This window comes from Cyrtonyx montezumae, unplaced genomic scaffold, assembly GCF_038088225.1.
Source record: "Cyrtonyx montezumae isolate F1298 unplaced genomic scaffold, pur_monq_1.0 scaffold_1, whole genome shotgun sequence".
Taxonomy (NCBI): domain Eukaryota; kingdom Metazoa; phylum Chordata; class Aves; order Galliformes; family Odontophoridae; genus Cyrtonyx; species Cyrtonyx montezumae.
In genome coordinates, this window is record NW_027071825.1 from 20,259,309 (window position 1) to 20,331,397 (window position 72,089).

The window sequence follows — 72,089 nt, forward strand, 5'->3', positions numbered from 1 at the left end:
ACAAAATATAAACTTTAGCAGATACCACCTACTACTGAATTATAAAAAGCAAAGGTGTACAGAACAGCAAGCATTCTCTGGCAAAGTTGCAAGCAAATGCATAGACTATACAATAAAGCATAGAAAAGCAAGAAAAATAAAAAGGCTTAAAAACATTGGCAACTTGAAGTCTACCTCACACATGTGATAGCATTGCATTTAATTTTCAGAAGATACAGTTGTTTTCTGAAGTATCTACTTAGATAATACAGGACATCACCAAGCACACTGCCTGAGTGCCTTTACTCAAAGTATTTCCGAAAGAAATCTGATGTTCTGATTTCTTCCTAAATGTGGCACACACCATGATAAAGAAGCTGAGGGGCAAACTGCTTCCTCCCACCAACAGTCACTGTGCTCGGATTTACACAATAGAAATCACAAGCTGTTTTGTGAAGTTTGGGAATGCGCCCCACACGACAGGATCAAGGCCATTCTAGTTTTCCCCTCACACCATATGCTCTCTAATAATTCCAGCGAATCAAAACGAGATCTTTTACTGACAACCATTTCTAACTTACTTCAGTTTTTTCTTTCCGAAAGTTCCCATGCAGAGAACTGTGAAAATTCTTAGAAACTAGACCTCCATTAGGCAGGAGTTAAGCCTATGCTTACATCTTACTGATTCAATGGAATTTTAACACAAGTTTAATTAAGTATCAAGTCCATTCTGTCAATGGATGGAATCACAGAGGACCACATAGCAGTGACAGTGCGGTCTCCTGACTGACAGCCCTGGTTTATACAGCATCATGTCTCACATAAGCATCAATGCAATAATAAGGCTATTTGCAAAGTAATGTTATTGCCCATATTGCGATAATTTTATCGTGCCCTCATCCTTTGGCTCCTATGGTTACAAAATCCTTTCCAGTATCCAATAATGGAGGAAGCAGCAGTTTGTTAATCAAGGAGAATTAAACTGATGCAACTTTAGTCTTAGTTTCTTTTCAACGGAGATGATATGGGGAAGAAAATCTCCATTGAATATACAGAGGCATGTCTCTCTGAAGATCGTATTACTGCTAACTATTAATTCACAAACACATCTGTCTGCATCACATAAGGCTTTGACTCGTGACTTTAGAAGTGCAGGTAAACAATCACTGTTTCAGAGTCACTATATTTCCCCAAAATTCACCCATGATTTGCTTGAGAGAACAGCTAAACAATATTAAATTTATTCATATGTTTATTTGCCTTCTTCAAATAGCTTTCCAACATTCAAACTCAGGAATCAGTATTAATGAGAAAGATGTATTTACCACAAGACCATGTACTAGTCTTAAAACTAAAGATTTAACTACTCTCTGGAGTAAGGCTTATTTTGTTACTATTTCTTCCCACTTTAATTGAATAAAATGACAACAACAACAACAAAAAAAGTAACCAAAATTACAAAGACCACCAGCGCTGTGAAAAAAAATGTTTCCCGGGGTTTCCAGTTCTCTCCCGTCACTGTTCTGGAGTCCAGATGTGAAAGCTCAGCAGAGTCAAAAAACATTTTTAAAGGGAAGAGAGAAAGTTTTGATGCTACTGCTATGGCCTTACTTTATCCAAACCAGACATTTGCCTTTCTTCAAGAAGATTAACAAAGCTGAAATCCAACAATTAAAGAAAATTTTAACCCCAGCTTTTTTACACACTATTACTGAGCATTTTTTAAAGTAAGCCTGCTAAAGAAGAGTAAATGCTCTACATCTTTTTTGGCACTTACAAGCATAGAAGGCTTTGCAATAGGCCTTCTTGCCTGGCAGTAGAACATGCAATGTTCTACATGTAGTATCTTTTCTGAAGTCCTTCTTGTCAGGTGTGTTAGTAGATTTTTTAAATATGTATTTTTTTGTGCTTAGGTAAAGTGCAAGCTCATATCGATTTTCTGCAGCAATACCAGGTGGCAGGCTACAGAGGAACATTCCCATATCCTCTGCAGCTACACCTGGAAGATGGTGTTCAACTAAGTGATGACAAGGCTGGTCAACAAGGTGATGATAAAAGTCTAAAAATAGCTTAAGAGAGCGAACTCCTAAGAGAAAGATGCATTGTGTTAAGGTGGTCTGCACAGGTCAGCCTGGCAGAAACAAAAAGATCTCCTGACACCCATAGCTAGGCATGAGCTGCTGAATAAGAGCATGTACACAACACAAGCACCTGCGATGTAGCTTGTCAGTGCTTGGCCCTCTGTACTCCCGAGGTGTAGAATGAATTAACTAGCGAAGAACAGTTATTCTGGAAAATTTCCAATCCTAGTTAAATCCTTCAGCTGCTACATTAGCACCCTAAGTTCAGCAGTCCCCCAACAGTATCCACATATTTAGAGTATTTAAACAACATTGGTCAAAGCCCTGGAAACAAACCTGCTAAGAGAGAATGGACACTGCGCCTGACAAATCTGTCATACCTCTGCTTTCTGCAGCTCTGGGAAATATGCATGTGGGATTTGAGAAAGGTCTTTTTAATAAGGGTTAATTGGAGAAGTATGTCACACATGACTGAGTACCGTTTCAAATTACCGCTCACGCTGGCATAACTAAATTAGGCACATGACAGAACACCAAAATAAGAAATACTCAATTTTCTTCCCTCTTATTTAATAGTAATAGTTTTGTTATTCTCAAAATGTCATAATATCAACAATTGCTGATGTTTATCAAATTTTGTTGCTTCCTACAAAATGATTATATGATGGAAATAAAATATCATGATATTATGACATTTCCAAGAGATTAAATAACTTTAAAAACTAATTTCTATTGCCACACAAATTACTAGTCCAGGTCTTGGAACTGCTGGATTTATTTGTCTAGCTTGTGGGATGCAAACACTCAACTTAGATGATTCTAAAACAGGCTTTTCCATGCTTAAGAAACTAGAAAAGAGAAAATAACTACCCTTTTGCCAGCCAGAATAAACAGAGTAATTCCCATAAAATCATAGCACAGTCTGTCTTGCTCTGAAATCTCTATCCCTGAACTGAAGAAAGTCACTTCAGTTTCCCTGCACTGCCCAAGTTAACTACCAGCATTTCCTGATATACCGTAGACGGGCAGAAAAAGGAAAAACGTCGACTTGAGAAAAGCACAGCTTCCAATCCCCACCCACCAGCTTCAGTCAAAGGGATGACTTCAGTCCCTTTCTTAACTAATCCTGTCACTGTAAAATCCTACAGTCATTCTTCCACACATAAAGGGAAAACGGACTCACTAGGAGGATCTAGACTCTTTCAGCTTGAACTGTTAACCAATGGTGGAAATGCAAGAATGCTGAAGTTGTGCCTTCAGAGCCAATAGAGTGGATTTGTGTGTCCCACATGACTGTGTTTCCCCTGTCTTTCACATGGGCAGTATTTAGTTCAATTCAGAACTGCAGATAGTATAGCGTGCAGAGAAGCAATGGGATGTCTGAGCACAAGTGGCTGACTTCCAGGCGACTTCAAGAAGCACATTTGCAAATTTCTCCTGAATTAAACTGGAATTCTGCACCCTTGACATCCTCCCACTCTCCTGGTGTCTGCGGAAGGAAACAGCGACCTGAACAGCACAACAAAACTGTGAGTACGGGGCTATTTATTTTTATTTTCAACCTGAAAAGCAAATCCCTTAAAACTGTCAAAATGATATGTGCACCAATTGAAGGGTTACTTTTTTGAATGAGATGAACAAGTATGAAAACTGTTATTCAAATTCAGAGATATTTCTTGCATGCTTCAATAAAAGAAAAAAAAATAAATAAAAGGAGTTCTCCTCCAGGGCAGTGCCTGCATGCACACTGCATGCCACACTGCTTCCTGACATAGTCAGCATGCTGCTTTGTTCATAAAGAAAAACAAAGACAAAAAGCCCTACACACGTACGTTGTTCACTTTTATTTGTACTCTGTGTCTAATCAGGCCTGATCTGTCCCCAAGGGGAAAAAATAAAGGCAAACTTTAACTCCGCCAGCAAGGGCAACCCAGACTTTGCATTCATCTGACAGTTATTATAATTAGCTATGAAAGACAGCGAAGACACTTTGGGGCAAATAGCTCTTACATTTGGAACAATGAAGTCGAGCAAGGTTCCCATCCCACCCCTTCCACGGGGGGAGGGGGAGAGCGGGCAGTCGGGGGGGAGAGCAGGGCGGATTATGGCTGTACTGAGAAAACACCGCTGTGCAATATCTGGACTCGCTCAGCCTGAGGAGAGGCTTTTTGATAAGCAACTTTAACTGCCTCTCCATTGCAACTGGCAGTCGTGTGGGTTCCTGGCAGGCGAGGAAAGGAGTGGGGCTCCTCACAGTACAGCATTGGGAGGGTGGGTGTAGGGGGCACTGGGGCTGAAGAGGGCAGAAAGAAGAGAATATTCTTAGTGAGAGGCTTTGCAATCTCTTCCCAGATCTCCTTAAGCCCAAGTTGCTTTCTGGGCAAGATTTATGAGAGTTCTCAAACAGAAGCAACAGACAAAGCAAAGCTTTTTCCTTCTCTGGGAAAGAAATCAAACCCAAACGATAACTGCAGAACAAGAAGCACCGATTCGTATTTCTTTCCAAACATTCATGGTATCTTTAATAAGATCTTTCCCCTGCCTGCTCTCCCCCAGCCCCCATCAAAAGTTAGATCCTGAGAACTACATTCAGAGGGGAAAAACCAAAGACAATAGAAATCTGACTCGGTCCTGGCTGGGCTGGATCTCCAATAAAGCATGAAGTGAAAACAGTTTCTAAGTGAAAGAGGAGCAGACTCCTTTTTTAAAAAAATTAAGTGCAATAAGGAGAAATTGTTGAAAGACTCCAGACGCTACTAATTATGGCTTAAATAAATCTTCCTGGACAGATGTTTGCTTGCTCCCACTGTGGGGAAAGGAACGTTAAAAGAAGCGTTTTTCAAAAAAAAAAAAAAAAAAGGGGGGGGGGATCTTGAGGTGAATTTCGAATATAGGAATTTTTTTTTTTTTTTAAATACACCATATTATTCTTTGTCTGCCCTCCTATCTCCCCTCCCCCACTGCCGCCCACCGCGCAGACACCTGAAGGCTAGACATAATGATCAACAGAGCTGCGCTGCCTCGCTGGAGCCCAGCCAGGTTTTTTTCCCCTCCACAATCGAGGAGCCTGCACGCAATGCACGGCGAGCCTGCTGCTCTGCTATGTGCACGTCAGGAGTCTGAGACGGGCTGCAGGGAGACTCAAGGCGAACACAGCCCTTTTCTCCTTATGTTAACCTCGTTCAGTTTTGACTTCACCGTAATTCTCAAATAAAAGAAAAGAAGTAACTCCAAATATATCTACATGTGCTATTGTACAGAACACGTGCTTATGTGCACACACATTCTACTCAGCATAGCTACAACCCCCATTATTTCTGATTTTATGGTCGTTTCTACTCCAGCTTTACAGTCACTGCAGTGTTTTATGCTAAGCTTATGCATCACTTACACTGTTACCGTGCAGCTCTTGTATATCACATTAAGATAATCTGTACATATACAACACCCTGGATAAAGGTAAATAGTGCAGAGCCATATATCTGAAAGGTGGTCATACTGAAACACTTAAGCATTTGCTTTTAGAGAGATTAGCAGGATCTCCTATACCATTTTGTGGCAGTTTTCTACCCAACAGCAGTCAGAGGCTTTGCGGGCAGGCTTGTCTGCAGATGGAGGGAGAGAAGCATGGCCGGGGCTGCTCTGCTCACTGGCCCCGCAGCCAGCCCAGCCCCTCCACTGCCTGCTGGCCCCGGGCCACCACGTAAGAGCTGGGCTTGGGCACGCAGCACACCCAAAATAGTCACCCTCCGTCTGGTGTGGGTATGGGTGGGGTTAGCAGACACCCAGGGGCAAGGCAGACTCAAAGCAGTTTTTGCCATTTCATTTTTAAATATATGCTGTGTGGACCTGTTTTCTACAAGTTCTTTGCAATTGTGTCGCCTTCTGGTACAAATTATGGTACGGTACAAATGGAACTGAAAATATGTCACGTGTGTGCTTCTAATTTACTCACTGGAAAGACTTAAACTGTATTTTAGCCATGCTAACAGGTATCTTACTAGAAAGATAAGACTCAGGGTTTTTTCAGGTAATTTCTTTAGTATTGCTGATAGACACAAATAAAAAAGGAACCCAGTATCGACAGCCCAGATATTGAGTCTTTACCAAAACTTACTTAGCAGTGGAGATGAACAAACAAAAGGTTGCATCTAGAGACAACAGTATTCCACGGGCAAGGTAAAGATTCCAGAGAAGAGATTTCAAAGAAATAAAGAAAATGAATTGAGATCTACATTCACACTTGTATTACTGTACTTTTTAAAACAAGGAATCAAACACTTATTTGAAGGAGCATTTTACCTACCTTGTATATAATATCAGTAGCTGATTCAACACAATGGTTATGTAAGTACATGCTTACATGAAACATGTCTATATACAAGAGTTTGGTAGTATTAATATGCTCATTTCCTTTTTTTTTTTTTTTTCTATTTTTTCTGGCATGTTATTCTTGAAAATTTATCATGTTTTACAAATATACTTCAGAATAATGACTGCAGTGTTTTGAAGTGCTTTTATTTTCTTAAGTGGTAATGACAATAAGCAATCATATTTTTATCCATTTCCCAAGGGCTAAAATCCAACACAGATCAATTCCTAGAAACTTCAGAAGATTTCAATACTACTTTGTATTTGAATTAATATTTCAACTGGCAATGTATGTATTGTATGTCAATGCAAAACTAATGCCTAATCACATAAACTTGAGCATTAAACCTGAGAATATGAATAGAGGACCCTTGAATCCATTTTTAGTGCATTATTCTTTCCTTCTCCTAGTAAGGCCTCCTTTTTTGTTGTTTTGTTTTGTTTTCATCTATGCTTCACGTTCAAGAACTCTGGCTAAGTATGTAGGACTTGTTACACCCACCTACTTTTGTCATATATGGCATTAACCTCCAGCTGCTGCTGCCCAAGTACCAGAGATTGAAGCTATGTGATTTAATTTTACAGAAGGAGTGTTTTTTGTTTTTTTTAATGTGAAAATTCTGACCTGTATTTTTTGCTGATTTCTTTAAACTTTTAAATAGCCGCTAATGCTGAAACAAAGCAATTGCAGAAGCTCGTGGATAATTATGAGTCAGTTCCTTTAAAGTTTGATGTCTATTACAGCTCATACCTTAGTCTATGGCCTCCAAGTGGTTGTGCAGACTACATGGTGCTACTCACAGAAATGCCAGGTTCTAATTCAGGTCCTCCCTAACCCTCGCTTCTCCTATTGTATCTGCTTGTCTGAGTCTTTTCTTGTTCTAGCAGAAATGCAAGTTTTAGTCATAAGAATAAAGTGCTCAAGATTACTTCCAAAACTTTCAAAAGATTGTCTGTTTCACTTACACCTTTACATATCAGAAGTAATTTGAGAGTCTACCAGAAACAGTCGGTCTCAGCAAGGCAATGGGGTCAAATGAGCTCATGTATTACAGATAGGAGGAGGATTGCACATTGCATTTTTATAGATAAAAAACACAGAGTGGTTTAATGTAAACAGATTTCTGTTTGATATTTTGGCAAACTGTTGTAAAGATCAAACTATGGCTGAGCCAAAATGACTTTCGGCACGGTACAGTTAGACCAGATGGCCACGTGTTCTTTTCTTATTTAGATGAGACTTTTCCTTTCAATAACATCTTTCTTCCTGACCTGCTTAAAAATTCCAGCGAATGAAATCAGCACAGGATTTTCAATTCTAATTGACCATGTGCAGAGGAAGGGCCAGTAGAGAAATCAGTAGGGCCATTGTAAGGCATACTGCATCAATCTCCCCTTTGTCTTGAACCTTTTCTAGCATGAACTAAAATAATTAAGAATATTTAGTTTATATTATTTGTACAGCAGCAAATCCAGTCACATACAGGCAAAAATCATTACAAATTCTTCTTTTACACATGTTTGCAACAAGAAATGCCTATCACACACCAGACAAACAGGTACTCAGCATCATTTCACTGTGAAATATTCAAGAGAAATAAAAGCCCTCAAGCAAAGAATGAGTAAAAAAGGAGAGGTGTGGGTGAATTAAGGCGTGTTGAGCTGCTTTCCCTTTTCTAACGAGGTCAGAAAAGGTAAAGAAGATGGTAGTTAAAAAAGAAAACATTAAAAAGTAGAGAAAATATATTTTTCACTTTCCAAAGTGCTCACTCTTAAAACATCTAAAATCTTCAAATACTATTAATTTACCTACGTAGATTTTGTACAGACACCTCACCCATAATAAGTGGGTTGTAGATCACGGTCTCACTTGTCTGAGAGCTATGTGCAAAGTAGACTGTAAATACTGTACATTCACACATGAACAGGATCAATAGAAATGCACACAGATTGCATCGTAACAGTCTCACCTACTGTATTATTGGGAGTTAATGAGATATCATCTGTAGAGTAATATAGCCATGATTACTCAAATTTAGCAAGTAGAGTACACTAAAGGTACACAAGGTTCTACATATATGTTTACGTAATCCACAGATAACGTAAGTGGATAGAAAGAAGAAAGAAAAAGAGAATATCAGTTAAAAGCAGTAAAGAACAAAGTTCTCTTTATCCTTGCAAGCATAAAATCTGGCACAGTTTTATACTACTATACAATTTTAGATAAATTAACTCTATTCCCAGTTTCATTTAACATTTATGCTTAAGCGGTTGATGGTTTTCTATTTTCACTGTAAACTTGAACCAAAAAAATAACTAACAGTTCTGGGAAATAATTTAAGTAAGATATCCTCCTGTTCTTAAATTAAATTGTGTTTTATTAAAGCTCCAACCATTTCCAAATGTAAAGTGGCAAAGTAAAAAAATAAAAATGAAAATTAGAAAACGCATTGGGCAATATGGCCTTCAAGTGTACATCAAGCATGTAGTTGAAGTAGCATGTGCAAGAAGAAACATGCCTGAGAACATAAAATAAATCACAGACTTTGGGACTGGACAGGCAGATGTGGTAAAAGGTCTGGTTTCAGCTCTCCAGCAATATGCTTTGTAGCCTTGGGCAAATCCTTTAACTACTGTCTTGTTTCTCATCTATGTCATATTACTAAAACTCAAATTTTGAATATGTGATTACTGTTGTGAGGTTGGTATTGAGATACCACAGCAAAGGGTCCTGAAAACAACTTTAAATGCCTGGAAAGAATATAAAACTCCAGACAGAAAAATAGTCTTTTTTTCTCTTTCTTTTTGTACACATGTGCATTAAATGAAGTCATTTTTGTTGTCTTATTTCTAAAGCTATAGATAAAGGTGTGTCTCAAGAGGTTCACATGGTTTGACCTTAGTTTTCACATGCTTAAATATAGAATTTTTGTTTTTCAATAGCCAACTAACTATCAGAATATAGGATAAACAGAATTTAGTATTTCATCTGCAGTTATGCTCTATATTCACCATAAAGCACTGCCATACAAGGCCTAAATCTAAAATGCTGACTCTTGTAGAGTAAGGGCTTGTTTAACAAATAATCCCATGATACAATGATTCTATCAATTCAGATCAAATTGCTGCACTGCATGTGGGGCACTACCAAACCTGAGGCCCAGATGTTTTCAGCCACTATTTGAGCACCAAAGCCCTGATCACATAATGGCATTGAGCAGATTCTTACTATTAAAGTCTGAAAGACACCTAGTGAACCCCTTTAATGCTCAAAGTTCAACCTATGCTTTATGCACAGCGTTAAAATACGCCTTTAATTTCTACAGAACCATTTGCCTTACAGCGAAAAGTAAATACCCTATGGCTGGCGGTAGTTAAATCATATTCCCAGTTTCACCTTTCTGTTTCTATTGACAATCTAATGCCAGCACTAAACAGACAGCTTTATAAACCCTTGTCACTGCACAGGGGCAGAAATCAGTGGGCCTGAAGTTGATCATGAGCTTTCACAGATTTTCTCCAGCCACCATTTTGTGACTGCGATTACAGTGCATCACACATGCAACTGAAAAATCTTTCCTCCGTAAGCAAATATGGGTCTCCATGCAAAATAGAAAACATCATTTTCTGCTGAATGTTTGCATTCATTTTCATACATAGTATGAAAGAAAGAAGACTTTCAACTGCCTTTTGTCTGTGCTGTTCAAGAGCTGCAAGAACTCAACAAAATGGCAGCGTGGCACGTCTGCGGGGTGGTTTGCAGAGAGGGCGGGGTGGGGAGGACTGGGGGAGAGGGAAATATCCTGTGTGGAAGCGCAGCCTGGCACAGTGCAGAGTGAGAGGAAGTCAGTAAAATGTGCATGGCTATGTGCAATTGATAGGCTATTTCACCATCCTGTTTGTACTATCCAGGATCTCAACTATATTAGCAGTCTATCCAGTCCCTTAAGCCTTGGGATGTGGATAATGGGATTGGACAAAATGATTAAAATCAATTTGGTCTCGTGATTCCAGCTAGTAAGCGTAATAGATGCAAAACTGAAAGACTTTATTGTATGATAAAAGTACAAGCACTTCTTTGTGTTTTACCATTACGTTTCTTCCAGTTTTGAGAAATATTTTGTAAGGATTTTTTTGTTGGATTAAAGAAGCAACAATAGCAAGCAACATGATTATTTTCTTGCAACATCTCAATTGACACTACTTTCATCTTTCCAAACAACTAAGGTCAGAGGTTGAAAAGAAAGTATTAAACTACATATTTTATGTACAGACTGCTTCAGATGATACAGAAAAAGGATGCATTTAAGTGGTTCACAGCTTGGTAACTGCCTTAAAAATTTTTTGAATGTCTTATGTCTACTTTGAATTTGTGCATCTGTTTTCAAGGATAATTTTTAGTTCATTTGCAACCACTTTTTAAAGAAGATAATTTACAAAACACGATTTTAAAAGATGAGAAATCTAGTGAATCATAACACTGAAGGAGAGGGGCAGTTCCCAAGGTTATTAAGAGACACAGAAAATGTTAAAATTTCAGATCTTTATGTAAGAATTAAAAATGAGAGTTAAAAAGGGGGAGGGGGCCAGGGGGAAGAACTAAGCTGCTGGTGACTTGAGCGTATTTATGGATTACTATGTCCTGAAAAGAAGAAAACCAGAGTTGTAAGATGACACTGCAGGGGTTGTCTGGACTTTTCACCGAGTGTAAAGTCTGTTTAGTCAGTGTCTTAATGCCTAATGCTGACCTTTGCCCTCTTCACTTCTCCCTGCTCCAGGTGCAACATTTTTGCAAGTGCTTTTGCATTTTTGGAAGTTAGTGCAGGTTTCACATGCTGCAAAGTGCAGTGTTTTACACAACACCATTCATTACACATATGCAATATCAAGGCTTAGCTTTTTTTTTTTTTTTAATCCCAAGCACACACAATGATTTTATGCATTTTCTGCTATTAGTTACCACTGTACTAAATTAATAAAAACAAAAGCTTGTTTGAAAGGGTATAGCATTTGCATAATTCTATTTAACAAGATACAAGATTAAGATAAAGCATTGTTGCATGTCTCCCAGCACTGTGAATTATAGAGCAGGAGTAAGCAATGTATTGCTTGCAACTCTATTGATCTCTCAAATTAATTCTCTTTGCTATGGAAATAGGAGAGACAACCAGAACTCACTGCCTGAACAGACAAGGCACTTCAGCTGATTTTCCTCTGAAATATACTGATTTCTTGTACAGAAATAGTAATGTAAATGACTTCCTGTAAATACACATTGTCTGAACAGACATTTTAGAGGAAAACTCAAGTTTTAGAGTCAAATAATAAAAAGCTAAATTACATGAAGTCTGTATAACATTTTGTACTTCGATTTACAAAAGCAAGGTACATAGAAATCTGTATATTAAATAGAAGACACTGTATATTCTTCAGTTGCCTGTGATGCATATAATGTAAAAAAAAAAGCACATGCATATGTCTTATTCACCTACATTTTATATTTAGTAGAATGTTTTCTTGCAATTCACTTTGCTGCAGAAAGCATAAGCCAGATACCATCACCTTCAAGACTGTTATTTTTTTCCACATTTGTAGAACTGGTGGCATCTTGATATGTGGACTTTGACTAAGATCTCTAACTTCTTCACCTTCACACTTAAAATGTACTCTCTGTAAGTACAATATAAAACTGATCGGAATCACAAGATGCCAGTATAGGATTCCTGCATTTTGCAATCTATACCAGTTAACTACACCTAGGAAAAAATGTGATACTATGATTAGACATTTAAATCTTTAAATAACCAAATTACCCTGCATTCTTTCTTCTCTGAGCTATGCTGCAAAATGTTCATAAGACAGAGGAAAAAACTAACTTGAAAGACTTGAATAGCAACAGGTAGTCTTACTTCATCAGAACCGTGTAGCCCAGATAAGCCATAATGACATCTGTTCTATGTACAGCATTACTTTGAAGTGATAATTGCACAAAAAGAGGATTGATGAGGGTCTATATTTATGGAACTTCCATAAGAGTTATGTGTGGGGTATGTACCACAACATTACAGTTTGATTCCAGACATGATGAGCAGCCTCATTTTCCTATGACTTCTACATGTGATACTTATAGGCAATCTTCATTTGCTATATAGTATTAAAGGGATTGGCTTTGGAGTTCATTAGGTTGGGTTTTTTTCTGTTTTTGGGGTTTTTTTTTGTTTTGTTTTTTTTTTAGAAACAGTGCAAAAATAGCCTCCACTTCATGATTTTACTCTACTAATTTATTATGGGATTGGGTACAAGTCAAGTGATCAAAAATTCTGGGAAATGACCCAGAACAGTTTTGTCACGTTCCCCAATTTCATTTCTAACATTGTACTGCAAGAGACCCACGAAAAAGTTGTTCATTCCATGACAGGCTCTCCCTAGAGCTGCACAGCATTATCTCAGCACAAAAAGTGCTCCTGTTCACAGTGCAGCTGCTAACAACTCATCAACACTCCTTGTTTAAGAGTAGGTTACAATTAGAAGTAAAAACTTTAAAGCAATCTGAAATGTTGTTATTCTAGTAAACTATGCAACTGGACTTGATTTCTAGCCAGACTGTATCCATTTGCTGCTAACATTGTTTACAAGACACATATTTAGTGCAGGTGGTACTCTCCTTAATTTCACTGAAGGTCAAGTGTACTTGTCATAATTGTATTTTTTGCACAGCTGAGAATTCAACTACTTCTGTAGACTGAAAACAGACATTGTCTCTGTGAAGGAAACAGCACTGAAGAGCTGGTCTTGAAATAAACAGAATGAAGTGATTTTTCACACAATTTTCTCCTATCTCATAAAGTTCACTTACATCTGAGGTTGCTCTCTATCAGTGGAAACAGACATTCAGGTACTGAAGTGAACTTCACAATTCTATATCTGGAAAAAGTGGTTTCAACTGTCTAGCTTTAGGTGGCTGCTATGAATCTTTTTCAAGACTGCAACCTGAGATGAAGTTTGTACATTTGTAAATGATTAATTTTACAATGACTAGCAAGTATAAAATCTTATAAAACTTCAAAGTTAGTCAAATTTCTATTTTAAGTACAGATATATATATATATATATATATATATATATTTGGTAACCTTGCCTATGGTAGGGAGTTTGGAACTAGATGATCTTTAACATCTCCTTCAACTTAGACCAGTGTACAATTCTATGAAATTAATTTCTTCTGCTACTTAGAATGTTGAAAGTTCTCCCAGAGAAAACTCACATAAAGCTTATTCTCTGTAAATTCTAAACTGACTTTGTACTATGCTACACAACATAACAAATCTGCAGAAAAAAATACCATGATAGGAATAGGATACTAATCTCATAGATTCATTCGCCGTTTTGAACTATCATTGCTATCACACACAGTTTAAAAACTCCATTCTAAATATAAGAAATTAGCTGAACCTGCTTTTCTGTGAATACACATTTCAATCATCCTCCAACTTATGATCACTTTTTAATGCCTTCAGTATTAACTTTAGATGAAGAAATGAAATGACAACAACCATCCCAAATTGTGCTTTGTTTTAAAGTTATTTTCCATGTTGAAATGAGGTGTAATGAAAAATCAGGTGTCTCCTTTAAGTTTTACACAATACTTCAGTCTTACACAACACTTAGAGTGAGGGAGGTAGGGATTTTCTTCCAATAAACTACTTCCTAATGTACAACAGACACGGAAGTGAAGAAAAGTGAATATAAGTGAGCTTGGGTCAAAGCTTGAGTGAGTCCCAGAGCAAAAACATACAAACAAACAAACAAAAAACAGAAAACTGATCAACCAGAAAAATAACTGATATTCTCCTTGTGAAACTCACTGGCTGGAAAGCTGCTCTTCATCAATCCGATCTTCCATTTCATTAAAATGTTAGTATTCACCTGCAAAGGGTGGACTCATGATATGTAAGTTGGATCTAGTTGCAACAGATAAGAAATGTTACTGAAGATGGATTTGTGAAGATTTTGCAAAGACTCTTTTTACTTGTTTGGATTTGTTGTTGTTGTCTTTTACTTAAAAGTGTACATGTAACTAGAATGGTGTCCATAAGGAATATTTTCAGATAGATGAATATTTTTATTAAATTCAGACAGGATAGAATAAGATTTCAAATCTGCATTTTCATTATAAGTGAAAAGAGCAAGTAAATCACCAGCTCGCAATCTGAGTAGTCTCTCATAGTTTTCTTACTTGCAAGATTACAGACAAGTTTGCTCAAAACACAAAATACCATGCTAAAGAGAACATTTACTCCTGAAATTTCAGTGACTTAAATATGGAACAGTGCTACCTTCAATCTGTGAGATTCATCTGGCACTTTGTTTCTAGATCCAAACTAGAGGGATTAAGAAGTTTCTGACGAAGAACAAGTTAACTTTGTACAAGAAAATAATTCTGAATTTTAAGAAAGAAACAGGTCAAGGGAACTTGTGCAAGGTTTTCAAGTTCATGAAAATATTTCTTTGTTATGTAACTGTTTGAGTCGGTTCTCTGAGTAAGATGGCAGCACACCTCTTCCCACAAAGCCTGTTTTGTGGCAACTAGTTTAGTGGTGGTTAAACCAAAGTAGGGTAATCCCCTAAGGCTTCTGTAGGTTAGGACTCCATCACGTGTTTCCAGCACACATGAAGATGGAAAGAGAACGCCACCTTGCATAAGAAGATTATGAAAAATTAAAGGCCTTCAAATTCACCAAAGGAACTTCATCAAGTTCACAAACGTTTGATGGTGTTAAGATCTATTCCTCCATTTTGTTCTCTGCTGTGTAAAGCACAGTGTGATGCCTACATCCTTTTCCTTTCTTCCTTTCTTTGGGATTTACACAGAACAGACAACATATGCGCTTTGGATGTTGTGATGGGTGTGCAAACAGTTAAGAAAATTTGAGATTTTGTTTAAGGGATAGGAGGTTGTGGCCTTAGGCTGCAACATCTTATCCAGCCTTCTTGCTCCTTTTCTTAGCTTTCTACAGAAAGAGCTTGTGAGTATAAAGATGACAAGAACTGCATATCCCTTCTTGCCAAAGATTTATCATACAGTATTATATATTTAGAAACTTCATTCGGCTGGCATTTCTCTTACTGCATGTAAAATAAGAGAGGGTAACACAGTATGAAAGAGAAATGTGGGGGAGAAGACCTACTTTTAAATTTTTCTGTTTGAAAACTCATACTTTATTTTATGACAAGCAATTTTATTCACTTTAAAAAAAGAAAAAAGCATTCTACATTGGAAGATATTGGGCATTCCTTATTATATGAGAATATTTCTGAATTAAGATCTTCTGTACTGTTTCCCATTTCCTTAAGAAGCCCTCAGATTGTACCAGCTGTCTAAACATATTTACAGTCACTGCACTGCTGCAAGCCCACTGTAGTGAAATTTGTGCAAGGCTTAAAGGTAATATAACTGAAGTTTTTTGTTTGGGGTTTGTTTTTTGAAAGAAAAAGAGCTATGTATTTTTTGCAAACATGGCTACACACAAAGCTTAGCTCTTGTTTAAGGATACTGCCTTTCTGATTGCCTGCTAATCATTTGGCAACGTTTATATTTTTTAAAGGTAGTGCTACATTTTGCAGCTTGCTCTTGGCTTTCCTGTTCCCTACTTCCTCTCTTTCCATTTTATTTATTTATTTATTTGTTTGTTTTCCTGTATGAATGCTAGCTGAAGCACAACAACAGTTTGGTTGTCACGTTAATTTTAACTTTACTTATTCATTTAAGTTAGGAGAAGAACCCATAAATATTTGGCGTCAGATGATAACATCCACATCTGAAGCCAGGAGCTGAAATGAGATTGGATCACGTTTGCATAAATGCAGACAGACAGTTTCTAACTATTCACTTGAATCAGTTGCTCACAATTTGTAGGTTAATATCATGTATGAAACTGCTATTTGGAGAATCCCTCCCCCATTCTCAAGGGAAGACATCTGGCTAGTACTGAATGGAGTTTAGTGTTTGAACATCCCATCTGGTTTCATCATGTTAACGCATGATTCCAAGTCATTCAAGAAGTATGAACAATGGATATTGTATTCCATGTACTGCCATGTGGATTTAATCTTTAAAAGATGGTGGCACTGTAGAACTCAACCTTTTAGTTGAAAGTTGAAACATGTAATGTACGGAAAACATATTTCTCATAGCCTCACAAAAGTCATGAATACTATCCTACTCTAAAATCAATAAGCAAAGGTGTCTGACTTGCATAGCATCATTCCCACTCTCACCCACTGTATCTTAATAAATCTTTACCTGTGGCCCTGCAACTATGATCTTAACAAAATTTTCTGTATTTATTGAAGGATCTTTAGTAAGACCAAATATTCAGTAAGTAGCTTGCTATGAAAAGTTAATAGAACTAATTTCAGACAGAAAGAGATTCATGGAGACTTCAGATGTAAGCAGATATTTAAATATTTATTAACTGTCCTCTAGGCAGCCTAGTAAAATTAGATTGCTTCATTTGAGCACTTGGGAAAGGGAATGGATTTTACATGTTAGAGCAAGAAGATGAGAAAGCAACTAACAGACATTTCAGAGAAAAAGACGTCTTTTCAGTGAAATGAAGAAAGGCAAACATGCTTGAAAATTTACAGTGTGTTTGGTCACATCATTTTTAAATCACCTTGCTGAATCACAACTCATGTTTTATTTTTTGAGGTAAGATTATAAAACAAGTGATTTCTCATTGGAAATCCCTGGAAATGGACCAGAAAGAGTGACTGACTATCTCATTGTTAAAAGTGTGAAACTAGAATCAGAGCAGTGTAAGTAGTAGACTGATTTGGCTGATGAGTAAAGACAAAGATAATTCAGTGGAGGATGGTAAAGGAGATTAAGTTACATCATCCAAGATTTTGTTAATTGTTGAAAAGTATCCTTTCTTTAGTGTCACTGCAATTACCAGCCATCACACAGATTGAAGTGAGCAAGATAAAATTGGATGAGAAATACAACATGGATCACATGACTGCAAAATTTTTACACCAACATCTAAATAAGAAGTATTTAAGAGGACAGTGAGAATGCTTGGGAGATCTTGGGAAATTTTTTTACCCCATGCTTTTTTTTTTTTTTTTATTAGCTAAACCTATATAGACTACTGTATTTGGAAACTGATGGGGTAAAGGAAGAAAATGCTAATTATCCAATTTGCTTTATGGACATTAACATGACTTTTAGGAGGACACTGGATAAGTTGGGTTGAAGTTCAGTTGAATCAGTTCAAAGTTTGAAGAAAACTCGAAGAGATGATCTCAACTGTTAAATCAGGAGATTATAAGTATTCAAGTGTTTTCCCCCTCCCACAGCTGATTACAGCAGGGATGTTACTATCCTCCCTAATTCAAGAGAAGACCTAGAAAACACAAGATTAGAACAAACGGGATACTATTTTGCTGTTCTTAATGTAGTTTCTTCCTATCATCTCTAATGATTGAATCATAAATTTATTAGTGACTGTGTTAATTGATGACCATTGTGGTTTTATAGTACTAAAACAGAACTGCTTGATTCATTTTGTAGTACTTCTTACAACTCTTTTCAAGTAGTTCTTGAGTACTCAGTAGATTTAGGCAAGCTATCACAGGCAGTATGTGTGAGAAAATCCTGAGAGTCTTACTCAACTGCTGTCCAGAATGGCACAGCTTTTGATTTATCAAGACTTATTCCTTCAGTTCCTTACACCAGAAAGTACAAAGTCTTCAAGACACAGTACTTTGCTGTCTGTAATTATTAACATGGTAAACGTTAGGAAACTCCCTAAAGATGGTAACACGCTGGAACAGATGGCCCACAGAGGTGGGCATCCCTGGAGACTGTCAAGATCAGCTGGACAGGGCTTGGAGCAACGTGATCTAGCTGTAGGTGTCCCTGTTCATTGCAGGGGTGTTGGACTAGATGATCTTGAAGAGTCCCTTCCAATTCAAACGATTCTATGATTCTGTGAATCATCTGTAGCACCTGAATTACCTCAGTCATTCCTCGTGCGCCAAACAGAAAAAGAGACAGCAGAATTTAAGCACCAAGTCTATCTGAAATCACTTTTAAAAAGGCTTATATTTCTGAGATATTTTAAGACAGGAAAAGCATGCAGGACGCTTGTTTAAAAAGAACTACAAAAAAAAAAAAAAGCAAAACAACAACTACTACTACAATTTAGAGAGCTAGTTAAACCTTATTGTTTCTGTATATGCATTTTGCACAATTTTACTTGTCTTTTAGCCATCATAATGTTTGACTTCTCACTCAAGATCTACAGTTAACAATTGTTTCTACTTGTGATTGGTTTTGCTTAAGTTCATAGAATCATTAAGATTAGAAAAGATCTCTAAGATCAAGTCCAACCATCAACCCATTACCACCACGCCCAATAACCCAGATCCCTAAGCATCACATCTACATGGTTCTTGAAAATCTCCAGAGACAAGTCCTTAGGTAGCCTGTTCCAATACTTGCAATACTTCCAATACTCATTCTAAGAATAAATATTCCTAATATCCAACCTAAACCTCTCCTGGTGCAACTTGTAGCCATTATTTCTCATCCTATTTCTAGTCACCTGGGAGAAGAGACCAACCCACACCTTGTTACAACCTCCATTCAGGGCATTGTAGAGTGCTAAGGTTCCCCTGATTCTCCTCTCTCCAGACTAAACAATCCCAGTTCCCTCAAATGCTCCTCATAAGACTTGCATTCCAGCCTCACTGCCCTTCTTTGGACACGCTCCAATGCATTAGTATCTTTCTTGTAGCAAGGTGCCCAAAACTAAACTCAATACTTGAGGTTCAACCTCACAGTTTCTGAGTACAGTGGGAAAATCACTTCCCTAGTTCTTCTGACAGCAAGCCATGATGCTGAAAGAGAAATACAAAGATGTACCAAGAGTTAATAGAGAGGTATAATATATTCAAAGTACTTGCAATGAGTCAAGTTATACCACACTAGCCTACCTAAACCACATAAACTTGGTGCCAAGTGATCAACAGCAATGTGACCAGTAAAACATACCTGATAGAACTCATTACTTCACCAGCTGTTCTCTGATACGGACTATATGTAGGCGGTTGATCTTTTTGTTATTGTTCTAGAATGTAGCAAGGAGTGTTTATTTTCTTGTGCATTGTATTTGTTTGTCTTGCTTCTACCTATGGTGTAGTTTGATTTCAGTTCAAACATTAGGATAAAAATAAATGGCTTTATTAAATAAGTCTACACTTGCTGGTTATCTACAGAGTTGCCATTAACTGAAACTAAAAGTTTGCCCTAATATGAAGCCTTGCAAGTGCAGTCTGAGATTTGAGTTGGACTTTGGATTGTTTGCAAATCATGGCTATCCATATGGGGGCTCTAAGTGCTTGATGATCCAAATTACTAAATTGAATTGAAATCTCTTCTCCATTAATGTACCTAAGACATTTGTGCACAGCAGACATTTGAAATCTTAGTCTCTCCCCCTTGCTAATACAATCTTGTTTTCCCCAGATAAATGGCAAGCTGCCAATTAGGGAAGTACACATGCTGCAACGTGAAGGAAAATAAGTAGATATGTCTGTATGTATAACTACAAGTCCAAGTATTGTCTGGTGCAGCTGGAGAGAAAAACATTCCAAAAAAGCTAATTACAATTCCAGCCTTTATTATTATTATTATTATAAACAGAAGCCTTCGTGTTACGTTCTTCACTACATCTTATTACTTCCATTTAACCTTTACTTTGTTTTTCTATTTCCCCAATTCAAAACCTTAAAAATAAAATTATATAAAAAACATTAAAATAAAAGAAAAAAATATAACAAGGCAAGTTATCAAACCATAAAACAAAGAAAAGAATTCTCTTAATTCCTTCCGTTACCTCTATGGAAGAGGATTTTAGCTGCTTTTATTCCTATGTAGAACAACTCCAATGCAGACATCAGAGTTGAACTGAAATATCTACAAAAGAAAACCTATTAGTATTGACTAAAACATTTCTGTAAACCTTCCTTCCCGCTTCGTAAGGAAGGAAAGAGCAAGTTATCGGGGAAGCTGGTGGGCAACCCATGCTCCTGTTACAGATTCAGTGGTGTAAAATGAGAAACCCCTTCTGCTCATTCCCTGACTGTTGCACTGTGGGAAGATGTTTCAAGCTTGCTTCCTTTTATTCACTCTAGAGTAAAACAAAGGAAATTTAGAATATTTCAGATACTGCAATACAATAATACAGAAATCTAGGCAACTCTATATGGTTTATCAGAGACATAGAGCCACATAACATTCTCAAAATCTGGCTGTATTAATCTGAAAATTAACAAAACTGTAAATGTCTACATGTTCTCTCTATCCTTTCCATCTTGGTACTGAAAGTACCATCTACAAGGTCACTATATTTGTTGAGGTAGCTAAAATAAAAATACAACCACAGTTATATTTTATTCATCCTCCTGTCTGGTTCAAAATGAGACAATTAGCATAAGTAAATTTTTGGGGCGCTAAATCTCTGCATGACTGTGCTACATGCTCTCCTTATGAAAAGCTTGGCATCTACTTATGCCACAGTGCTCAACATAAGCTGCTTTCCTCTAATACATAGATCACTTTTGTACAGGAGCATTGCCATTTTTCATTTGCAAGAGCAACTATATGAAGTGATAGAGCTTTCAGAAATGGAAGAATGTGCCCTACTTTAAACTTAACAGAAAGTGGCATTTCATCTTCTAGCCTTGCCAGTGCACTTGTTAGTAATGTGATGTAATGTGTCATGTAGGTTGAAGAGAAGTTGTTTGCCTCAAGGATCAAGTGCCACTTCTCACCAAAAACGTAAAAAGATTTCACTTCATGTTTGACTCCTAATTCACAAGTAGTTCTGCCTTTGAATATCAACTTTTCTGTCAAGTTGGAAATAGTGGTTCATGAAGTTGCACTTCAAATGAAGTTGTACTATTTCTTATCAAAACTCCTTTGCAAATCATTTCTAAGGATTAAAAGGAGATTTTTCTTCAAAAGCAGATGTACTGACTCCAAAATATCTCTTTCCCATTCAGTAGCAAATCAACAGTTTAGACAGATCTCTTCATTCTAAACTTCCACTGAAATTTAACGTGGAACAGAACAAGTTTTGAACTGTAGAAGTTTTGTGGGGTGGAAAAAATGAGCTTTCTGCTTACCTGTGGTCATAAAAATATTTATCAGTTTCCCAGTTAAAAAATACCAATGAATGGTATACAGTGATTCATTTCTGTGTATGAAGAATTCATGTAAGTTGGGAAACTAGCATTCAGAGACCATATTCAACATACTGAACCATGTTACTTTCTCTCATCTTCACGCAGACGCAACAATGTGGCCTCCCATTAAGTTATTAAGAATGTAATCTAATGAGTCAGAAGTAACTCAAAGTTGCATAATGGGTAATTAACAACCCATGGTCAATTTGTGGAAAGCTCTTGCAAGATATCTTGTGTAGAACAGTACCCAATGTATAATATTAATGTATAATACCAAATGTATAAACGTTGGTCCATTATGAACATGCACAACTACTTCTGCCAACTATTCAAGTTAAAGATCCAGTAAAAGCAATGAATGAAAACAGAGTAATGCCTTACAAGGTTTTGAAATTACATAGTTAGCTATAATAATAAAACTAGCACATCTCAATCCACACCCACCTTATATTTTGTATGAGAATTGCAATTGTTAAAGGAGTAGGTAAATACATTAAGGAGAGAGGAAGGATGACTTTTGGGATATTAAATACAAGTATAGGGGGAGAAAAAAATAATGAGTCAGATCTGTGTTTCAAACAATTCTGCTGCTACCAGATTATGCCTTCACAGAATAAGTGACATGTGGAGCAAACTAGACAAGATAAAGATCTTCTCAGCCTCTGATTATGATTAGAGCTAAAGAAGTATTTGACAAAGGGTACTAAATAACGCATTCCTAGGTCTTTGAAGCCTTCATTGTTACAGATAAGAAGGCTCAAGAAAGGCTACTATTGTTGAAAAGTATCTTCAACAATTACAGTAATTATAGCAGGCTGCCCTTTCCCAAGTCACGGAACTGTACTGTTTGGATGTCAGGTAACTCAGTGGACTTCTCTTTGGGGAAAACCCAAAGCTCCTCAGGAGTTAAGCAGAATAGCCTAGTCACTACTGCTGCCTTCACCTTCCATTTTAGATCTTTTGTAAGAAAGCTAAGTACACACTGAAATAAAACCAGGGACTGTTTGAGACCTTCTGTAAAGATTGATCTATATGAGGTGTGGAATGAAGTTAATATTTCTAATAAGTACAGATCCCATATGGACATTTTGACCTATCTTAAAATTTAAGACAGTTTCCTTAAAATAAATTCCTCACTGCCACTGATGTACTGGACTTTCTTCCATCCATCTTTGACACTAGCAAGTCCCTTGGAAAATTAAAAAATACTGGTTGCTAGAGTTTAAAAAATATTGTCCAACAAAACGTGTAGCTATTTCTTTACTAAGACAGAAACACTTAAAATTAGAAAATTTGCCATGTTTGAAAAGAGAACTATAAACATACTCAACAAATGCATATTCTTCTGGAGGGTGTAAGTCAATAATATGGCAGTGTGCTTGGATATAGTAGGTGAAAACTGGCTGAAGTTTCCTCTGGGCTCAAATTTAATTTGTGGCATGTCTCATCAACATTAGACATCTCTAGATTGAAATATAAAAATATGTATATACTGAAATATACTCACTAATCCTCACATATTTCAAATAATTCTTGAAATTTAGATTGCTGATAGGTAAAAATTTTCTTTTATGGCATGAACTCTTATTGAAAGGTTTCTAAATATTTTAAAGCAAAATGATCAGTATAATAATATTAAAGTCCCTAAAAAGATACATAGATATAAGAAAAAAAAGAGTCACTGAAATCAAAGTAACAACAGGAACACATGGCAGGTTTCATTTAGCTAAGAAATATTTGTGATTCTGGAGAGAAGTTTTGTCTGGAAGCATGCAAATGATAAGAGTCAGAGTGCTCTGACTGCAGTGCTACATCTCAGTAAGTCATGTGATGTGCAGTGCTTTCACTAAAAACAGATTTAAAAGTGTTTTTCTAGTTAATAAAATTAAAATGAACTATTAAGACCTCTTTGATGAACTAACATGTCATTACAGTAGGTTATAATACCTGCAGCACTGATAATGTTTGCCAGGGCATGTGCTGTTATCGGAGCAACTTGAGGAGGAACAGAGCCAGAGGCCAAACTTTTTCAGCCAACTAAGAATCAATGTATGCCTGCAGTACATTTTTTTTTGTTTATTTTGGTGGGGGTTTCTGTTGTTTGTTTTTTCTAACTATGACCTTATTGCAGGTGAAATGCAGATTACCATTCTTTAAGTGAAACAACATGGACAAGAATCACTGAAAAAAGTATTTCAAGTTCTAACTTGAAGACACGTTGCATTAACATGGTGATGTCTACGTATGCTAAATTAATTAGTAAAATGAAAGCATTAGATGCAATACTGCTTAGGAGCAGAACTCACAGCATACACCAAAATATTGTTTGATATACCATGAAGGACGTAATTTACTAAAAATCTTTTTCTTGAATAGCATGATTTATGTACTCTTGAAACAAGTTTGGCTCTATCAGTTCATAGCCATGTACTTACCATATCAAGGAACATACAGAGCTTGGAAAGAAAAAAAAAGTGTAAATCCTTAAGTTTTCTTATTTAATAAAACTCACTTACTGTATTGTAAATGAACACTTCTACTACATCTGCATCAAGAGACGGTAATGAAGGATGGAAATTTGCAAAACAAACAAAAAACAGCTATTTACAGAGGAGTATAGAACCTGCTGGGTGAAGAAAAAAAAAAAAAGAGCAGTAGAAAAGGAAAGTATTACTGATCTTTATTTTGCCTTCTTAGATGCCTTACTGTTAAACCAAAAAAATCCAGTTATTAGCTAGTCATACCATATTTGGTTTATCAGTGTCAAATAATGTTTCCGGAAAGAAGCAGACAAAAGTAGTTACAAAAACTTAAAAGTGTTACCTTCTTAAAAGAGGAGATTTAATCTAACAAAAGTTCGGTTTCACCACTGCGTATTCCTATCTCCTGGCTTTTCCAAAAACAGTTTTCTAAGGAACATCATCATAGGCATTGCTTTGATGAGTCGGGGCTTAAATAGTTACACCAAAACATAATAAATTGAGCATGAATTCCTTTACTCACCTGATACCTAATGGAAAATGTAACATCTTACTATACATCATTACACCTTCCTCTGATTAACAGTGATGCAGATCATTTTGAGTCTCAGGTGGTTGAAATACAAGTCTAAAGAAAATTTGCTTCTAATTTGTATGTTAAGCAGAAGTCTTTCCTTCTAAATCAGCATTTGGAGTATGCTTGAATGAGAACTACTGGTTTTGTTTGTGTGTTTTGTTTATCTTTTTATCCACCCTCTTTTGACCTCTTAGTCAATGCTACTTCTGCTGGGGTAGAGAGAGCGCAGCAAGAACTCTTGCAGTGTTGCCCTTCTTAATTGTTCCCTTCTAGGATGTGAGGCAGAAGAGCCAAGAAGTGACCAACAGTACTGATGATAAAAATAAAATTCTTGAAGTCAGTCCATCTGTACGCTTCTACTTTCACAGTAATTCTACAGCATTCTCATCTACATAAATATTATTTCATTTAAAAGGAGTATTAATGAGAATATAATCTTTAAATTGCATGTCAGAGTTAGGTTACTGATTAAAACAAGTGGGGATACTCAGTTTCTGTGAATTATAAACTTTGTGAATCTTCCCATCCTAAGAGGAAGTACTTAAGAATAAACCATAGAAGTACTAAAAAATTGTCTGGAATGCAATTGGAAAGATTCAGAGTTGAATGTGGATGTATTTTCCTTTTTCTAGTTGCTTTTTTCTTTTTTTTTCTTTCTTTTTTTTTCTTTTTTTTCTTTTTTTTAATAAAGACCCTATCACCAAAACAGAAATAAAATTCTCTTTACCCCTCAGTAAATAAGACAAGTGAAAATACTTTAAAATGCTGGAGAAGGAATGCATCAGATCAGATCACACACACGCACAATATACTCAAAGTTCTTTAAAATCTTAGAAGACAAAAATAAATAGTTTGTTAATAGCCATGGTATAATCAGAATAGTTACAGCTACTTTTAAGTTTGCTATTTTAATAGAGTGAGCTTTGGATAATATCCTATTTAAAAAAAATCTAAAAAGCCTACCATCATCCTTTTAGGAGAAGAGTACTATAGCATCAAATGGTATTTCCAACATCATGTGAAATAAACTGGAAATCTATAGAGTAGCCTGGAAACTGGCAGTTCTCAAGAGTTTCACTTGGAAACTACACATCTATGAGTTTAAGATAACAGAATTCTGCTACCAGTATCTGGTCTTATTAGGGCTGTACTTTTTTCATAAAGCAGGCCTACACCAGAAGCCTTGTTTTACACTATGCAACAGTCTAGTATGTTTGTTAATTTCTGTGAAATATGCACTAGATCAGTCTGCACATACTGGTGCACTAAGTAGCAGTGCTGTGTTACTGAACTGTACTCTGACCTTAAGATTCAGATATTTCAACATTCCATCACTTTTCATTCTGAAAAGAATCATCCTATACATTAAAGTTCCCTCCTTAGACGTGCAAAGTCTCATCAAGAGCTGAATACAAGGATTATGCTCAGTGTAAAAGTCTTCTTGGTGACATACAATTGAAGACATTCAAATTCTTTACTAAAAATATTTTTATATTATTTTCCATGTAATTAGAAAAACTTTAAACTTAGGTCAATTATGTAAAGCATATAAACATCTGATTTTTTGAAGTTCCAAAAAATTATATTTAATCTTACACAATTTTCTTCAAAGATTTTCTTTGTAGTATAACTTTTCATGTTTTAAAATAGTCTCTTGTCTACAAAGAAACTTCTCTTAAGAACTGGGACTGCACTAAATATCACAGCTCTGGAAAAGAAAAAAAAGGAAAAAGAAAAAAAAGACAAATCTCAGAACAAATCAAACCCAAAAAGCATGACATAGTAGTTTATATTTGTGCCTGAACTAAACAGTTATACTCAAACCATTGCCTTTCAATTTTTTTTCTTATTGTAGTAGCTATTTGAGACATTTATTTGCACCAAGAAGGCAAGAACTTGAGGCAAATAGTATCACATCCCCAAGCTGTCTCCTGAAAAGCTGTGATTCTAGCTAGAAATAGGCATGCACAATTCAGGATGATAGAACTCAGCACTCAGTATTTAAAAGGAGGGAAATGCATTTAGAAAATAACAGAAGTCCACTTGCTCTCTGGAATCATATAATTTCAAAGTCAAACAGAAAGTGTGTACTTAAAGTTAGATATATTCACTCAGATACCTCATTTAATTAGTCAGTTAACAGCATCTTCAGAAAACATTTTAAATTGACAAGGCAGAGAAAGAAGCCATGTAAATAGTTCAACTTCTTTTTGGATGTAGTCTGTTGCTTTCGATAGTGTTAACTAATTTCAGTGGAAAAAAATAAACAAAATGATGGGATATGGTGTTGGGATACCTTTGAATTTATTGAATTCCTTCTAAAATGCTCTATGGAAGGGCTATTTAGTATTCATTGCCATGCTCCTGTACAGCGATGGCTGTTAATCTTCTAAAATGTACAGAAAAGGAAAAACATTAGTTCTACGAACAGGCTTATTTGGGTCTACCTTGTCATTTTTAGTATATGAGCTTTTGGGTTTACTACAGAGAGAAAAAACAAATCTAGTAGTTAACTGTAAATTAAATAGCGAAAGTAGGAAATCACTGACTAGTGTGTCTTAAAAAAATAGAAATCAGTGAAATAAATTATCTTTTCTTCCCTTTTCAAGGTCAGCATTAAGATGCCATACAGACTGTATTACACAATTGTATCACATTGCGGACATAGTGAACAATTAACCCTTCATTCAGCAAGCTCAGACTTAAGGTCCAGCATAACCACAGTGTTAGATGGACCTTCCAGTGCCTCTGAATATTGCATTTACTTATCACTGCTCCTCTAGTAAAACACATACCCCTCTCTTCCCCACCAAGTAACCCAAAAAACAGGCAGAGCAATGTGGAGCTGCCAAAATGACCTTCACAGTTCAGTGAGATAACTGAGAGGAACTGGAAGGGGAGCAGGAAGGGGGGGGGGGGTTTCCAACCATTTTCTGAAAAGGTATCTCTGAATGGAAAATACAATCTTTAAAAAAGGAAAAATTAGAAAAAAAATATGTATCAACTTTTTCTTAGGTTTCCTTTCTTTTCTTATCTTCCTAAAATTCATATATATAATTTGTTCCCGGAAATGTCTGAAATGCCTTCTGGTAGCTTTTAAATAAACACAAAAATCTCCTTCAAAGAGTTTGAAATAATGACAGAGGGAAGTATTCCTGGACTATTATACAGATGTAATCAAAGATCAGGAATCACTGTCAATAATTAAAATGCGTTATCATTATTTTTGCACCTTTGATTTGCTATCACATAACTGAACCAGGCTTGAGCAAAGCTCTAATGTGCTTCCACAGTAATCTTTCCCACTAATATCATCGGACCTCAGCTGCATTTCTCAGCTAGGAGCTAATGTTTCTGGATCCATGTTGCCATTGCTGTTTCATTTGTCAGCAAAGCCTTATTTACTTGCTTCCTGTTATTAATTATGGGAAACGGGATCTCTTCAAGCTGTAGGAGAGGCTCTTTTAACTGCTGTCTAGACTTTTCAAGACAAAATATTGATGAGTCCTTTAATGTTTGTGCAGAGACACAAGCTGAGCAAAAAAACATCGTTGCCTCTAACAGCTTAAGACTCCTTATCACATATTCACACAAAAAGATCCTTTAAATCACTTGGGCTCACATTCTGATTGTTAGTCAGTGAAGTAAGGTTTTCTTTCATAGTTGGATACTTGCTTCATCTGTCACACTGATTAATTAACAGCTCACAGTATGAGCCCTGAGCTTAAATAGCCTACTGAAATGAGGAGAGAGATCAACATTTATATTCCATAAAAAGCTAAGAAGAAAAAATGCTTTATTTAATATGAAGGAACCTATCTTCCAATAATAAAAAGAAAAAAATGAACTGATTTCTGTTTGGCTATGTTATACACGATGATGAAAGCGCATGGGCTATAAAGGAAAACTGCAGTGGAGGAATAGGACAAAAGTTAGAGAAATCAAAATATTTTAAAATATTGGTGAGGGATTTCAATCAATTGGCTATTGGTCAGAAAGAAGCAGGTCTTGAACAGCAGTGAAATAGTTTTCTTCACCACCAAAGACAGTTTATCAGCACAACAAACAAGCCTATAAGCACAGTAACACTGCCTGCACACATACACTGGGAGAAGGCATGCAATTCATCAAAACAGAAATTTTCTCAAACGTTAAACCTACAGCTGTTTTCAGCTGAAGCATTTGTAGTTTCTCCCGCCGTGCACACCTTCCTGAAACTGTTATGGTCTGACAGTATTTCAAGAGTTTAACTTTCAACAACTACAAGCTGTCCCCCTTTTCTAAGCCCCTCCAGTACTGCTGAGTGGACAAAAAATTACAGATGCAAGAAAAGCTGACAAATGACTGCAAGGCCCCTCCTCTCCAGTGCCTCGACAGCCGAAGCTCCTGCCAAAACATGCCTGAAAGCTAGCGAGGAGACAAAGACACAAAGATTCCATTTTCTTGGGTAAAGGAGTTTTCACATAAAACTACCAGACAGAAGAATACGAATAGACACACACTGGCACACGTATAATTCCAAAAACAGCGCAGGAATGTGTGTTTCAAGAAAAAAAAAATAAAAATTAGGGCTCATTATTCAGTAAGCTCAAACGCTGTTTAAGACACAGTTCTTTTTAAACTGCAGAATGCCATGAGGGGTGGGAGAGGGAAAGCTTCCAGAAAGCTGGAAAATCATTTTCAGTTGTGGAGGACTTCCAGTTCTACGAGATCCAAGCTGAGATGTCACTGCTGTTCCTCTAAATCATCTCTTGATAAAGTCGTAGTACACATACAATCAAAATAAAGTAAACTCAGCTTTTTTAGCTCAAATCTGTTTGTGTGTTTACTATTGAAAGATTATTCCCCCAGGGTATCATTAATAAAGTTGCAGTGAGTTTAAAACCCTGGCACCTAAGCACTTCCAAGTTTGCAAGCTTTTAATCTTAAGTTTACTACTTTTGGCTTGTTCTACTATCGTGACTGGCACTCATCACTGAGCTGGAACCGCTTCTGTGAGCAGAGATCAGCAGCAATGGGAACTGAGACAAGCTGAGCAGAAAGAAAACGAAAGAACGTGACTTCTCTCTGAAACGAGTCAGGAAGTTGGGAAAGAGTGCAACTGAGGGTGGGAAAACTTCAAGTGGAACTACTCAACTTTCTCATTAATTTAAAAATGAAAAAGATGTTTACAATAACGGCACATAAGTTAAAAGCTATCAATTATTTTAAGCATGGTCCCAATCCATTAGGATTCAGCAGCAAAACCAGCTATTATTAAAAATAACATGAACTCCCACCAGACTGGTAATTTACAAAGTGGGGGTGTAAAATGGAGGCTTCATCACTAGTAAGGTTTACAGAATGCACGCAGATCTGATAATTACTGTTCATCAACATGTAGCATTCTTACAGATCTCTGCTTAAAGCAGCCCTTTTATGTGAGGCTGTGTCTACATAAATGGTATCAGAGGCACCCAAACTGAACCAAGGTCTTCCAGTCTTTCAGCAGAAACATTTATGCAGTATAAACAAAAACCAAACCATTACATAATGCAAAGCCTTGCACTGACAGGTTTGCAATTGAGCCAAAATACAACTGCTGCAACCCCACTACTAGATATGCTATGCAGTTCTGCTGCCCCTGTGCCGCAGGCTGGTCTTGCTCCTGCATCCAGAGCACTGCAGAAAGCCCTGCAGGCAGCAAGCCCAGCTCTCTGCCCTCTGCTTACCTTCATTTCCCCTTCCTCCAACCCAGACTTAGACATAGGGGTTTCCTCTGATCACTTAAGACCCAGACCATAAAGATGTGGCACAGTTGTCATTTATCACAAGTGCTGCCCTACAGACCTTGCTATTCAGTTCTGTCCATTCCTAAAGACTGCTCTGATGATACACTTTATGAAGGAAAGGACTGATAATCTTCTCACTAAGTAATCAAACCAACTGAAGGTATCAATGCTGATCATTATAATTATACATGGTTTGAAGTAAATCAGGATCATTAAGAAAACACAAAGATTATACTGGAAAACAGTTCTAATCTTCTTATTCCAATTAAGGTTAATAGTGAACACAAAACTTTGAACATTACATGTTGAATTATAAATTTATGCTTTTTTATTAAACTCCTTCACCTTGCTTTGTCTGATCCCATTATTTTTCCATTTGCTAATTCCAGACATTTTTAAGTCTTCTTAGCTAGACAGTATCTACATGCTTTTTGTTCATAGTTTACCATCCAGCCATCACTGATCTCTTCATCCCATTTTCTTACTGACACAAAATCCTCTCATCTGCTCAGACAAAATGCCACAGCAAGGGTAGGATCTCTACCCTCCATCTCTTAGGTCTCCATTCTCCACCAGGTCCATCCCCCGGCACCTTTCTGCTTCTCATCCATGTTATACAGTTTTCCCTAACAAGAAATCCACTCTTGTGACTAGCAGCATTTACTTCCACGGTTGTCTCCTCAAACAGGCATCTTCCTCTTCATCTCAAGAGAAGAGGCTTAGGAACAGCTATCATGACCCCTAACATCCTACTAAATCCACTCAAACCTCCAGCAAAGCCAGCAAAATCCAGCCTGGTATCAGTCAGGGAGCCGGCATACTGAAACTTGTGCCCAGCAAGCTGCCTTGATCCTTTTCCGTGTGCCTACATCAAATAGCAGCTAGGGCAAGTGTTTGAGTACGGTAGTTACTCTGCTTTGTGTTTGCATAGTACCCAGTACAAAGGGATCCTAATGTTGATGCACTGCAGAGATGTGAAAGCCTGTATCTCACAGTTTGATCCCTCTTATTGATGCACTTACTGTCTAGGGGAAAGACACAGAGTAAAGAATGAAACTAGAATCAAGACAACATTTATGACTGGAAAGTTACATACTTCCTCTAATACAGCAAGTAAACATTCTTGAGTCTAATATTTCAAAATAATCTTGAAAGAAAAATAAGAAGTTTATATCAAATTCTAGAAGCACCACAGAAGATCGCATTCTAGAATTATTTCAAACTATAAAAGCTACTGGAAGTTAAAATGAAATCTTGAATCTTTGTCTTATGCCTGTCATTGCAACTGAGTTAATTTTAATGACTATGTGTCCAGGCAATAGGTGACATAGGGTTTGAAAAAGGAGACTGTGTTTTAGTTGGCCTTTGCACACTGTTGACATTAAGCATAAAATTTATTACCATTAATGGGCAAATTGTAATTAAAGCACACCCTGAGGGGTGGGGTGATTTTTGTTTTTGTTTTTACCCCCACACGTTCCACAAATGTGATATTTATGAAAACTCCTTGGAGATCTCAACTTTGCACGTTTCTGAGATGATTTTAACACAGATGATGTAGTTACACTCAAGGTGAATGTGAAGTTCTCAAAACATCTTCTATTGGAACTGGATGAAGTTTAATAGTACAAACAAGTCTTCTTAAGCATATGATACATAATTATAGTATTTTTCAGACTATAAACACTTCAAAAAGGGGATCCGTAGACCATTGAGAAGTATAGATTTGAACATTATTTCTTTTAAATTTAATGCACGATACTTGATACTAGACTCATTTATGAGTCCAATTTAATAAGCAAATGGTTTTAACAAGACCTAGAATATTTGTTACTTTAGCTTCACATTTTCCAAATGTGCGAGATGCCAAGAATTGGAAGGCTTTGAGATTCACAGCACTTGAGGGACAGGCGAAAATTGATTACATTGCAGGCTAAGGATGTAACAAAATTCAGAGCTATTTAAAATTAAGGTTTTTGAAATATTTCATCAGGCTTCATGCTTAGTACTGAAAAAGGTCAGACTATTACCTAGACCTGTACTTCTGAGTATTTAAGTAGGATTTAGTTATTTAAGATACAAAATGAAACATAAGCTCAATTGTGGCAGAAGAGTTAGGAACGCAGGTTTATTATTTGAGTTTTCAGAGAAGGATCATATTAATGCTTACCTGGAACACTGAAAAACAGCCTATGGCTCATTTTCTGTTTGCTTTTGTTTTTGTCTTTCTAAATAATCTCACAAAAACACAGCATGAAGCAAAGTACCACAGAGCTACTTATTTGGGATATTAAAATGATCAAAAGTATAAGATTTACAGAATTATTTTTCAGCTTAAAATTCTGAATAATCTCTTTTCATTCAGAGCAAAAATGAAGCACAACATACTCCATCTCAAAAAAAAACAACAAAAGAATTAGTATAATAACACTGCCAGACCTCTAAAACAGAGCTAAGTATTTTTCCTTGGGTAATGAAGAAAACTATCAGCTGATCTATTGAGCATGTTCTGAGCTATCACTTTAAATCTTTCCTTTCTTTGTTTTCTAGACAAATCATCACTGATCTCCAGACAAGCAAAGAAGTGAGCTGAGGGCAATTTAACTACCGCCTTCTGTGTCAGTTCCCCAGAAGTCAATGAGGCATACTGTTGGGTCTCCAAGGTACATCCCAGAGATTATTTAGTCTTGCTGTACAATTAACAAATGATTAGAGCAAGCTGTTTTCTTCAATTATATTAAGATACTTGCAGCAGTGAGAGCTATTACACTTTACGGTAGACTGTACCTCTCAGAATGATGTGTACTAGCACTTTATAATGATTTGTCAACTCAATCAAATGACCAGGCAACACAGTGGCCTCAGCTACAAGGAAGAGACTATTATGACTTCACCCATGTCACTTAGGTAAATCCAGTAATAACGTCTAAGCTGCAAAATGCACAGAAGTATTTGAACAATAGTTTTCATGATAGGAATTTTTTGTATTTCAAGCCACACCTGTAAGCCTTCTTATAAACGGAAACCAACAAAATAGCAGTTTGAATTAATCAGATGGTTTCAAGTGTTAAAAGAATAAAAGTTTAAACAAGTACCCAGGTAAAATGATGCCTTCTAGTAGGCCACATGAAAATCTCAATTATAGAAATCATTATTCTAAGTATTATGTGCTATTTTATGTTCCCAGCAGGATGTTTTTCATCTCATCAGGAGTTTCCAGGGCTGTTTAGTGTTTCTATGTATGCAAAACACACTTAAGGGCCCCCAAAAGATCTGCTAATTAAAAAAGCCTAGTAAAGTGGTCAGACAGACTGGAACTTGAGTATTATAGGTAAGAGGGAAGAAATGAAGGCTTAGAAACTATAATTTCTCTTTCTGTGGTAGCAGCAGAAGCAGCTGTTATAGACAGCAAATTAAAGATGTGGCTGACTAAGCCAACAGTCTGGAAACAGGACGTTGCAAAAACATAACAGCAAGTCATACGCACCCCACTTTTAAAAAGCCAAAAGTGCTGACTATTTCTTTTTCTCCCTCCCTTCCTGTTATCCTCATCAGTCACAAATATCCTCCAGTTGGTATCCTTCCAACCCTTGCTCAACAGCTCTAATTTCCCACCCCCGTCTTGGGGAGTTAATAATTCCTGAGTCTTCAGACAAGCACTCGGTCATAGTGGGAGTTGTCAGCAAACAAGAAGGGATACTTCTAAAAGAAAAACAGGTGAAATAACAAGAGATACTGTTGTTCTGTGCATTCATTTTTGCATGAGTTGTTCATCAAAAACGAAAAAATTCTTCCAGTACTGTACAGCACTTACCATTCTTAGAGGGCAGTTTCCTCTGCCCAGTAAAATCAGTGTCTAGAAATAGAATGTTCTCAAATTCAAAATCAGAAAAAATTACTGCTATCTCTTTCTTGATCCATTTTTCCATCTTCATTCTTTTAGAAATCAGTCAAAACTCATTGTGCTGTGAGCTAATGTGACTCTACTCTGTTTTCCAAGTCTGAAAAGTGATGGAGGCTCAATTAATTTTTGCAAATATAATTTATATTTAAAGAAGAACTTGAACTTTCTTTACACCTGGTTGGGCTTATGGACCTTCTGTTAGAAGAAACATTTATTTTAGCTTTAAGGTCAGTAGTGTTGTGAACCTAGATTTATTCTCAATTTATTTTAGCATAAATCTGTGTACAATTTTAGAGCTCAGATTTTACAGAATGAATGAATATCCCATGATCTACTTCCTCTCTGTCTGTTTGGACTCAAAGTAAATTCATCATTTCTTATTTGAAGTCGATGCATTTAAGTGCTGTCATTTCAACACTTCCCTAAGAATGTACTTCATTTTGCTGAATTGAAGCATTGCACTGGATTTGAGACACACTTACAACTTACGCAAGCAAATTAGGTGCCCGTTTCTTATCAGAAGTGAGCCAAATTTAACCTTTAAAGGTGGCATGGGTCCTTTTCCTCATGTCTTTACAGGAAAACAAATTTCATACAAGTGTAAGAATATGAGAGAACAGCAAAATAATTCTAAAGGTTAAACACCATCTTCAGTACAGTTTTGTTTTTGTTCCCTCCCTACTATAAGAGTAGGCACAGGAGGAGGTGCTTTGCATCTCATCCCACATGGTTTCCCTGCTTCATAAGCAGAAAACAGCTGTTGGTTTTTTCAAGTCTAGTGGTTAGCAGACATTCATCATTCTGTGATTAGTTGATACTTTTCATTCTACCATAGCAAGGAAAAGAGTTTAAAATTTACTTCAAAGAGTAAAGACTAAATTTTCACATTTCTAATGCTCCTGCAGTGGAGGGGCCTGCCACCAAGGTTTTGTTGCATAAGAGGGGACAAAAAGATGAAACACTGCAGGGAAGCAGAGAACTGTTACTATTCTGTCCTCTGGACAACATTTCATTGCAACTCCTGATCAGCAGTACTGAATTTATTTCTTTCTCAGCCTCAGTCACTGGAGAATGTAGTGCGGAACAGTGATTACATTTCTGAGTTGACAGATTTGGTGGTGTTATTTAGCAAATGCCATGAAAACAAAAAACTCATGCACATACACCCATAATTCATCAACCGATGTTAAAGATGGGAGAAATGAGAAAGAGCTCTAGGACACCCCACAGAAAACACTACATTTCCAGAGCAAGGAAAAAGTTAAACCCAGATGAAACCTATGCTGAAAAGGTATTGTATCTTGCAAGCCTGACTGTACTGCAGCCCAAATTTTTCACAAAAAGAAACACAGTTATGAATTTTAAATACACAAAGTTCATATACCAAAGTGTAGTTCCAACACAGCGGTGACACAACTGCTATTTCAATAACAGAACACACTTCCTAAAATTATTTTCAAGCAAATAGGTATTTTGAATTCATACTGAGAATGTAGAGTTGGCTCTTCTTAAAGGCAAGTTCATACACAAAAGAACCAGGAAACCAGAGATGATCTAATGAAGAAAGTTCCCCCAAAATCAGGAATTTGAAAGTGACCTGTAGTCATTAACAGCCCACTAAAACCTTCAGTGGGAAATTATCCTCAGAAGTTGGCCAGCCTGCAACATTGTGTTTATTTAATGGTCTTTTACAGAGCAGAAATCCAGAGTATGTAGCCTTTTATCTGGTGATATTTACTAATGGAGCTTTAAAGAGGTAATATTAACAGGACTGCTGTAGATACAAGAAGAAACTTGGAACATGCAATTACTGGATGGCTCTGAACTTTATCTGCTTAAGAGACACAGAAGAAAACCATCCCAGGCGGTTCAACATAGGGAATGCCAGAAAATACCATGCTGTTTTTTTTTTTCTTCTATGTCTAGGTCAGGACAATTGAATACACACATGACTAAGTATGATTTCCTATATCAAAGCTCTCAGGACTGAACATCATGTAGTCAGTTATAAAGCTCACACTGGCTCAACATCTGCAGAACTTAGTAGTGCAGCTGTTCATGTGTTAAGCATGCAAACCTAAAAACTGTAGAAACAAGCCAAACTAAAATCAAGGACCTGAAATGAAGAATTTCATACAGGCAACAGAACAGGAAAACAACCTTTTCTCCAGGTCAGCAAGCTGAAAGAATTAAGAGAAAACCAGATTGTCTCAATCCACACACACAAGAGGTCCTGAGCATTACTTCCTTTTATTGTATACTGCACGTAACAGGACAGTAAATTTTTCTAAACAGTATCCAAATCACACTTTCAAGACCAGCCAACAAACCATCTGAATGCCACAGCAGTCTTTCAAGAGAAAGTTTCAGCGCTGTGAGACTTTATGGAAAACCTGAAATGCTTCAAAGAGATGAAATATACTCCAGTGCTACCTCCTTGTTCCCTAAAATTAAAAATGGAAAGCATCTTATCTAGAAAGTTATCTAGAAAGAAGGCAGAACCTACTTTTAAAAATAAAGGAACTAAAGAGAAAAAAGCCCCAAACTTTAAATATAGTGGAAGCCATTCTGAATGGACTGCTATGTCTGCTTCTTTTTTTGCAACACAATAATTCAGAAAAGCACCAAAAATATTTTGTAATAAACACTGAGCAAAAAAAAAACACCCAGTAATCACTAAAAGTGGAGTGCATCTTAGAGGAGCATGATCCATCCATCACCTCCATTTTCTCAATGTAAGTTAAAAAAAAAAATCAGATGTGTACTGAAGCACATTTTGAAAAAAATCAATAACTCAGTGTGCATACTAAATCTTTTGAAAGATTTTACTGACTGCATTTAGAATTAGTACATCAAAAAAGATACTGTAAAAGCCTACAATAAAACCAAGGTTTTACAAGTTTTTGTATGAGTTGAAGGGAGGGATTCAGACAGATTGATTTCGCTTCCATAAAGAGCCACTTTAGCTTTATTAACAGAATTTTCTGCTCTTGCTTGAGTGGTTGGTTTTTTTGTTTTGTTTTGTTTTTTCAGCAGCACTCACATGAGAGATTAATTCTAGTCTTCACTACGTGCAAATAGAGCAAAACATCAGGTACACATACAGCTGCACAGACACCAAAATGCTTCTGTGCAAACCTCAGGGGATTAAATCTAAGAATTTTCCATTGCTCCAGCCATAACTAGTGTCTTTCTGTCCATACATGTACAGCTGTGACACTTAATTGAAAAGAAAAATTACTACATCTTTACAATAGTCTAATTCTTTACTAGGCAGAATATGCAAGGGAGCTATGTGTTACTATATTTCAGAGAGAGACAGAGAGAGAAGAGAGAGAGAGGTTTCAGCAAGTTTTTATTGTGTGTTATAAAGAGAGGTATGTCTACATTATTTTTATTTGCCTTTAGGGAAGGAGTTCATGGCAAATGAAAGAGGAAGAGAAATCTTAGGCAGCAGTTGTTTTTCTTCTTTGCAGATAGATAGTAGTCTGATAGTTAAGACTTTCACAGAGTATTGAAAACCCAGGTTTCCAGGCCTTTCTCCAAAACTAACAGAACTCGGACATTCCAGAGGCACACCAAAAACACCAGGCTATCAACCATTCTGGGGCAGCAAGGGGTCTTTTTTCTTCTCATGCAAAAGGCCTTCCCAGAAAAACGTCCACTAAAAATGTTTCTTCAAGACATCTTAGGTTTTCCCCACAGGGGGAAAAATAGATTAAATTTTCAACCAGATGTAGTTGCACTTTTGTTTACGTCTATAAACAAGAGGGGAAAACCTCTAACATAATGAAAAAAAAACCCATTCTCTCTACAAAGTTCTAGTAATACCTTTAATCATATTACAAACTTAATGCATTACATTAATTTGTTAAATTAACACAGTTGGACTTTAAGATCAAACAGAAAAGAGAGAAGCCTGTGATCCAAAGAAAGTGTTATAAAAAATACTGTTTAAGACATGCCAAGTATTGTTTTATGCTTGAACCCCAACAAAAGGCTTTCTTCTTGAAGCAGATAGTTGGTGTTCTGTTTTCTTTTTTGTTATTTTTATTCTTAAGTGGTCACATATCAGTTCTACTGCTTTGGTAAGTGCACTCTATAGTTCCTTATTTCTGTGCATAACAGTTCTTAGGATATTGTGTGTGTGTGTGCATGTGTGTTGGTGATAGTTAAGAATAAACTGCTTCACAGAGGACAACAGCATCACTGTTTGGGTGAAATACACACTGGGCAGACCTATCATAGCAATAGTATACAAAACACTGCAACGTTTAGTATTCTTTCTACTCTGAAGCAGCCTCATGTCAGGTAGTAAAAACTAATTCACTTTCTTTGTTGTTGAATGACTTTCCCTAGCACCCCTTATTTAAATGCAGTTTGCATTTTAAAATTCTGGAAAGACAGCTGCTGCTGTTTAAGGGCCATACAAAATGCAGCTGTTCCACACACTGTGGGACAAAGGGAGCCAGTTGGGAGACCCCTATACCTTTCCTTCCTCACATAGCTGACTAAACTCCATTACATACTTGGTGCAATATGAAGAAACTAGAAGGAGGCTAATTGAGTTTAAAAGCTAGACAGTTGCAGCCTCATTTAGGAAATGCCTATAGGCTTTCTCAAACATTTAGTAATACAAGTAGATCACAAAGCAAAGTGAATATTCAACTCTTCATACTCAAAAAGCATTAAAAAATCCTTTCCTCTGTATTAGTAAGCTCACACTACCTTCTCCAAGAATGTCTGCTTCTAGGTATTTGAGAATCATCTCCTTTTTTTTTCTATCTTGCAGGCTGAGCTGTATACTATTGACAATGCGTGTATAAATGCACGCAATTATACATCATCATTTGAAATCAAGGCACTAATTCACTAGGTCCTGTTTATATATATAACTGTACACACACACACATGCAATTGTCAGAGTAGGTAGGTTATAATGATTAGAATAAATGGCCACAGATTTTTAAACAGAAAAAAAGGTCCCCTGATTCCCAAAGGGATTGAAGTCTCAACCACATTTCCTGTAAAGCATGATGATTCCTGTATGCTGGAAGATCATGCACAGCTGACATGACATAGAGAGGAACTGATCATGTTCCGAATTTCAAAAGCTGAGTTTAGAAAGAATAAGTATATAGCTGTTTCATCCTCCTGTTTTTATTTAAGCTAGCAAGGTTAAAAACCTAAGAGTTTTGTTTCCATTAGAGAGTTCTGATGGGGGAAGTGGTAGTTGGAAATGTCACTAGCCCTATTCTGAACTTTTTTTGCTATATTTACTTAAAACCAACACAGAGGAGTGCAAGTGCCATCATTCATCTTTAAAGACAAAGAGAAAATCTAAGGCTGGTATAATTAGCATGCAACTTCAGCCTTTAAACTAGGCCATTCAGGTGCCAATGGAGCACGAGCTGCAGTACAAGCTATACATTCAGTTCTCAGATGATGGATTTATTCTAGGTTTCTTACATTCATAGTTTATACTGAATTCAAGTTTTATTAAGCTTTTACTGCCCTGTAAGAACACCTCCATAGAACAACAGGAGAAACACCAGAGCTTAACATCTAAACATTATCCTCCATATACACACTGAAATCTTGACTATAGGTAAAGAAAGAAAATTTGATGAATACAAGATTCTGACCGTTAGCTTTGTTACCTTATATGTTGCTATAGGTACTAGATAATTCTTCCCTTATGTGGGATTCAAGATATCATTATTATATCCTCAAGCCTAAGTGCCAAACGCTTTCCTTGCTGTCCAACAGCTACAGCAGCACACCACACAGCAGAATAGGAATTTGTGGAATTCAGTCATGATGGCAGCTGGGACAGCCCTGCTACATCAAGAAGGGAACTGTGCTCTCCTTAGAGCTTTAATTGTTTGAAGAACATACTCAGGGCTTTTAGTAGAAAGGTAACAGTATGTTGGTTTCTTAAAGAAACTTAAGTTCAAAACATTTATTAGAAAATAGTTGTCAAAGCATATCATATGCCTGCATGACATGAAGACAGTGCACATTCATTCTGAATTTAAAACTCAGTTGAGTGTGGAGAATGGTTTCATTTCAGAAGTTATCTCTTAATTACAAAAGTAGTGCTATATCTAAAACATTTTTTATTTTATTTTTACCAAACATGCCATTAAGTAGAAGTTTTTCATTAAGTCATAGTCTGATCTTAAAGTTTGGAAAAATGCTAGCCATTACTTCTTTCAAGTTGTCTTTTGCATCTATGTTATTCCTTAGAAGGATTTTGCAGCAATAATTGTAAGAAAATCTACTCATTTACATTAGACTGAATCCTGTTATATGACAGAGAAGTGGCTTCTATCAACCTTAATCCATACCAGGTACATACAGCCAGGCAAAATTAACTTCTTACTGTAACAGTTCTCATGCCCTCTCTAGCTTTTTCCAAAACCCACACACACTACTAGACACGCATTTTTCTTTTCTGTACAGTTAAGTTGCAGGATTGTGGCTCACTAAACATTTCATTATTATTCATCTTTCCTGATTTCCATAGGCACCAGGTAGTATTTGCATACTAACATTTTTTTTCTGACATGAGGGAAATTAACTTTTTGCAAGAGTAGGTAGCGATGAGACAGTGGTTTTAAACCAAAGGAGGGGAGGTTTAGCTTAGATGTGAGGGGGAATCTTTAACTGAAAGAGCGGTGAGGTGCTGATACACGTTGTCCAGAAAGGTTGTGAATGCCCCACCCCTGGAGACATTTAAGGCTAGGTTGGATGGGGCTCTGGGCAACCTGATATAACACTTGATCTAGCATTTGGTAACCATGCCTGTGGCAGGGGGGTTGAAAATTCATGATTCTCCCTTTCAACCCAAGCTATTCTATGATTCTATCAACTAAAGAAAAGCCATGTTTTCAAAAAGCTATAGGCCCAAGACTAACCAAGTTATTTTACTCACAACACTTCTGAATAACAATGATAATGAAAAAATGATCTTTACAAGAAAGAAGACAGAAACTGTGCAACCTTAGAGCACATTACAAGGCTATATCTATTACATTTGCTGTTAGATGTTTACAGAAAACTTACTCTTCATGCATTTTGAGCAATCTATTTTAGAGGGCGATGTCCCAGCCTATAGCAGGGGGACTGGAACTAGATGATCTTAAAGGTCGCTTCCAACCCAGACCATTCTATGATTTATTACTTACAGGCATAGTTCTAGTTAAAATTCTTGGACTTCCTGACAAAGACATTTTATTTAAAGTCACTAAACATTTATTTGAAGAGCTCTCTCTGCATTCTGCCAAAACTAGAAACTACTGATTGTGGTAGTAGTAGTAGTCATTCAGAGTGCTTTAAGCAAAACCTTTCTTCACTCCTATTGAGAAGGGAAAAAATACAAGACAGCTGCTTTCACTTCGCCAATGTACCTTTGTGTATTTTATTTACTGTTGTGATCAGGCTTCTTTACAAAACCAAAGCAGATTGCTTTCTGTACATCCTAGCGATGGATTTTGAAAGATCCCGAGTAGTTATATAAATGTACAGGATCAGGAGAAAGTTATTTTGATTACTGCAGATTTCTAATAGTTAGAAGAGGAGACCATGGATGACAAATACCAGATAAAGATAAATTTCAATAAGTAATTTCTGCTAAAACCCAAGCTTTCTAAATCAACGAAATACCCTTAATTTCTTCATTTTTATTTCCTTCTCTATAAATTAGATACATTTCATTATTTTTCTAGCAGAGAAATAGGCATTGAATTTTAGGTATGGCTGTTGTTTTTAAGTGAGAAGAAAAAGACATACATATGTGCATGTATTTACTACACTTGGAATTTGAAGATAGTTTAAGAAAAAAAGACTTCTGAAACTACTTAATGTCTTTAGCATATACCAAATATTTCTATTTATTTTTTACTTATTTGCATAACTAATGGATTTTAAATTTGTTAGTCCTGTGTGAATATTTTAAGAGTCCATGCACTTGGTCTAAATTGGAAACAGCTAACATACCTTGTATAATACCAGACTTGCCTGCAATGAACCAGTCTAAACGAAAAAATGCAATTTACAAAGGCTTCATTCTTTTGTTTGCATTCTAGCAGTATAATGAAATAATGTGTTCTAGAAATTGTGGAGTACTTAAAACAAATTTCAGTTACAGAGCATTTCTTCTCTTTTGAAACGCATACTTAAAAATGCTTCACAATTAACATATTGTATACATTTTGCAAGGTCCTCAAAGATCAAGAATTGTTTCTGGAAAGACTCAGTCCAATCTGGTGAACAATTACAGCATACATTACACTAAGGTGTACTAAATGTCTGGCTGCTGTAGGGGTACAGAAGCATACTTACTCACAGTTGAGTCCAATAACCAAAACAAAGTGAGTTACAATTTAAAATGGAAGTTGAAAAAAGAAAAAAAAAAGAGATAGGAGAAGGACAAGTCTAAAAGGTCTAACAGACTTCACAACAGCAGAGTGGAAACAAATGCAATATTATAACAGGGATGCAGTCACAGGACTCTGTGCAGCTCTGTTACAGCTCAACACCAGTAGCTTCTGGTGAAATTAGTTCTGTGTGCTACTTCAGTGAAAGTATAAAGAAGCACATTCAAAAGCCAACAGCACAAAGAAAACATAGTCATGACTACTCACAATAGAGAATTCTGTACTGATTGTGTGAACTGAACATGGGTTAGGCAAAACGCAAGCAGCCTCACTTTGCCTGAGGTCTTTGTAGCAATGCAAGCCAAGCAATCCAAACAGAAATGTCTGTCTGTGTTAAGAGGAAGGGAATAAAACTCCACAGCAACAAAAACTGCTCTCCTCATGGAAGAATGGTAACTTGGGACAACATTTGGCACCACAAGTTCAAAGGGTTATTTTATCAGCATTCTAAGTACAGACCCAGAGATTTTACAGTATTCCTGTCTTCATGCTATTGCCTTTTGTGCCATTCATGGCATTTAAATTATAGACCCACTGCAGCCATGTAGTCAAAACAACACATCATCTGATGAGACACTATTATAATGTCAGTGTGTCTGTTTTAACTGTTCTTTCCTTTCATATACCGTACTTCTCATCAATCACTCTCTTTCTGTGCCAAAAAAAGGGATACAAGAGATTATTTTATCTTTAGGCTCCACTGAAATTTTGTACTCAGATGACTGCAATACATAATTCATCACATAATCTAGACTCCCATTTACACCCATGAAATTTTTAGAGGTACAAATAATACCAGGCTAAATGAAAAACCATTTCTGGAAATTTTAAACTGAAAATCTAGGGTATTTTCAGGGAGTCAGATCAATTGAAGCACATTATGCTAACTTCTAAACTAAATGCCTGATCAAGTATTTTTAGTGTGTGGTTTCAATAGATATTCCAGATTTACTGGAACACTAATTTCTAGAGGCAAGTATTGGCCTGTACACACGTATAGTTATTTGCTACAACACTCTTACACAAGAGCCCTTTTGACAGCATCTCTAACAGGAATATATTCAATTTCTGAACTGTTCTGTGACAGAATTTGATCTTTTTCTAAATGATCCTGAAAAGTTCAAGTAGCTCGTATGAAGTCATTAACAGAGCTACATATTGAATCCAAATTCTGTCTTGTGTTTAAAGCCTTTATTTCTCAAAAGCAAACAGAAAGCTGTTTCAATAAATATATATGTTTTGGGGTGGGGGCTCCTTTAAGCTGGTCTCCTGCTGGCAGCCCTCAAACAGCCAGCTCCATTCAAGATGAAAGAGATTATTTAAGAATTTACTAAATTTCATAATGTTTCCTATTTTCTGCAGTTTACATATGTGCTGTTCATCGGCTCAAGCACTCAGACCTTGAAGTTGTGTTTTAAAGTATTTACACTAAAATAAAATAAAAATAGGTTATTAAACTGCAGCTGGACAATATTTTTATTGATGTATTTCTAATGCTTTATTCAAATTAATGATTTTTTGCTTATTTAACGTATAGTTTCAGTTCTGAGGAGCTAAGTACCAGGAATCCATTCATCTTTTTGAGCATGTAGCCATCTTACCTACGTCTACATCAACGTTATCTACATCAACTGAATATATTCAACAGTTCAATTGAGCTTTTACATTTTTTTCCATGGGGAGTTTGGGGGCAGCATACATTTTTTTCCCCCGGAGCGTTGAAATTGTTTTCATTAAAAAGGAAAACAGTATTTTATACTTTACAACCAATCTTCTATTTTTCCCCTGTAGTGTAATGCCTTTTACAATTCCTTTGCACTCCATTTTAAACTTCATTTGAAGATTACAATAGCACAAAGGAGTATAAAAGCAAAATAAACCCCTCCCCCAGCCCTTCTCAAAATGAAACGCATTACAGGTGCTGGAGAAAGTTATGCAGACATGTGAAGATCTCAGACCACATTTTTTTCACTTAAACAAAAGCTCTCAAACAGCTGTCAGAAGCATGCAGAAGTAGATCTAATTTTTAAAGTCTTGAGCTGTCTGGAATAGTTTTACTGACAAGTGCTTCTAAGTTCCATGAAACCTTACTGAAGCATACTCAGCATGGCTGAGATTAAAGGCTCCTGAAGTGAGATGCGAAGGGACCTGAGTCCCTCCACTAGTCCAACATCTTGCTTAAACAAGTGCAGAATCTGACATTATCCCATGCTGGCACTTCATCTAACCAAATTTTAAGTACTGCAAAGGATGGAGAGATCTTTTGTTTGGTGTTCAACTCCTTTAGTTCAGGAGCAATTTACCATTCACTAACAGTAAAAATAAAAGGCATTCTCTTCAGACACCTGACCTGCTTTGAAAGCCATGGTATTACATGATGCACTCAATTCATACTTGCCACTACCTGCCTGTAGCTTACATTTCAGGTGTAAAAAGAGAGAAGTTACTGGATGAATACTAGAATATTTTCTCCTATAACCTGTCTAAAATCAGGTCCATTTTTGAATTTACTCATGTGCTTCTGTTAATAACATCAGTAGGAATTCATATTATCATGGCACTGAAACAGGGAGAGGACTGCGTTTAAACACAAACAAAACCAAATGAGAATTATCTGCACACTCTGCAAGATGTTTGAAGTTAGACTATATACGTAGTTTGCTCTGAAAGTAATGCCTCCTACTTAATTTCTATGGAAACTACAGGAGATACAAAGAGCACAATAACACTATCTGATAGAGCAAATTCTCAACACCATTTTTTTTAGCACTGTCTTCATCACTAGCTATACATTTTTGCCAGCAATGAACAAGAGCCTGCATGCTTTAGTTGTAAAAATCTGCACCAGAAAGGTGACCCAGTGTTTCACAGCTGCTATGACATAATTGCAAGGAAAACGCCCACACAAGCCATCTTTCATTAGCCTGAAGAGATGAAATTCAGAAGGTGACAAATCCAGAATGCGCTTTGGGTGTGGTTGGACAGTGGAGCCAAGACTGGCAATGCTCTTCATAGGCTTCAAACTGGTATAGGGCCTGGCGGTATAGTGTTCCAAGAGGAAGGTTGCCTTCTCTGGCCTGACTCAGGAATTTCAAGCCCTCAGCTTAGTCAGCACTGTGATGTAGCAGTCAGCATTGATGGCTTATCCATGTTCTAGAAAATGCAGAGCAATCAGCCCTTTCCTATCCCAAAAGACAAGCACATTACTTTATCCACTGAGGGCTGCATCTTGAACATTTTCTTTGATGGGGAATTTCAATCTCCACTGCTTGGGCTGCCATTCTGACTTCAGCTCATAGAGGTGACACCAGGTCTCATCACTGGTAATGCTGTGGCCCAGGAAACCATCACCTTCAGCTTCACATTTGTTCAACAGGTCCTGACAAATTTGTATACAGTGTTCTTTCTGTTGTTGCATGACCATTTGCGGCACCCATCTGGTACATGTATTGTAGTATTTCAGAATTGCCACCATCATTTCCCATACACTGATGCTCACATTCAGCTCCATACACAGGTCCCCAGTCATAATACACCCGTTCACCCAGATGAGCTGATCAAGATGTTCTTCATTTCATGGTGTGACAGCTATGCACGACCATCTGGAACATGCCTGTCTTTCATGTCACTGTTGCCACTACTGAAACGCACCACCCACTGCCTCACTGCGCTCACATCCACTGTTTGGTCTCCATAAACATTCAGTAATCATTAATGAATGTCAGTGGAGGAAATTTTTCCTTCTTGGAGGAATTCAGTGACGCATCTTTGCTTCACATGCACTTGTACATCAGACACCTTTGTTAGACTGCCTTTCTGCTGCCATCTGTAGCACAGCAACAAAATGTAACTGAATAATCAGAGGGAAGGTTCAACCTCTCCTGCAGTACCACCAACATCCACCTCTGCTGTCATGGGCCAGCGTAATAAAATAGGAGGCATTACTTTCCAAGCAGCCCACATATATTCAAAAATCCAGTCATATATATTTTAATTGTTTCCTTACAAGCATCTAGCAGCTGTATTTGTGCATGTGATAGAACTGAGTTGGACAATGAAAGACATAAAAAGTCAGCTCTTGGCTTTTCTCTTCTAATAATCAAATTCATAGGACTGCAGAGAAGCTTGTAGCAGGGATACCATCCTTATGATTTTAAAATACTGCTGTAGATTTTATGTTATGAAAATTAAACTAATGAGAACAAAATTTTAGCTACCACATTAGAGTTTCCATATCAATTTAATAATTACTTTTATAATCAGACAATTTGCCACAGATACTATCTAGAGTATAAATGAATTAGCATAATGTGTGAACTGATTTGCTGAGCTTGTCCAGAGACCATTTTTTAAGCTGCAGATTTTGGCACACATTTTTAATCACATCCCTAGCAGTTAAAACATTATCAAGTTTCATGATTAAATTCCTACATCTAATATGAAAGAAATATAGAGACCCATTTTATCTTCTTTCAATACATTTTTGCAACACGTTTGAGTTTTATCATTAGAGTATACCTGGAGGCATGCTTTTGTTTCCAACCAATATCACGCCACTGAATAGTAGAAGAATGCCACTAATCTCATGGGAGAAAACATAGAAGAGTGCTGCCGTGATTGGATAAGATGCAGGGAAGGTGGAGGGATGAAAAAAAAAAAAACAAAACAGAAACAGTAGCTCTACTAGGCCTGCACCAGACAGCATCCATCTTAGTCACAACAGCAACAACTCTTCAACCACACTTTGTCATAAGCTATTGCACAACACACCTCTCACAAGAACAGGCATGTTTTCCACGTTTCCACACTTGTCTCCTTTTACATAACCCAAATTTGTTCACGCTCACTGTCTCAGTTTAATGAATGAGAAATCAAATGAGTCAGCAAGATTTATACTATTGCGCTTTTTTCTAACCAGTTTTTCCAAGAATCCCCAAAGGCATCAAGTAGGTTGTTTTTGATTACCTGATCTTATGAAGGAGATAATAAGTCCAAGAAATATTAGCATAAACTTTCAATAAAAGATTTGCAACATGTTAAAGGAGGTAAACAAAGATAAGGAAGCTCAAAACACAGTTAATTCCTTCTGAAGGCTATTAAGAATTCTTTGGTAAAAAGGAAAAAACATTTTTGAGGTAGACTATATTTTATATATTCAGAATAAGAGAAAACTGTACAGTACTTAAGATTCAACTTCGTAGATTAGCAAGGCTTACAAGAAAACTAGTCCCACTAGTAACTCTCCATATTAATAATTTTAAAACAATAAATTTATTCCAGAGCTGTTTCCTGTCAGTTTTATTCCAGTGAAGAGCTTGTAAGATAGCCTGCTTTCTCTTCATCTAGGCCAACTATTCATTGACAGAATAGTAAGCAGAAATAAAAACCAAAAGTTCCCAATAAAAAAAAAAACTTCTCCAGTTTGCTTTCAGAGTGGCTTAGCTAAAAGCTAATTTACATGCCAAAAGCCCTTTTTAAACCCTCAAACTCAGATGTTAACATTTCAGCTAGCAAAGTCACATGCATAAACCTATGTTTATATATTAGGTGCCTAGAATTTGCAGTTGAAGCTAAATTCTTTGATAATGGAAACAGACTTTTCAGTTCCAATTTACCTGCTAAACCTCTTCCTGGAGAACTATCCAGCTGGAGAACATGCACCCTTGCGTACAGATTTCTTGGCTGTGCTGTCACACATCACCCAGGAGCTGTCACTTCAGCATAAGGAACATCAGATTATGCCTAAGAGGAAAGCAGAACAGCCAGTAAAGAATATATTAGTTCAAGACAAGTCAGCTTAATCAAACACAGAATCATTACATCTTTTTCCTTATAGAAAGGAGAAAACAAAATAAAGCCCAGAAGATACCTCAGCGCAACAAAGGACTGAAGTTAGAAAAATTAGGAAATGTTACAATTACCTGCCAACCATCTATACTCAACACATCCATGGGGATTTATATCTAGGCAGTGATGTATATTGCATAGAACAATGAGAACATAAAGAACAATGCACAAAAGAGAACTGTCAGAAATCAGCAGTTTTGAAAGAGCTCCTAAATTCATCAGGGGAATGAGTGTCAAAAGGCTTAGAATGGCAGCAGGCTTGGAGTTAGCATTGCTGCCTCCTACCATTATGGGGATAGGACCAGGAACTCTTAACTTTTCTCTCAACTGGCTAAGGAATAAGCAGCTTTTGCTGCCTCACTCTGAAGAAAGAGCTTTCACAACCAAGGTATGGAGAACCCGAATTCAATTTCCAACTTCACCAATGAGATTTTGAAACCACTCCGTACCCACTACCTGGTACGTCACTGCAAGGAAAGCTCTCAAACGCTTTCTCCATAGGTTTCAGCACTTTGCAAAGAGGAACTGAGTATTCAGTTAGCAAAAAAAAGAGTTTGCCCAGCTACAGCAAGGTAACTGAGCCACCAGCCTCCCTCGTCTTGGACATTTGCTCCAATGGCTGGTTGCTTGCACAGCACAAGTGCCAGGGCAGTGAGCTGCAGGTGCCTGCAACCAGCTGTGCAAGGAGTACTGAAGTGAGGCTGGCCACAATCTGGCCTAGGTACTGGGAAATCATTTGACAGATGTTCTGGTGGCTAAGGCCTTTGGGCAACTCCATGGTGAAATAAACTCTGAATAAGGCTTTTTTTGTTTGTTTGTTTTGTTGGGTTTTTTTTGTTGTTTTTTTTTTAATATAGGTACTCTGGGCTAGCACCTAAAACAGCTGTAGCATATATTTTAAGAATATAATGTAGCTTGATAAGGTTTCATTATGCTCATTTTTTTAATGGCAGTTTTAAAAGACTACTATGAATTATTTGCTTACTATAAGTGTGACTGGAAAACTTCGTTCTTTCACAATCAAATATTTCTACTCAGTATTTTTGGAAAGATCTTTGGATCTTTCCAAAACCAGAAATGCAATAAAGAGGCATTCATGGTTGTAGAGATTTGTTGGCACATTAGCAATACTTATTCTGAGTTTCGTTTTTAGTACTGCATCATTTTAGTTTTCAGTATGCCTACTCTATATAGATATCATCTGGGTGGTAGAAGCAGGGTGCAGCTGAATGGCTTCATAGATATTCTACTGGTCGGTTGGTGTGCAAAGCAGTTTAGTGTCGCTATTTAGACTTGATTGGCAGCAAAACACTTCTTGTTTAAAATAGAATTTCCAGATTCACTAAACACAATTCGTGGCAAGTGAAGAACTGAATGTCAAGTACCACGGTAGCTGAGCGTGAAGATATTACATCCAATAAAATACCAAAAGGAAATTAAATAAGATCTTGATAGCATTTGAGACCATTTCAACTCTTTAACCACGCAGGATGGCAAGATGTTTGTTACATAACAGTAAATTCAGTTGGCTTTTTTTCTTTTTTAAGTCCTTCCATCTTTACAGCGAAGAGCAGAGGATTAGACATCCACAGACTCTGAGAGACAGAGAGAGGAGCCAGCAGCAATATTTAGCACAAAGTGAATGATTCCTGGCACCATTTAGCTTTTCTGCATTAGGAATCTGGCAGCCTCCTTCCAAAGATGCTGATTGAATAGTTAATATTAGCATTATACAAAGGCTCAAAACGAGCACAAAAAATGAGTGAGAATGACTGGGACCAAAGCCCCCAAGTTACTTTTATCGCTATATAAAGTACATGTATACGTGTATATACACAAAATGGTGGGGGTAGGGTGGAAATCCTGGGAAGAATGCCAAAGCCAAGAGAATGCAGACAAAGGGCACAGTTCATCTTCTGACTATGCATCTCTGTAATGCAAGGAAAACTGTAGTTCTTAATTTTCACAAGACAGCATAATCTGCAAAGTACAGATTTGTATGTTTTTAATCAGTGGAATTACCCCATTTTCTCTCAGAACTGTAAAGCTCTAGCAAGTCTTTCTAATCATAAAGTTGCCACATCTATAGTCTTCCACTATATTTAGGAATTTTGAACTACAGAAACCACAACTAATCACCACCAAGTCTGTGTGGAAATCTGCTGATCATCTGAGAAAACAGCCTTGTTTTGTTGCCAAATGTCAAAATGGAACTAAGCAGTAAGATGCACGCACTGATTACTCTTGCACTCTGAAGTTTGGCAGAAATATATTTATGCACACACAAGGACATGTTTACAGACTTGCACTTTGAGAAACCCTGAAAGACAACAAACCAGGTTGACTGACATCCTCAAAGGGGAAGAGGCTTGTAAAAGAGTAAATACATCATACTGGACTATATCAAATGCTTCATCAAAAGCATACTGTATGCATTTCAGAGCCTTTTTTTTGGTCCATTCAGCGAAACTCTTCCCATAACATAACCAAGAGCCTGAAACCCACTTTTAGAACTAATCCAGCAGCACAGGCACAATCTAGGTAAGGTTTCTCAGACGCATGACCAACCCAACCCGCTTCCTCATTTACTTCATCTTTTCAATCTACAGAGAATGAGATATGTTTACACAAAACTAATACAAACAAGTTTCCTAATAACATAACAAACATAATATAATTGTAATGGCTGCTCCTATAATCCACTTCAAGTAATAACTCTCTACTTATCCTTCTATACCTTGGCACAGCATACTCAGTCTGTACAGAGTCGTTTTGGCCTATTATTGTTTTGCTGTTGTTTCATTCCTGATCAGCTTTCACGTTTTGTGATTTCATCCAGTAACTGAAGTTCGAATACTAGTGAGGTGTAGGTGCCTATTTGTTTCAAGGTTTTCCTTTAAAGAGAGTGCCATCTATGCTAGGTATTCAGTTCTTTCTAGACTACTTATTCTCCACCTCTTTTGATGATATACGGCTAGGAAGGACCATAAATTTTCACTGTATAGGGACGGCGATGACTGAAGAGAGTATATGTCATTGTGTCATTAATAAGAGAACCCAAAGGGAAGAGTTTCAAGAGACCAATCTGATCATCAGACTGAAGTTAAAACTGGAGTTTGAAACTGCTGCGGTAGTGTTAGTGAAAGAGCTTTAACTAAACTATTCTCTCTTGTTTCCTCACATACATATATCCTGAAGCAGAGCAGCTTGCAGGCATACAAACACACACAAGCTCATGTTTCTGCTGATCTGTTTTAGGGGCAGTGTGTCCAACCTGAAATTGTTTGCTCCACAACTCCTCAAAAAGAAATGGCTAAAATGAGTTTGAGAGCAGCTCTGTTGTTTTCTTCTATATTAACTCAGTTTTTCTGATATGAACATATGCAGACTTTCCTCCCCCCACCCCAACAAGGAGACATCAGCCACAACCTTCCTGTTTCTACTGTGTTGCCATGTCCTGACAAAATTCAAAACTTATACAGAGAAGAGGAAAAAAAAAAAAAAGGGAAAACACACACACACCCAACAAGAAGTGGGTTTATATAAATATTTTCAGAAGACTTTTATACTATGTAAGTAATCCAGTGTAATTGTAAACACCTTAATGAGACTCTTCCAAACTTTCAGATACACTGTCCAAGATACATGTTTCAGAGTAAGCACTGGAAGGAAGGCAAAAAACAGGGAAAACAGGAAGGAAAAAGTAACAAAGCTATTATAGGAATGTGGTAGTGCTACCCTTTTTTTTTTTTTTGTATTCAGTAGTAGTTTGTCATGACTACAGTAGCCCAATCACTCCTTTTACACTGAGTAATGCCCAGCATTTCTGTACAATCACATCTCAGGTACACATACTGAAGACAATTTTCTAATCTTGCAAGCACAGGTATATAGAAGGGGACAGCAAGAAATACCAATAAGCTTCCCCTCACCTTAGCCCTTACATTACTGAAGGATATTTCTCTCTCCAAATATCAGCAGAGGGAGAAGACTGAAAGAACAGATTTAGAATCTGAAATTATTGTGAATGTATATTTCATAGTTTAAAAAAATATTTGTGCACATATATATGTACATCTTTCCCAAATAGTTTGAATGAAATGCAAGCTCCAGAGGCAAGAAAAAAAAAAAAAAAAAACTGACCAAGATATCTTTATTTTCTCATTGAACTGTTTTTAATTCATTTGGGAAGAAAATAGATCTCAGAAGCCATTTGTCCTAAGTTTCCTAGCAGTTTTTGCCCATAGAAGTGAGGCAAATCACTAAGAACTTTAACTTCACCTAGTTTCTTTTCCTTCCTTCACTATAACTTGTTAGTGATGCTGTGAACAGCAAGCAGCACATGACAATAGTACTAAACTCTTACGCAAGATACAGCCTAGACATTCATATGACAGTAAAGCGTGATCCACATTTCACAAGGTAAATGAGATCCAGCAACATGAACAGACTAGTTATATGCTTTCTTTGGTCATGTTATATGCTTTCTATGGTCTTATTATATGCTTTCTTTCAACCCATTCGCTAATTCATTTCTTCATCAGTCTTGTATCCTCTCTCCCTTAAGGGATGGAATATGGAACCTTAAACCAGTTTCAATCAATGGGATGAGGTCAGCCTTGAGATTCTTGTGACAGGCAAGATTAAAATGTACTTGCTCCAAATCTAAGCTGTCTGAATAAGGCACCATGATATGCTGCCTGCACGTTGTCAGGTTGAATTGAAAAAAAAAGTTATATTAAAAGACAGCCGGATCATTATTTCCCCTTTCTGCCCCTCCTCGAGCGCCTGAGGTCATTTTCCCCAACAAAAATGAGAGTCCTTGTTGGAAGTGTTTTTGTGCTAAACAGCAGTGGTTAATTTCTTGCAACTAATTAGTTATTCAAGTGAAAGTATAATGATCCTCAAACATGATTGAAAGTGCTTCAACTGAGTTTCCTGCTAACAGCATACTTCTAGAAAAGGCGCAATAAATCAGCAGGGTTATGGAAATCTTTAAACAAAGCAAGTCTACGACAGAAACCCATTAAGATGTAGCCATGTAATATTTATGTACCTAGCTGACTTGTGCTTTTAACCTAGCACTTTCAGCCATAGCTTTTTAGCACCTGGGTCATTCACTAAGAATGAAATTCACCCTATCTACTAAAAGCCAACATAATGTCTCTGCATTATGTATTCAAATATAGAGTTTCCATAGGATTTAAGCAATGGAATTTCATCCTGAGTTTTCCAAAGAAAAATACAAATAGAATGCCTTAACACAGTTAGTAACTTGAATCAAACCTCTCAGTCGCCATTAGAAGGGCTTTAGAAATACCATGAGGTAAGGATATAAAAAACAAAACAAAATCACAAATAATAAAAACCCCAAAGCCTCTCAGAACAACCAGTGTCACCTACGGATGCATAGGTTATGTTGGGTATTTTTGTTTGTTTTCTTATTATTATGAGTTGTTACAGACACTGAAATGACTGATCTCTAAACCTGATCTTCACAGTAAAGGTGCTGACTGCATTGGAATCTTTTCTGACACGCTATCTAACCATTACAGGCTGGATATTTAAATGTACTCAGAACTGGAAAAGAGCGAGACTCAGCTGTGTGGAAATACTTTATTTAAAGTTTGGGCCTTTTGGATGTTACGGATGTACAAATCTGATAGCCTTAGATCTACAAAAGAGAGAGAAATCCCATTTTCTCCCATCACATTCTACTGCCCACGTTGTGCATTTACTTGAATTTTATAGCACACATCCAAGCATACATGAAGCAAAGGGAATGCTTTAATAATCCCCACATCCTTTGCTTATACATATTTTCCCCCATCCCATTCTGTCATTTACTTTACTGCCCACAGTTTTAAGAGACAGAATTCAGATTCATAAATCAGTTTCAGTCAACATCTCAAAACTTGGTTGCTTCCCCCCCCCTTCCCTCCCCCAGCTTGCCCTTCCTTCCTGCAGCAGATGATTACAAAAAAGGAAACCTCACTGCTCTGGGGCTGGAAGAGGGGAACTTCAGGAGAGTGTGTAGGAACCACACTTTGGGAGTCTGGGAAAAGTGTGAAAGCAAAGGAGATTTAAGAAATCAGCAGGAAAAAGTGACTGAAGGACAGAAAAAGGGATTGAGCATCACCCCCCTTTCTAATAAAATCTTTGCACTCACCATAGGTTTTTGGGCCAGTGACCACTTTAAACTCACGCTTTCTGTTGGAAAAATAAATTCCAGTTTAATTTTGCCAATAGAACATTTAAAGCAGTCACTGGAGCACAAAGTGCTTTTCAAAAGGCAGTTGAGCTGAACAAGGACAAGGAGAAGGATGTTGGGACACACAGAAACACAGACAAATTAAAAACATTCACAGTAAAACACTTTTCAACAAAATAGATAAAGCTTTTATACGAGTTCCTGCAATCCTGTAACTTCTGCTGTGACAATACTTAAAAACACAATTGCCAGAGCAGAAAACACGTGTTTTGTGTGTTGGTCTTTATATATATCAAAACAACAGTGAACAAACTAGGCATTAACTCCATGAACACGTAGGATTACACTTCACCCATGCTGCAAATCACTGGATCTAGTACAACTATTTGTACTGCAATGGTTTTTGCTATGCTAAGCATTAAAACTGTTTGTTTTGAATGTTTTTTCCTAGATAACAGTAACAAATCCATAACTTGTGTAATGAAAATTCAAAGCTTGTTTAGATCATTTAACATGCCTAAAAGCTTAAGCTCAGGAGTCTAAAAGCAGAAAAAGCGCTTCTTTAGAAGGGTCTCTGCTGCTGCACTATCAGAAGGTGAAAAGCATATTACACTAACAGTGGGCCAGAAACCACTTTGCTTTTTAAATCGCAGCAATGACTTGCATAAAAAGACTTTAAGGAATTTCCTCTTTCCCTAAGATAGCCGTGAGTCTTTCTACTGCCCCAGGATGCACGAAGTGATTGCAAGACAAGCAATTGGTGGGTTCTAAACATCAGACGTTATTTATCAAAGCACACAGAACATGCAATGGAGAGTCAAAACTAAGCAAAACTGGCAATTCCAGCAACCCTAAGAAACCTTTGTTCCAAACTGAGCAGTATGTCCCACTAATAAACAGACATCAAGCTGTCTGTTTAGCAAGCGCCCTTCTACTATTTGCTTAAACTAGATTCACATCTTAAAAATATTATTTCACCAGCATTTACACACAGACATCCATTAAGTTTTCAACATAGTCTTCAATTTGTGGTTTAACCTTTGTGAAGTGTGCTGATATTTTCAAGGATGAATTTGAAGTACAACCTCATTTTAAAGTATACATGGAAAATACTGAGTTTGTCAGCAATAAGTACCTTGCCATATAGAAATGTTTCAAATGACAAAAACCCACAAATGCCAAAATATAATTACAGCAAAGCACACAATGTGATCAGGCAGCGATGTACCATCCTCATGTTTGCAGAATAGCAGTTCTAACTGAATGTCCTCTGCCTTTCACTAGTCCTGCATCATATATGTATACATATACTTTTTCAAATAATGTATATATACTTTCCATATCTACCTACTAACTAGGAAGTTCCTGATACTTAAACGAAGCAGAGACACAGAACTTAAAAAGGTGCCTCTCTTCCAGTGAGGACACAATTCACTAAGGGCCTGGGGCAGTGTGCCTCACATGCTAATAGCTTGAGTTGTGTGCAATAGCCCTATATTGTTTATATAGCACTTCACATGTTCAAAGCACTATAAGATATCAGCCATCGCTATGCTTTTATGAGGCCCTGAGTATTGCCCTCTAAATGTTAGGGTTCAAATGACTTGCTCTTGATCAAAAGAAACTTTTTGCAGCAGGACCATAATTATTTGAATTCGGCAATTCTGACAGTCCTCTTCTATAGTGACTCAAAAAAAGAGGGGGATGGGATATTTAAAGCAAGATGCATCTGCACTCTGTTCTGGCTGTGTACAGTACAGGAATACGGAGAATCCCAGAGCTAACCCTCACAAAAGCAGCCCTGTTTCTAATGAAAATGAAATCTCCAATGAAATGTTTCAATTTTAAAAGCACACAAAAAACCTATTTTTAAAGTATCACTCATGTTTTTCTCTATGTATGTCATAATCACTGTGAAGAAACTAAAAGATAACAGTGTACAGAAATAGACCAGAAAACCTAAGATGCAGATCTACAATCATCTCTTCTGAAGCAGGCTATTCTTTTTTGCTGTTTTGATAAGGGCTTCGTTTTGATTTTTTTTCCTCTTTTAAAAATCAGAAGGAGAGTAGGCAAAGACCAAAGCAAGTTATGATATGACTCAAATTAATACCTTTTAGTTATAAAGAATATTTTCCCATTTTTGCACTGATTTTCATCATATGAAAATTCAGTTGCTATTGCTGATACTTAATAACTCAGCCTCAAATATCAGTTCTTCCCATGAAGAAAACACAACGGAGCAGGCAGTAAAAAGCAGCCAATCAATCAGTTTTGCTACCTACAATTAAATCCTTTTGTATGAAATAAAGGCTGAACTGGATAGATACTGAAGTTTTTATTTATTTACCTATAGCTATAAACGTTTTTATTCAAAAAACATAAATACTGAGATTTACAAATGAAAGGATTAAAACTTTTTTTTTTTTTTTTTAACTTTGCATCCAGCACACATTCTATCATACACAATTTTCTTTCCCACATCTTGCATTTCAACTTGGACAAAGCCTTTGGTTTCCATATATACCGAATGTTTTCAGAACACAACTTCACTCTTAACTGGACTTCAAATCTTACCAGCAGGATCAAATGGTAAATATATAGTACTAAGACAAAAGTGGAGGCTTCTGCACAAAAGTCATATTCAACAAATAAGAGAAGGGCTCTTGTTTAAGTAGGGGGAGGGTAAGAAATCCTCTTCAAAAGCAGTGCGTAGTACAGAGTCATGCTAACAGAACCTCTTGTGTTTTAGCCAAGTTGTTACAAGCAACATGATCATTTATACCATCTATCCTACAACTTCTTTTAGACATTTTAAGGTATGGACCTCTCAGAGCTCTATGCCAGACTGCAGTTTCCAAAAATCCAAAGTTACATTACTGAGATATTTTCTAAAATATTAAAATTTAAGCACAATGACAGTAGGTGAACGTTGTGTCATGGATATTAATGTAAAAAGCAGTTACAATTCTCCATCTACTGATCTAAAGAACAGATGTTTGTATATGATTTATGGACATTGAAATATGTGCATATCTTCTATAAATAGTAACAAGCCCCAGTAACAAAAAAAAATGGAGAACTGTCGTCCAAAAAGACTGGAAAGCTGCATGCAGTATTAGAATCTATTCACCAATTTCTTGGCTTTAAATATAAAGCAAAGCTAAGAAGTCCAGCACAGCAATCCTCTGTGTTGGAAAAACACAGTTGCAAACAACACTAATGTGAAGGAATACTCAAATTGCAGAGTCAGATTCAATTGTTCAGATGTAAACGTCTGTATAGGACATAACAATGCAACAGTGATTTGATAAATAGGAAAAACAATTTTTGCTGAGCTAAAATTTTAACACAGTGAGCAAAAAACATCAATCAAAACCACATTGCCTTAAGTACTCCTACATTAAATGTTGTTTTGGAAGGGATTATTAATATAAAAATTTAACAAAACAGCAATCAGGTAAAAATCCGGTGGGCAAAACATACTTTCAAACCCTAAATAGATTATTTTTGACCAAATATCATTACTGCTGCTCACATTTGCTCTGTTCCTAAACTAGCTTGGCTAATCAGCATCCCACCTTGAACTGTCTTGGAATCATATAACATTATTTGTCAGGTTTTATTTCAAAAGCACAGTCAGTTTTCAGAAAACAAGCTTGCTGAGAAACGCAGTTAACTGCTACCAGCACATAGTTTGCAGGCTTGGAGACACACTGGTTTCTGGGCCAGCAGAACTCCAAAAGAACCCAAGAGATTGCACATGACACTGTGACAAGTATGCACATCACACAAGCTTTGAGTTGGTTTAAGAACAGTCACAGTATCACTTTTTCACCAATGAAAAGCATTTCCTGTGTGCCAAGCTATTTCCCCCTTCTTTTCCATTAGTCAAGAACATGGCTAATTCTGCGTAACTTTAGATTTCTCCATACCAATATGTACAATTGTAGTATTCTCTCCTGATCAGGCAGCAAGCACAAGTACTTCAAAAAATTATACAGTTGCTACTCTTCTCCAGAAGTGGCTATACTCCAGTGAATACTCCCCAAAACATCTACCAACAGAGGTTTACAAAGGTGTTACCATGTTTCCATAGGTTGACAGCAATACAAAACCACTGTCATCCTCTAGGTGAAAAACATTGGCATTTAGCTTTACTGTAGAAGTAATTAAGATCCATACTTCAAACAACTGTAGAAACAATTGCAGTTAGTGTTTGTATAATAGTTAGAATCTTAGATTACAGTGAAAGTTACTGGATTCTCTTCTTACAGTTTTTAAGATCAAAGAAGAAATGAACACTTTCCATTTTGTCAGGTAACGACCTTCCTTTTGATGGTTGTACAGAGTCTTTACTTCCTGCATATAACTCAGGCATTCACAAATAAATTGAATCTCTAGTAACAACAGTCAGCTGGATTAAATTTCTCCTCTTGATGGAAGCACGACACTGTCAGTACACAGTGAGATTTAGTATTGCTGTTAATTTACTCTGGGTAATAAGTAGATACAACATGAAGATCATGAAGATCTAGAATCTAAGAATGGCTTAAGTATATAAAAAAAAAAGGATGATAAACTGATGAGTGATCATTCTACTTCATTTTTTTTCCAGATGAGCATCCAGGTGCCAGCTGGTGGAAAGGCCGATGCCATTGATTTCAATGGAGTCGCACCACTTTACATTAACTGAGAGTCTGATCCCATGTGCATTAGTTATTTTTAGGCACTAGCATTGGAATTCACTTCAGTGACAATTAAAAATACATCCACTCATTGCATTACATCCTGTCCCTAAGGGTATGACTGGAAGCCTGTTGACAGACTGTGGGAGAGGGCAAGTGGAAGTAGCCGAGAGCTATATCCATGAGATAACTTTGTAATATGAGTATTAACCCTAATTTTCAGTTCTTTTTTTGATAGAAATGACAGTTTGCCTTCAGAAAAAGACTCAGCTCCACCTTCCAGAAGCAATTCAATGCTAGCAAAAAAAAAAAAACAACCAAAACCACGATGCTATAGACCATGAGGAGTGTCTAAATATGTTAAACACTCTCATCATCTAAAACTGTAAGAAACCTCCAAAACTGAGATCTATTTCTTCAACTAAGTATTTGTTCCTAAGGGACTGCACCAGTAGACAAGCAGTAAGAACATCAAAAATATTGAAACAGCTGTTGGAAGCTCTATTTCAGCAAGCAGTTAATGTGGGGGATGGAAAAACAAGAAAGGAAGAGGTGGAGCAATAAGCAAGGCCAAGCAGTACTTCACAGCTCCAGCCATCCAAGTAGAGAGAGGAAGATAAACAAGAAATTGATTTACATAGAGCAGCTGTTAAACGTGGACGTATTGTGTAACAAAATCTAGTTACCGTTATTAACCAGTATAATGAATATTTGTCTTCTAATTCAAGATAGCAAGGTCAAAATGGAAAAGCTAACTAATTAGAACTGAAGATGCAGCTCACGTAGCAACTGAAGTAATTGTTTGTTTGTGCAGCACAACACTCGTATCTCCAATTTAGGTCAGGCCATCAAGAGGAGGAAAAAGGACTGAAGATGAGATGCTCTACTTCACACAGTTGCCCTCTGGAAGGGCTGGCAAAAGCAGTCACTTAAATTAAGAACAGGTCATCAGACAGGATATCTAATCTATTCCTAAAACAGGCAGCTCAAGCAGTCCAAATCCCCATGGCCTTAACAGCAGCACAATGAACTACTTCCTCATGTACCACTGTCAATTCATGTTAGGTTCCTATTTTTTTTAAAGCGATATTTCATGTACACCATGACCCTATAGCTCACAGCAAGGAAAGTGCTTTGGTTTATTTATGACCTACTAACCTTAAATAAAAAAACCATACATCCAATCTGAATGTTCACATAAGCCTGCAGATCTGAAATAAAACTTAAAATAAAGCTGGCATTTGTAATAGCTAGCTAAGCCCAGTAAGGGATTTAGAAAAAAAAATTAAAATTAAAACCAGATGAGAGAAGATGAAAGCATTTTTACCCTGCATAACCTGCACACATCATGAATGATGGCTACAGCTCAGGAATACTTTTTTGTGTTTTTGTACTTACAAGTTTCAGCCCACTTCAACAGCGGCTAGGTAACCAAGGAAATACTGAGGTTTTCCCATTACAGGGCTGGGAGGGAATAATAACAACCCATGAAAGTAATTCCTTTCAAGATGCAATCCATCCAGCCATGAGCTCCACGCAGCTCCTGTCTTTCCCTTACACCCCATCCTAACTGCCAGGTATCAGTCTGGCAAGACCTCATTTTGAAATATGATGTGACAGAGGGAAGGAGGGAATAAGACCATAGGAATAAGTACTGAAAGAAAAGGCATACAGAAAGAAAGTTTATAGCAGGGAACGTGTTACACACAAGTGAGCCTATATGTATTTTGCTATAACGATGTTGAACAGATACAGACATGCAAAAGACTATTCAATTGAACAGGTTTATTCTCTCATAGCTCACACTGGTGTGAAATCCCTTCCTCTACATCTGTGGAGTTGAACTGTGATATATTCAGTGCAAATAAGTGGGGAAAAAAAATAAATCAAGCTTCAGATCTAAAATATCAGCAGCAAACTTGACTCTCTTGATGCTGTATCAACACACAAAAAAAGGGGGGGGAGAGGGCATCTGTGCCACTGTTGGTTGGAACTGTAACTTATATATTCATGACCAGTGGCATTCCTAAACAAACAAAAAAAGCAATCTAACAGAAATTCTTTAAGTTCCATTCTTCTGTAGTTCTCCAGCAGGATATATTAATGCCTCTGCTCTTTAGATATATTTGATAAAAATACAGTTATCTGAACGTAAAGAGCAATTTGATGAAAGAAACAGATACAATGAAGCTCTTGTCACAACATTTGTTTTGAAGTATATACATGTATACACACACACACACAGGCAGCATATGTATGACCTGAAGTCTTTCAGTGCTGGTTCCCTTTATGGTACTACAAACAAAGTAAACAAAAAAAAATCATATATGTAGAAAGCAATGAGGAACTACAAGACTAGCTTGTTGCCTGGTAAAAGATTTAACAAGTAGCAGCTCCTAAAAGCCAATGAATCCATCACAGGTTCAGTACAGCAATCTAAGAGCAGTCCTAGCTAAAGGAACTCAGACCAACAAAGCTGCAAGAGAAGAACCTTCAGGAGAACTGCTAACGAACACAAGCAAGGTAAATTTCCTGTGTTACCATTTTGTGCCTTCTGCTACAGCCTCAGCAATTCTTCCTGTAAAAGATTAAAACTGTAGCCCTACACGTAGTGTGCATGTAAGAAAAGTATATACAGTGTTGAAATACAAGTAAAATTTGTTGGAAAGCTCAGATGCTGAAAAAATAGCTTGTGCTACTGTGGAAATTGTTATGCACTTGAATTTGTAATGAACAAGTTCTGGATGTAAACAGTGTGCAGCCACAAAAAATACACATGAAAAGAAATTTAGATCATCAAACCTTGATGTAAAGTCATCAAGAGATGAATATTGGCAGATTTTACTCTATTGGGCAAAGTATAAACTGTAACACTGATTCACAATACTCTTGGCAGGATCTGTTAGTACACACATGAAATCTTGTTTCAGTTTGCTATGAAGTTCAGTTTTGCAGTAACATGGACAACATTAATCAATCCACTTCTGTCTGGATGCCCAACTATATTGTTAGAGCTTGAATAAGTGAAATATCTTTTCTTTTCATAGAAAGATACTTGGGAAGCTGCCAGCTCTATGCATGGAGAACGAAATGGGATGGGCAGAGAAGTGTGCTGGTACTGGTAAGAAAATAATGACTGAAATTGCATCGTCTGTATGATGAAAATAATTGTGTCAATTTTTATTTCCCCCCTCCTTTCAGACATTTAAGGAAGCTGTCACGTCAGTGGAGTTCTCTTGTAGTGGTTGCTTCAGTGAACATTCAACGCTGTCGGTGAGTTTGGAATTAAAGTGAAAACCATCGACCGTTGATTGTACCCTCCAGCTAACCATCCTCCTCCTTACTTCATGCTTTCAGGCCTTCACAACGAAGATAGAAACCTAACCAGCACATGAGGTTTCTCCCCTACTCTGCCACGCTTTACAAAAAAAGGTCACAATCAACATTCATTGCTGTCGGTGGGTTTAACTATGTGGACAAGCTCACTGAACAATGAATGCAACTGTGGCCCCACATTTTACAGGTGCAATTGGGAGGAACATCAGCTCTGAAAGGAATAGTGAGAAGCAGACATTCCTTATAGGTTACATTTTTCTGGTCAAAAAATAGTTGAGGATATTCAATTTTTAATTGTTTGTTTTAAGTGTGTTTAACTCTGTTGACTGAAAAAAGTAGCACTGTTTTTCTGGAATATCACCCTCACAGGGTTTGACATTGTTGAAACCATAATTCTTGTTCAGTATGTATGTGGAAACAAGTAATGTGGAGAACTTCTTATATGTGTACTCCTCAGGACTCTGAGCAAAAGAGGAAAGTGTATAAATCTCATTTTAACTAGGCATTATGAAATGGTTTACAAAAATCTCTTCTATATTTGTCAAGACAGAAACAGGAGCCAGAGTACAGAGACACGGACAAAAATATTACACTGAATAAAGAATTCAGTAGCTTCACGTGAATTGACCTTAGGCACCTAAATAAATAGTATCAGACAGCAAGTATTATTAGCTATACCTTTTCTAGTGGTCAGATTACAGAAAGATGTATACCAAATAGTTATCAAACACTAATTAAACTGTTTTCTCCGACATTAAACTGTAAAATTACTCTAAACTTTGGGTACTTGTATCACATTCAGTATTGCTAACAGTAATGAAAAAAATAAAAGTGTAATTAAAGCTCACTGCAATGTCCTTATTTCCTTACAACCTTTGTTTAATCCAGTCAGAAAAACAGCCCAGCCTACGATTTCTACCTTCCAGAAATCATCCAAGGTAAGTGCAAGCCCCCACACAGTGCAATTTCAATATCCAGCAGTAGAATTGCTTCTAACATTTAGCTAATCACATGACATTCCTAGCTTCTCCTTATAAAAGCTGGGGCCTATTAGCAATGCTTCAGTTTGATTATTCACCAAGTAACTTCAGCATCACAGCTATGCAGTTCTCTAGCTCACTGTTCTTGCTTGTTGTATACAGTTTTCACCACACAGCAACAGAATAAGATACAACTCATCAAGGCTTTCTTGGAAGGAAACATCTGTACCACCTTCTGGAATTGTATATTAACAGTCTACCTAAATAGCAAAAATCTAGTTAATGAGAGATTAGTCCTCAGTCACATGCAAGACGATATTTGTATTAAAAAAAAAAACTTAGTTATTCAAAGAGAGGCACATGAATTAAACATTATTAGGACATTATTTAAAATCAATAATTGGGAAAAACATTTTTTCATTCTGATATTTACTTGCAAAGAATCCACAGAGTCTACTGAGGTCAGGGATGGCAGTCAAGTATTAATAGGAAGGGTGGCTAGGGATATATGATTTCTCAGCAGCACTGCATAGAGAACCTTAGGTTCTATCTTAAAGTTCACTCATTTTTGTACAGCAATGAAAACTTGAATTACTATCAAATTATATATAAGGATCATATTAAAAGCAAGTTACATTCTATCTAAAAGGACAAGCTCTCAAGTTAAGTTGGAGCTATTACGTTCTTGTCTTATTTCTGCATTTATTACTTTTACTAATACAACTTAGAGCTGTGTTACACATTTATAAATGCTGAAGATGCTATTAAATTTGTGGAATTTGACAGCAGTGTAAAGAACCAGCATCGTGGCACGTAATCACCTCCGAAAGAAGAAAATACAAAAATAAGCCATACTGCAATAGGTTGAACAAGTACAATTGTTGCAGGGACGCAGGATCCAGCACAAGAGAAAAAAGCTTAGTTACAGGGTGATGGTGGAGGCAAAGGGTTGATGGCACTCTCTCAAAATGCACAAATGTTTTACCTGATAAAACATATCTGCAATGATATTGTTGCCTTGTGTAAGTTGTCAGTGATTTTAATCACGTTTTCATATCGAGATTAAAAATTTCCATAGTGTACAAATACACATTATTTCATACAACCTGATAATCAAATTTAACATCTCCAGTAATTTACAGAATGCTCATGGGCAAAGCAATACCATGCCTGACAAGAGACACTGCCTTTCACACACTTTCTTTATATCATGAAGAAAAAGTGATCCCCATTCAGCAACAGAAGGTGTGAAATACTATGGGAAGTTCTATGGTCATTTTCAGGTTGTGGGTTTTTTTGTTTGTTTTTGTTAATATGATATATACATGCTCAATACAGTATCTGCAGGCTCTCGAGACCTTCTAGAAAAAAAAACACCTCTTGGTGTCATTGTGAATAATTCACTCACAGCAATATTTTTAGGTCAAGCATATCAAAGCTACAGCAAATGCAATGGACCTTGACATAATAGGAGCACTAGTTTCAAAGCAGTGAAGGAGGAGAAGGAACATACTTTCCATATATAAGCAGTCAGTTTCCCAGTGTCCACAACACTGTGCTTAAAACAGGAGAGGTGGTACCAAGTGGTTGCTGTTAAGTTTGGAGTTGCTGAGATTTTAGGCAACTCCAGACATTCATCTATTTTTCCTGACTTCTGGAGCAAAATTTGTGAAAATATCTAATCTAACAGTTTCTGCATCAAGCCTCTAACTTCTGTTCATCAAGCACAGAAAGACACTCAATCTCTCCTTTCCAACTACAACACAATAAATACCTATGAAAATCACAGGTGATTCAGGATCGCAGCAAGATGAAAACATTAGGCTGCCCAGCACAGCCTAAAAATATCACACTAACATTTCTTACTTTATGGATTGTAAAGTGAAGAATACAGTAGTTAAATATAGTAATAGCCTATATCTGAACTGGAAGTACAATCTGGATCTTCCATTCCAGTCATGCCTCTTTCATTGGGAAGAAGCAATCCTGTAATCATACTGATCATCCCCTTTTCCTAATCAAATGATGTTTTTCTTTCTCCCTGGTGTTATTATCCGCTTCAGATTAATATTTGTATCTTGTCCTATCTTTCTTCTACTTAGCTTTATATAATTTTCTCTCAACTTCTTCCCATGCTGCTTCTTTTAGCGCAAGTGCCAGAAATGCAGACTGAGCTCCAAACAGCCCAGCCAAAGCTAGCTGAAATAGTCTGATGTCTCCCTATTTTACAAGGAACTGCTGATCATTTTCAGCCAAAAATAGCATTTGTAATGGCACCACACAGTTAACACATTTAAATTTATCTAACTCTAGTCCACAGTCACATTAGTGTCCACAAGTTTTTTCCTAATTTGAAGTAGATTATTTCATCCCTCTGAAATGCAACACTTGCCATTTTTTGGATCAATTACATAATCTCTGCAACATCCACTGATTACAGCACTATAGGCACGTTTTCACTGGAATTAAATAGACTCCTTGTAGGCTGACATCTGAACAAATACATCTGAAAAAATAAGGGGAAATAATAAAATAAGGTGTAGGAGCTCCAATCCACAAAAGCCATGAATTACAACAGAAATTTTGTCTATGCTTGACAAGTAAATCAGAACTGAGCCCCCTAGCACCGCAGCCAGATGTGCACATGCAACACATATACTGACCTTTCCTGGTTTTGTTTCATGAGATATAGTTGCACTCAAGCTAGTCCTAATGTTTTTGGTTTTTTTTACTGTGTTTTAACAAAAGAATTACCTATCTAGTTTGTAAATGGGTTATTGTGAGACCTGAAAGAGCAACTTAGTTGCAGTGCTTTTTTATTTGTTTTTGTTAATCTCTGTAAGAAATATCAGTCTAGGTGACAAGTCCAAAATGGATCAGATACCTCAATTGTGTGATACTGGAGTTCAGACAGGCCTGGAAAAGAGGCAAAATAGCTGGAAAATAGCATTCTCTCAGCCATTAAAATAGGGGAATTTGCACTCAAAATAAACAGCAATATATATACACTGTGTATACTGTGGTATCACCTATAGTTAATGGCAAACTATCCCAATAATCATATGCTATTAAGCTATTTGGTTGCCTGGAATGCTAATTCGTAATTAAACAGTTAAAATATTTTTTCATAGGCTTTTTGAAACACTGAAGCAAAAAAAGATACACAAATATTAATTTTAGCTAGTGGGAGCTGAGTCCAGGTGGTTGCCCTCTAAAGTCAACATCACCATCTGATGTGTAAAATACTCCTAATTAACATAAAGTACACCCTGTGCTAATTACTGTGTGCGCCTCCAAATAATGAGCCATAACAAGCCTAGAGTTCAAGAAGATATATTTACATTTAAATGCCACGCAGTTCACCATCCTGTATCAATATGCCCCAGTTAACATACTGACAAAAAGTGAAATTACTGCCTCCACCACCCTGCAGACTAGGGAAGCACAAATTGCTGAACAGATACTAGAACTGAAAGAGCTCTCAGACACACCTTCAGGGTGTAATTGTAGAAGACAACAGGGAAAAGCCAGCACCTCAAAGATAGAAGCCAGCTGTGGGCTACAGAACATCCTAAGTGAAGTGCAGATCTCTGTACATCTCCAAAATAATTTTGGGAGAATATTCCAGAAGTTCATATGGATTTAACTAGCAAATTCAGGTTCTCCGCTGCTTTTAGTCAGCATACTTTTTTTTGATTCAGCGGAATTACGCCACTTTATACAGTCTGAGAGTTTGGCAAACTAGCATTCAAGAGACATAAAAGTAGCATCGTCCTGTTCATCCTACACTAGAAATGCAGTCAGAAGTAATTGTCAATCTTAGGACGAAGAGAGGGAAACAAAAGAACACATACTTGAACAGCACAGGCTCCCACCTACACAAAGAGCATTTCTGCCCACAAACTGTGGGTGGTCCTGGACTCGCAGCACTTGGACAACTAACTCCTCCATCGTGCAGGTTGCAGTTTTGTAGGTAGAAATACAGAGCTTCAAAACACAACATGTAAGAGAGTATTTTGGGGCAGAAGCTTAACACCCACATTATGATAATTTGGCCTTTGCCACCACATGACAGTCTCCTTCACTTCATGGATCTTGAAGTATGTGGGTGGCAAAGAACCGACAGCATATTTTTGACTGACGATGGCTCCCACAGTGCGAGTGTACATACTGGAAGCAATGGCAGTTTGTTTTCTCCCTCCCTTCACACTGTGGTCTTTACTTCAGTTCCCATTATTTTTACACGGAGTTAGTGAAACCAAACCATTCATTCAGAAGAGGGGAAAGAATAATCAAAGCAAAATAATTATCACCTGAGTCTTTAAATTATTCTCTGTACCAATATCCTGGACCATCTTCTCAGGGTGCTTAGTGGCACCTTTCTCTGGCCTAGAACTAAGTACTGACTTCAGATTTGTATCAGCCTTTACAAAAGACAATTTATTTTCAGCAAAGTTTCAGACACTGCAGGGATATGTACAAAGACTTCTAACTGCTGTCTGGATGTGCCTTCTGGAACCAGAAGACAAGCATCAAGGGTAAGATAAGCAAACCACAGGTCTGTTCCAAGCACAAAACATGACAATATGTGTTTAAAAGCACAAAAGATAGTCTACATTCACTTCTAAATTGTCAGTTGCTACATTTTGTCATCTCTTTTTAAAGACTGCTCACTAGCTGCTGTCCAAGTTTTCACATATGTAGCTGATGGAAATCATACAAGTGCAAATTTGCAAGCAATGGGAACATGAATTCAGGCACTGTCTGATGGAATCTGCATAGAAGGTAAAGCTGTTACCAGATGGCATTTCTGAGGTTGGTGCAGCCAGATATACATAAGCAGTGTCTGAATTTTGGATGCTGTACTATTAGCTTTTTTACTGTTGGTGAGGGTTTTTGTTTTTTGTGATTTTTTTTAATTTATTGTGTATACTCCTAGGGGCAGATGCTGATTTGTGGATAAACCTCTAACAGTTCATTTTGCACAACTATACACTTAAACTACACGAGCCCTACATCAGTAACGAGTACTACTTCAAAAATTCAGTCTATAAGGTTAGTAAATAAACTTTTAGGACTATGATTTTTAGTCAGCCCTAACAGTAGCAGAAATAAGTAGGTTGCATGTTCCTTTCCTACAGGGAAACGTTGCCAAAAATACATAACTGTCACTTTTCATCTTCAGATGAATGTTAGCTACTGAAAAAAAGATTCGCAATGAGCAATTATGTCTTCAGCTTTCATGTCATTTTACATCACTGCACTACCAGCCATGCTCAAAAGCTTAGAGGCAATATTCTAGGTCACTGACTTCTGCACACAGTGTATTTGCTGTTTGATAATTAAATTAGATACACTTTAAATATTTCTGAAACAGACTGCCATTTACAAACACACGACCAAGTGTATCACCGGTGCTGCTAACTGGATGAAGGGAAATTACACGTGTTGGCAATCAGTAACTATCACTGAGGATTATAAATTTAAGGATTATGACATCAAGAATAAGTGGATCAGCAAATCACTGCAGAAGAAAATCTTTAAGATGCACCTAAAAGCCAGTCTGAAGGACTGACCTACTTTTCTCTTCTGACCATCTCTTCTTCCCAATTTACAAGTTTCATTTACACATGCATAGATTGTTTTCTTATTATTATCAAAATAAATTCTCTTACCAAGAAAATTATCACAACTACTAATAAAGCTAAATAATAGAAAATAAAATACCATTATGAGTGCTCAGCTTTTATTTTTAATAAGATTTTGGTCTACACTTCATGTAAGCAGACACTAGTGCTGCTTCAGATTAAGCTCTCAAGAGCAAAATGGAGACGTGGATTTTCACTTTATATTGTGGATAAACTAAGAGATGAAGTGTTAAGATAACACTTAAAATATTTTTAAAGTGCATTTCACTTCCGATTATGACTAAGAGGTGTTTCTAAAATAATGAAGTTTGGGTTTTTTTCCTCCTTGAAATCCGCAATTTGGAAAGTAATGTTAAGAAAATAATCTGGTGCATAATGAGCTTTTCAAGGAAGAAAAAAAAAGTCTAAGCAACTTGAAGGTGTTCTAAAGAAGCACCTGTTTTTCATTGTTGTGTTTTTGTGGAGTTACACTGATGGACTGATGTGCAAATAACAATGAGGCACAGGAAGAACTTAATCCAATTTCATAAAGCCATAGTCTGTAAGGCATGTAAGTGGTATCACAGCAGAGCTTATTGGGGTCGTACCATTTTAGATGCACATTCTTTTGCCCATCAACAATACTGAGACTTGGAGGTGCTAGGGTTTTTTTGTTTGGTTGTTTTTTTTTTTGGTTTTTTTTTTTGTCATTTTAACTCCCCTATCACCTTGTCCAAAATCAACATTCAGGAGAAAGACCTTAATTTGCAACAACCATGCCAAAAGGTCCATCCAACATTGAAATCTTATTCTGTCTTTCCTTTAGGAGCCTGACTTATCAGCTATTATTTTTTTTTTAAACAAAGCTAGACAAGCTGCAAGGCACAATCAACTGCTGTAGATTATTAAAATACACCATCCACCTAACTGTGCCTACAGACCTCAGTAAGGCACTTACATACCTCCTCCTAAAGTACTGAACTGGAAAAATCAGTCTTAACATCACCATGTATTGCTTTGGCTGAAATGCATGGAAAAACTGGCTTCAAGAATGAGGAAAACAACCTACCACATGTGCATTTCTGACTATTATAAAGCATGAGGCTGAACAAAGGTTTTCTGTTTCCACTTCTGTGCCATGGGTAGACATTTGCAGCAGTGTCACCACCAGCCGCCAGCAGGTGTTGCAATGGGCAGCCATGTAAAGCATCTATTCACTGAACTCTGTCATTCCACTTACATGCTCTTTATGGCAAGGAAAACAGAGAAAACAAAGAGGCTGTTATGCTTTAACTTCAAAGCCTTCATACCACCAAGCTTTAGCTCTGTACCTCAGGCAGTGCCGTCCAGAAGTCAGACAGCATAGGCTCAGGTAAAGATATTTTCTGCTCCAATAACCTAGTCTCTGTGGTGCTTACAAAAGGACTGAGATTTACAAAGCAAAAAAAACCCACTCAGTATATGCATAGTGATAGCAGAAGGTCATCTGATATTTGTCATTTGACTAGCAATTTTTATATGTAACTTCACAGGAATATATTTTCAAAAAGGTCATAGAATAATCATAAGTTTATCTACAAGTCGGACAAGAACCAATACACACTAAGTTAGGAGATAGCTTCCCAGTACATGGATCCTGTTGGAATTATCATTCTCTGGTTACTCCAATTTCCTCTTCAACAAGGGTAAAACTTTTATGAGATCCCTAAAGCCTGTGTGCAATATTTATTCAGTTAGTCTAATTAAAGGTATTACTACGTACATAGTTACTGGACCCGTCCCCAGTGGCACTTCACGTCATAAAAAACAGATGTGAAATGTATTCCTATTGAGACAGCCACTAGTATCAATTCTTCTTATGCTCTCTCAAAGTTATTACATCACTATTCTTTAGGATTCTTTTGTGTTAACTTCAGATGAGAAAAATATTACCCAAATAATATGAGTCTGGGATAATTAAATTTAGTAGATCTTCATAGGTCCATCTGTGGAAAACCACTGAGTTGTATTCACTTTACAGTGAGGTAAAATGAAACAACAGTTATAAAACTCATAAACCAAGCTTCATAGATTTAGTACAGTTAATTGCATGGGAGGGTAACAACTTTAAATATGAATTCAAAAATTCAAAAAGCTCTGACGTTAGCTCCTGAAATAAGAGTGAAAAAAAAGTTAAGTTTGGTCTTCCACTAAAAACTAGACTTCTTCATACTTCAGAGTTCAATTTATCCAGATATGTTAGAATATGGAAGCACATACTCTTCAAGTGTTACTACACAGTTAAATTCTCTTTTCAGATGTATACGGATACTACATTAGAAGATCAGTATGCATGCCTACAACATGGACTCAGCTGCCAACTGGAATTAAGGGAGTTACCTAATCTCTTTAAGCTATCATCATCTACAACATGCATATCTGAATAGACTTTAAAACCAATAGTAAAACCTTGTGATCTTGAGGTGTGGTCCAGTAAACTAACTATACCCACAGAAGATCTAATAACAGTTTTCCCTTTTATTCTGCACATATATAGTGTAT

The 72,089-nt window shown here is 36.8% G+C and overlaps 1 long non-coding RNA gene across 1 annotated transcript; it reads left to right on the forward strand.

Annotated features, from left to right (window-relative positions):
- Positions 1 to 3,258: 3,258 nt before the first annotated feature.
- Positions 3,259 to 56,085, forward strand: LOC136052708 (uncharacterized). The gene is made up of 3 exons (XR_010622560.1): positions 3,259 to 3,589; positions 33,065 to 33,177; positions 55,571 to 56,085. It is a non-coding gene; the product is annotated as an uncharacterized LOC136052708 (long non-coding RNA).
- The last annotated feature ends 16,004 nt before the right edge of the window (positions 56,086 to 72,089 follow it).